A 72,089-nucleotide genomic window follows, 5' to 3' on the forward strand; every position below is an offset into this window, starting at 1 on the left:
GAAAGATGTTGTGAAACTTGAAAGGGTTCAGAAAAGATTTACAAGGGTGTTGCCAGGGTTGGAGGATTTGAGCTATAGGGAGAGGCTGAACAGGCTGGGGTTGTTTTCCCTGGAGTGTTGGAGGCTGAGGGGTGACCTTATAGATGTTTACAAAATTATGAGGGGCATGGATAGGATAAATAGACAAAGTCTTTTCCCTGGGGTCGGGGAGTCCAGAGCTAGAGGGCATAGGTTTCGGGTGAGAGGGGAAAGATATAAAAGAGACCTAAGGGGCAACTTTTTCACACAGAGGGTGGTACGTGTATGGAATGAGCTGCCAGAGGATGTGGTGGAGGCTGGTACATTTGCAATATTTAAGAGGTACTTGGATGAGTATATGAATAGGAAGGGTTTGGAGGGATATGAGCTGGGTGCTGGCAGCTGGGACTAGATTGGGTTGGGATATCTGGTCGGCTTGGACGGGTTGGACCGAAAAGTCTGTTTCCATGCTGTACATCTCTATGACTCTATGACTCCACTGGTGCTGCCAGTGATGTTGATAAATCATGAGAACAAAGAAAAAGAAGCATATTTCTCAGTCTTGAGACTCCATCCAGATCCCCGTCCCTACTGTTTGGGAGCCCAGGTCTTGTTCCCAATGTTCCTACAACCTGGCAATGTGAGTGACTGGCAGAATGTCACCCATGACCAAATTCCCAATAATTAGATTAGGCAAATACAAAGTGCATTAACATTCACACATTATAATACAAGGCGCTACACACATTAGTTTGCAAAGGCGACATCATTCACAAGTCTCTACCAACCATTGAAATAAGCCTTGTTGATCTTTTGATTAACAAGCTCTGTTTACTCCTTCCCTGCAATGAAGCAATTCTGACATTGTGACAGATGTTTGTGAACACAAAGCTTTATTGATCCAGGTGATATTTTGATTTGATACCAACAGTTGTGTTCAGCCACGTGGGAATCTCTGTGAGAAACTCTACACTAATAAAAATGCAATGATGTAAGTTCAATTTGACAGTCTTCTGGCAATTTTAATGCCTGTGAGTTACTACTTCACTGGCTGAAGAAGATTGGTCCTGCTTAGGGCCATAGGTCTGGGCAAGCTACGGCCATTAGATTAGATTCCCTACAGTAGGGAAACAGGCCCTTCGTCCCAACAAGTCCACACTGACCCTCTGAAGAGCAACCTACCCAGAACAATTCTCCTACATTTACCTCTAATTAATGCACCTAACATTATGGGCAATTTAGCATGACCAAATCACCTAATCTGCACATCCTTAGATTGTGGGAGGAAACTGGAGCAAACCCACGCAGACACGGGGAGAATGTGCAAACTCCACACAGACAGTCACTTGAGGCTGGAATCCAACCTGGGTCCCTGGTGCTGTGAGGCAACAGTGCTAACCACTAAGCCACTGTGCTGCCTCTTCTTCTGTGGATATGACTGATCCCTCACCGTTGAATGTTTCTCTGAGCCCAGTCTCCAGAAGGGGTTGTCGGTGGGTTGAAAGGCCTGCGGGGGGAGTAGGGGGGGTCAAGATAAGGATCAGAGAATTGCAGAAGGAGGCCATTTGTCTGTCTGCCCAGGTCAGCCCTCAGCAGGAGCAAATCAGTGAGTCTCTAATTAGCCCTGCAAATGTTTCACCTCAGACACCTACCTGCATACTCTCAGGCAGTGTGTTCGAGTTACTAACCTGTCACTGGAGACAAATGTGACCCTATCCTTTTGTTAGTTCTTTGCAAAATTGCAAGAAGGCCATCAAAAATCTTGAGCGCATCGATTTGCAGCAGTCAGCAATGAGGTGGGCAGCGGTCAGTGGCAAACGAGGGTGGCAGTGACGGTTTGCTGGAAAGGCTGGCAGCAGCAGCAGTCAGCAGTGGTCAGGGCCAAAGCCTTGCGAGTGGCAGTGATGGAGATGGCCCGATGGAGATCAGAGGTGAAGGCAGTTGGTGAACACAGGAGGGTCTCAGCCCAGCACAGAGCAGAGTGAGCTCTCTTAGGGAAAGCCCAGCTTGGCCCACCTGCAGGCCTATGGCTTAAGAAAGGATTGTAATGTTTGACGTTTTAACTTTGATACTAAAACGACTGCAGTGCAGTACACATGACAATAAAACCTACATTTTCTTGCCTCACCTTACCTTAAGGTATAAACCTGAGGCTGGTAGGAGCTTCTCTAGCAATGGATCTAGGACAGATTCTGTTTTATTCGGTCCATGGTCCATTTCCTGCAGGGTAACCCATAGTTAATGGGACACCCAGCTGATGTCCCATTTCTAGTCGAAAAATGTAGATATCAGTGATGGTAATTGCCTTGGATTCCTGATGGCTAGAGAGAACATAATGCATCCGAGGAAATGGAAATCAAAGCTGACATCTACTTCAGACCCACAGCACTATGGTTGACTCTTAAATGCCCTCTTAAGTGACCATCCAGAAAGGTCCAAGGGCAATTTGGGCAGGGTAATAAATGTTAGCCCTGCCAGTAATGCCTACATCCCATAAATAATGATGTTAAAAATCACACAACACCAGCCAATAGTCCAATAGGCTTATTTGGAAGCACTCGCTTTCGGAGCGCTGCTCATTTATCAGGTGGTTGTGGAGTATAAGACCATAAGACACAGAATTTTTATACAGTGTGATGTAACTGGAATTATAAATTGAAAAAGATCTGGATTGTTTGTTAAGTCTGTTGTCTTTCAGAACGACCTTCAATGCATTATCTGGGCTGACATGACACCAATTGTTAAAGTTCAATTGAGAATGTAACTTTTACAAAAGTTTTGCAATTTACATATGAAAAACCTGAAACCAACATGGTCTTTCAAGTTCATTAGCTGCTGTTTTAGTGTGTTGGTGGGTTTGTGGGCTACCATGATGAAAGAACCAATACAGACAACAAGCAAAACTAATGTCGTTTACAAAATACCTTGTAGGAACTGTAACAAACACTACGTTGGACAAACGGGCAGAAAACTAACCACCAGGATACATGAACATCAACTAGCCATAAAAAGTCGTGACCCACTCTCACTAGTATCCTTACATACAGATGATGAAGGGCACCAGTTTGACTGGGACAACACATCCATCCGAGGACAAGCCAAACAGAGACACGCACAAGAATTCCGAGAAGCATGGCATTCTAACTGGAACTCTATCATCAAACACATCGACTTGGATTCCATTTACCACCCCCTGAGAAAAAGAACGGTAAATGACATTACCATAGGAAATGACGTCACCACAGAAAATGACATCATCAACCCAAGGAAACCCAAACACATACACAGAAAGTGGGCCACACCTCCAGTGCTTCATCCAGAGGCTCACTGAAGATGTTACCACATATGGTGATGAAACATTTAAAAACAAACCTTCCAGCTCAGTGAGCAAACCTACATCCAGAACCTCAACCTGAGCCACAAATCTTCTCAAAACTCACTAATTGTTAGTATTTCTGCTTCTAAGGTAAATAGGTTCAGGTTCAAGTCACTCTCCTGGGGTTAAGTACAAAAATCAAGTTTGATATTCTTACTCTAGAATTTGACACCTGAAACAATGCCACCAAAACAGGTCAACGTCAAACAATCAATTAAAAATGTTTATCAAAAAGAAAACTTTAATGCAGGGCCACACAGGGGAAAATAAACTCAAATTGAGTTAGGTTGCTCAAGACTGATGGTCGGGAGCATGAAGGTTAGGCAAAAACTGAAACTCTGCCCTCCCCTCTAAAGAATTGTTGAAGATGGGGAGGTGGGGTACTGTCAACTGTCTATTTCAAAACTGAGGTTGCGAGATTTTTGTACAGTACAAGTATGAAGAGTTAGAGGTTAGCCCTAATCTCAATGAATGATGGAACAATTCCAAGGGGCAGAATGGCCTCATGTTCATGTGTTTAATACTGAACTAAGTGAACCAACTATTTTCAGCTGTCCTGAGGATTTGTAATCTAAACAAATGCATTTCAAATGGTTATAATTCCACGCTTTGAGCTTCGATGTGTTTTAAATTACCATGATTATAAAGCAGCCAAATGAATGCTGTCACTTCAAAAAATTATCTTCATTTATACCAATGTGTAGGCATTACTGGGCTTCTGTTTGCCTTTTATGAAATGAAACTGGAATGAATAGTTGGCATTTATCCACTTGTATAACCTTGGGTTTTAGAGGTTGAAATTGGAGTTGTTATTAAGAAGCACATGAATATTCCTTTTGAAATTCCTTTAGTCAGTAACGTGTACCTCACAAGAAACCTGGATTCCTTTTTGTATTTCAGAGTCAACACAGACACACAGACAGACAGACAGACAGACAGACAGACAGACAGACAGACACACACACACACACACACACACACCCCTCAATAACAGAAAAAATGTCTTAAATAAACAAGCTGTTAAAAAGTGTGATGCTGGAAAAGCACAGCTGGTCAGATAGCATCCGAGGAGCAGGAGAGTCAAAGTTTTGAGCATAAGCCCTTCATCAGGAATGTGGAGGGGTGGGGCCCAAGGGGGATGAGAGATAAATGGGACAGGATTGGGACTGGGAGGAAGGTAGCTGGGAATGCGATGGGTAGATGAAGGTGGGGGGTGATGGTGATAGGTCGGAGCACAGGATGGAGCAAATAGGCGGGAAGGAAGATGGACATGTAGGACAGTGCTGAGATGGAAGGTTGGCTCTGGGATGAGGTGAGGGGAAGGGGAGATGAGGAAGCTGGTGAAATTGACATTGATCCTATGTGGTTGGAGGGTCCCAAGGCGGAAGGTGAGGTGTTCTTCCTCCAGGCGTCGGGTGGCTAGGATTTGGCGGTGGAAGAAGCCCAGAACTTGAATGTCCTTGGTGAAGTGGGAGGGTGAATTGAAGCGTTCGGCTACCGTGTGGTTGAGTTGTTGAGTGCTTTTCCAGCACCACACCTTTTGACTCTAATCTCCAGTATCTGCAGTCCTCCCAGTGAAATAAACGAGCAAATGCCCTACCTCCTGATACTCCGAAGAATGCAAATAGTCAACTGAAGACCTAGTTTTGTCTGAAATCAAGAAATCTGAAATGGAACTTTTACTAAATGCAAATATGGTCATTTTTAAAGTTCTTTTCTGGGGTGTTGCTAGCTGGGCCAGCATTTATTGCCCATCCCTAGCTGGACTTCAGAAGGTTAGGGTGAGCTGTCTTCCTGAACCGCTGCAGACAATGTGTTGTAGGCTCATAATGTTCTGAGTGAAGGAAGAGGAACTCCCCACAACAAAGCCAGACGTTTCTGTTGGAGGTTGAAGCTGTTCAGACGGTGTACTGTTGCAATCATCGTGAAAAGTGAAACCTTAAAGCATTCAGTGCATTCACACTTTTGCTGTTAAGATCCAATGTAAAACAAACCTTGAAAAAAGTACGATTTGTTGAATGAGGTCTAATTGCGATTCTAAATGTTAATAATTATTTCTAAACACCCTCATGGGCCTTGAGAAGCTAATTATAAACTCATGGAATGTCAAATTTCTTCACTATGATAGAAAGAAATTCCACATATTTCATTAATAATACCTTAAAAAGCTTATTGAGAACATTTAAATTTTAATCCAAACGTAATAATTTATTTTTTGTAACCTGAAATTTTACATTATAAGTAAAAGAATTCAATGCTTTAATTTCCTGGTTTTGCTTTCAGGCTGTACAATCTAGACCTGAACCACTTGTTGCGTGAAAGATTTTTTTCTCATATCGTTTTTGCTTCTTTTACAAACCACTTTAAACTTGTTCTCGATCCCTTTATTAGCGGGAACAGTTTCTTCCGATCCACTCTACCCAGCATCCTCACGATTTTGAAACCTTCTATCAGATCTCCTCTGAATCTTGTTCTCTCCAAGAAAAATAGTCCCAATTAGGGGGAGGTGTTGGCCTGAATGATATTATTGTTGAACTGTGAGTTCAGAGAGGAGAGAGTGAGGACAGCAGATGCTGGGAGAGACATGGAACAGTCCATCTTCTGTAGTTACACCGACACCATCTCCCACCTTTTTCTCTGCTACATTGATGACTGTATCTTTGCCCCCTCATGCTCTCATAAGGAGGTTAAACAGTTCCTCAGCTTCACTAACACCTTCCGCCCTGACCTTAAGTTCAGATGGACCATCTCGGACTCCTCCCTCCCCTTCCCAGACCTCTCGGCGACTGACTCAACATGGACATCTATTTCAAAGCAACCAACTCTCACAGCTACCTTGACTACACCTCTTCCCACCACCTGTCCTGTATAAACATGATCCCTTACTCCCAATTCCTCCGCTTCCCATTGTATCTGCTCCCAGGAGGAGCTAATTCCACTCCAGGACATCCCAGATGGCCTCCTATTTCAACAGCTGCAATTTCCTCTCCCACATAGTCAACAATGCCCTCCAGTGCATTTCTCCACTTCCTGCACCTCTGCCCTTGAACCCCGCACTTCTAACCACAACAAGGATAGAATCCTCCCAGTCCTCACCTTCCAACCCACTAATCTCTGGACAGAGCGCATTATCCTCCGCCATTTCCGTCACCTACAATCAGAGCCCACCATCAGAAATATATTTCCCTACTCACCCCTATCTGCATTCCACAGAGACCATTCCCTCTGCAAATCCCTCATTAGGTCCATGTCCCCCACCAACCCATCCTCCATACCTGGCACCTTTCCTTGCCACCACAAAAGGTGTAAAACCTGCACCCACACCTCCTTACCTTCATCCAAGGCCCCAAAGGATCTTTTCACAATCCACAGAGATTTTCTTGCACCTCCACATACCTAAGGAAACTGCCACCCTTACCTGGTTAGGCCTACATGTCACTCCAAGACCACAGCAATGTGGTTGACTCTTAACAATTAGTGAAGGACAATAAATGCTGGCCTAGCCAGTGATGCCCTCATCCCGTGAATGAACAAAAAAACAATTCTTCCATCCTTTCTTTCCTTGAATCAACAGGACCAGAATAAAGACAGGAATTATGTAAAACCTGAGTTCACACTTCAGGTCAGGTAAAATTTACTGATGAAGGGTACATATTGAAGAATGTCTGTTGTGAGAAATAAATGAAATTGATTTCCACTTACAAAGCTAGGGACAAGAAATTCCTCTTGTATCAAAAAAGAGTAGATGAAAAGAGAGAACCATACATCACAGAAAGCCTTTTGTTCCATTGTATCGGTGCCCACCCTTGCAAAAATACTGTCTGACTCATACAACTCCCACCTCTTGCCCCATAACCCTATGATATTTTTCACCTTCAATATATTTATCCAATTGTTTTCACCCTCAATATATTTATCTGAAAGTTCTGGAAACTGCCTCTTCTTTCCTTTTGCGTAGTGCATAATACATTTCATGAAATACAAATTTCCTCAGCCCCCTCTCTCCACCCCATTACTTTTTTACCCAATGTAACATTGGTCTTTGCCCTCTACTCTCTTGCCCTTCAGCCACTGGAAACAATTTCCACCTAACAACACTATCACATCGCTTCACAATGAGGAACACTTCCATTTAAGTTTGCTCGCTGAGCTGCAAGGTTCATTTTCAGACATTTCATCACCACACTAGGTAACATCTTCAGTGGGCCTCCAAATGAAACACTGATGGTGTTTCCTGCTTTCTATTTATATGTTTGGGTGTCCTTGAGTTGGTGATGTCATTTCCTGTGGTGATGTCATTTCCCACGGTGATATAATTTCCGATCCTTTTTCTCAGGGGGTGGTAAATGGGATCCAAGTCAATGGGTTTGTTGTTGGAGTTCCGGTTGGAATGCCATGCTTCTAGGAATTCTCGTGCATGTCTCTGGTTGGCTTGTCCTAGGATGGATGTGTTTCCCTCCCTTATCTGTGTGTAAGGTTATTAGGGAGAGGGGGTCATGTTGTTTTGTGGCTAGTTGATGTTCATGTATCCTGGTGTATGCTTGCTCATGTATCTGTGCAAACCTACATCCAGAACTTAAACCTGAGCTACAAATCTTCTCAAAATTTGCTAACTTCCATTTAACTTTCTCTGCAGATCGGAGAACAACCTCAAATGCTCCAGGAATAGCAACTCCAAGAAGATATTTTCTTCCATGTTCAAATCATTAAATCATAGAGGTCTACAGCATCTAACAAGGTCCTTGTTGAGTCTGCATCAGTCAGAAACAAACACTTGGATCAGAGGGCTTGTCTTATGAAGGGAGGTTGAGTGAGCTCGGGTTTTTCACATTGGAGAGAAGTGACTTGATAGAGGTGTATAAGGGAATGATTAGATTAGATTCCCTACAGTGTGGAAACAGGCCATTTGGCCCAACAAGTCCACAGCAACCCTTCGAGGAGACACCCACCCAGACCCATTTCCCTCTGACTAATGCACCTAACACCATGGGCAATTTAGAATGGCCAATTCACCTGACCTGCACATCTTTGGACTGTGGGAGGAAACCGGAGCACCCGAAGGAAACCCCACGCAGACAGGGGGAGAATGTGCAAACTCCACAGAGACATTCGCCCAAGGCTGGAATTGAACATGGGTTCCTGGCACTGTGCGACAGCAGTGCTATACACTGAGCTACCGTGCTGCCCGTAATGAGAAGCATAGATAGAGAAGATAGCCAGAGACTTGTCCCCAGGGCAGTATTGGCTGTCACGAGGGGTCATAATTTTAAGGAGATTGGAGGAAGGTATAAGGGAGATGTCAGAGGTAGGTTCTTTATGCAGACAGTGGTGGGTGTGTGGAATGCACTGCCAGAGTCAGAGACATTAGGGACATTTAAGCGACTGCTGGGCAAGCACATGGACAGCAGTAAATTGGGGGGTGTGTAGGTTAGGTTGATCTTAGATTAAGCTAAATGCTCAGCACAACATCGTGGGCCGAAGGGCCTGTACTGTGCTGGAATGTTCTATGTACCATTCTAATCTCATTTTCCAGCAGTTGGCTCATCGTCTTGTATGCTTTGGCATCATATGTGTTCATCTAAATATTTTTTGAATGAGTGTTTCTGCCTCTACCACCATTATTTTTCATCTGATTTGTTATTGTTATTAGAAAAGTTTTGTTTTGTGTGCAGTGCAAACAGATCATACCATACAAAGTGCGTTAGGGTAATAGAACAGAGAGAGGAATATAATGTTACGGATGCAGAGAAGGTGCACAGAGAGCGCAATCAACATTGAATTTAAAATTTGATAAGGTCCATTCAGAAGTCTAATAACAGCGGGCAAGAAGCTGTTCTTAAATCTGTTGGTCCGTGTGTGTAAGGTTTTGTATCTTCTGCATGATGGAAGAGGTTGGAAGAGACTATAACTGGGGTAGGAGGGGTCTTTAATGATGTTGGCTGCCTTCCCGAGACAGTGGGGAGTATAGATGGAGTCAGTGGATGAAAGGTTGGTTTGTCTGATGAACTGGGCTATGATCCCAATTCTCTGAAATTTCTTACAGTCCTGGGTAGAGCAGTTGCCGTAACAAGCCATGATGCTTTCCATGGTGCATCTGTAAAACTTGGTAAGAGTCTGTTTGCACGTGCTGAATTCCTTTGGCCAGCATGTTCCAGATTCCCACACCCTTTGGGTGAAATAAAAATTCTCACACTCCCCTTGAAATTTCTGCCCCTCACCTTAAATCTACACCCACTGGTCATTGAGCCTTCCATCAAGGAGAAAGGTTTCTGCCTTTCTCCTCTATGTGTGCCCCTCATAACTTTACACATCTCAATCACGGTCCCCCTCAGTCTGCCCTGCCCATAGGAAAAACAATTCCAGTCTACCCAATCTCTCTTCATAACTAACACTCTCCAGGCCAGGCAACATCTCAGTGATGAAAGTCTGGATAAGTATGCCTTTTAAACGTGCAATGATTAACAACATGGTTATTGTATCTGGAGTCAAAAATAAAAGCATCCTCCAGTCATTCATTAAAATACAATTCTCTGCTGGTCATTAATGGCATCAGTTTACAGCTGTCTTCTAACAACATAAAACTCTTTCGTGTACAGAAGTAGTTGGATTTATTCAATCCTTTAACAAGAGAGTAGCACTGTAAAGTGGGAATTTAATGCCACTTCTAAAAAAAGTCAACTTATAATTTTAACTATGACTTCATAAGAGAAACAGGCTATAATTGTTCAAGCACTAGGCAAAGGTAATGTATATGAATGCTCATGTACAAACTGAAGGGCTTATACCTGAAATGTAAACGCTCCTGCTCCTCGGCTGCTGCTTGAGCTGCTGTGCTTTTCCAGTGCCGCACCTTTCGACTCTGACTCTCCAGCATCTGCAGTCCTCACTTGCTCGACAAGTAGGTGCAGGCCATTCATCCCCTCAAGCCTGCTACACCATTCATTATGATCATGGCCGTTCTGAATGTGATTTGAGTTCCACTTTCCTGCCTATCTTTAATAGCCATTGACTCCCTTCTTTGTTAAGAATCTTTTTAAAATTCCTCTGGGCATCATCGTCTAAGCCAGCATTTATTGCCCATCCCTAGTTGCCCTTGAGAAGGTGGTGGTGAGCTGCCTTCTTGAACCGCTACCGTCCACCTGCTCTTGGTTGATCAACAATGCCCTAAGGGTGAGGATTCCAAGGTTTTGACCCAGTGACAGTGAAGGAACAGCAATATATTTCCAAGGCAGGATGGTGTGTGGCCTGGAGGGGAACTTGAAGATGGTGGTATTCCCACGTACCTGCTGCCCTTGTCCTTCTAGATGGAAGTGGTCATGAGGTTGGAAGGTGCTGTCTGAGGATCTTTGGTGAATTTCTGCAGTAGATTTTGTAGATAGTACACATTGCTGCTACTGAGTCTCGGAGGTCGAGGGAGTAGATGCTCGTGGATGTGATGCCAATCAAGCAGGCTGCTTTGTCCTGATGGTGTCAAGCTTCTTCAGTGTTGTTGGAGCTGCACTCATCCAGGCAAGTGGAGAGTATTCCATCAGACTCCTGATTTGGGGAGTCAGGGGGTGAGTTACTTGCTGCAGTATTCCTGACCTCCGACCTACTCTTGTAGCCACTATATTTATGTGGTGAGTCCATATGAGTTCCTGATCAACAGTAATCCCTAAGATGTTGATAGTGAGAGATTCAGTGATCGTAACACCATTGAATATTAAGGAGCGGTGGCTAGATTGTCTCCTATTGGTGATGGTCATAGCCTGGCATTTGTCTTGTGTGAATGTTACTTGCCCCTTCTCAGCCCAAACTTGGATATTGTCCAGATCTTTACCTCTAGCATGAAAATCTTTGTCAGCGTCTCTAGTGAAAACAGTTCCAAAGATTCAGGACACCCTAAGACAAAAACATTCTTGTCATCTACATCTTAAATGGAATGCTGCATTTTTAAAGTGTCCTAGTCCTAGTCCTAGTCTCCCTCACAAAGGGGGATCTTTCTTTTAGCATCCAATCTGTCAAGACCTCTCAAGGCTCAGCAAGATTATCACTGCTTCTTCTAAACACTGATGGACACAGGCAAGCCTCTCCAAATTTTCCTCATAAGATAGCCTCCTCATCCCAGGAATGAGTCGAGTGAACCTTTTTGAATTGTCGTCAATTAATTACATTGCTTCTTAAATGAGGAGACAAAACTACACACAGTATTTCAGATGTGGTCTCACCAATATCTGTACAACTGCCACAAAATATCTCAACTGTAATGTTCTATTCCCCTTGCAGTAAACAATACCTTTTCAATCGCCTTCCTAATCATTTGCTGCAACTTCAAACTAAGTTCATGTGATTCATGTACCAGAACACTCAGATCCCTCTGTACTTCATAATTCTGCAATGATTTGGAGGTGCCAGTACTGGACTGAGGTGGACAAAGTCAGAAGTCACACGATACCAGGTTATAGTCCAACAGGTTTATTTGAAGTCACAAGCTTTTGGAGTGCTGCTCCATTATCAAGTGAAATTAACAAAAGATACAATTTCTACGATCTTTTGATCTCTCTGATAATACATTCTGGGCTTGTATGTCTTCTCTTCAGATCATCTGATGAAGGGGCAGCGCTCTGAAAGCTTGTGATTTCAAATAAACCTGTTGGACTATAATCTGGTGTCGCATGACTTCTGACTTCATACTCCAGCAAGCTTTCTCCATTTAAATAATCTACTGCTTTTCTATTCTTCCTGCCAAAGTGGCCAAGTTAACATTTTCCCACATTATCCACAATTTGCCAAGTTTTTGTCCATTCCCTTAACCTAGCTACATCCCTTTGTGGATTCCCAATGAACTCTTTGCAACTTACTTACCTGTGTGTTATCAGCAAAATTTGCCACCTCACATTCAGCCCAGTCATCCGAACCGTGAATTTAAATTGTCAAAATTTGAGGCCCAGTATTAATTCCTGGTAGTACTGCACTTGTCACATCTTGCAACTCCAACTGTGACCCATTTATACTGACTTTCTGTTTCCAGTTAGCAAACTAATCCTCTATCCACCATTTTACACTATTCCCTACAATGAGCTCTTATTTTGCACAGTTGAATTGATGTGAAACGTCGTCATACTTCAAGATCAAACTGCATATAAACCTTGCGGCCACTGAATTTCTTTAACTTGATTTGACAGCCAGGGAACAATGTTGCACAATTTAGAGTACTGCATGTTGCAAATTGTATCACACTCCTGTTTGGTGTTTGAATGGAGGTGTTTACCCGCTTGTTGTCGGCTATTACTGTGTTGTTGTCAAGGACTGCGGGAAGGGCTCTCAAGCCAAGGATGTCATTGACACTTATTTCCAAGGAAACTGATACTTTTCATAAATAAAAAGGAAAATTTTGAATTTTGTTGAAATTACAGAGGGATTTTGCCAGTCAGGTAGTTATTACACTGACTACTCAGACATTGCGGTAGATATCGGTATTTGAGGAGAAATTGACTCGAAATTGAATCATTTGTTGATGTTTCATGTGGCCATTCGATTGAACAACAAGTATACTTACATTGAGGTAAATAAATTTTAAAAAACTAAAATAATTGAACAGTAATTGAACACGAGACTCCAATTTTTCTGTGGCTTTGTGAAAATTTGTTCTGCAGAAAGGTGCAACTTTTAAAGTTCACTGCCAAATAAGATCGTTCATTCGGAAATTATCTTCAAGAGAAATATTCCTAAACATTATTTTTTAAAAGAAAGGTCAGAGGATGTTAGATTTGGAAAAGGAGCTAGAAAATGGGCAGAAACACAACTTAAGAGGCAGTCAAATACATCACTGCTTTGGTCGTTTATGTTGTATCTGTACAAAATGGCTTGCTTGCACCTCCTGTAGGATGTGAACGAAATAGCTTCCCCCCAAAAATTGCTTACTATTTCAGATTTCTTGATGTGGAAGTGCCGGTGTTGGACAGGGATGGGCAAAGTCAGAAGTCACACGACATTAGATTATAGTCCAACAGGATTATTTAAAATCACAAGCTTTCATAGCACTGCCCCTTCATCAAGTAAAGTCTTGCAATTATGAACAATTTTTGTCTACTGACAGAATGTCATGCCTTAAGTTATATAGTCAGTTCTTCAGTAACGTGATGATTACGTTCTTGGGCAACCCTGTGTGAAAGAAAAACTGTGCTTTAGAAACAGCGCTTAAAGTGTTGGTGATGTAATCGCATTACAGCCAACACTTTTTTTTTCCAAAAATATACTTTATTCATAAAATAATTTGATGGTCTGTACAGTTGGTCATGCCATACATACGTAAACATTTGCATACAGAGATCAGAATTTATCATTTGTATATACAGGTCTGTACATTTACCATCCATATATTTAGCTGAGGCATCAGCAGAGCCCAAAAGACTGAGTGGGCCCCCTGTTCTTCTTAGGCAGGCAGATGTTACACGGTGGTCTTCCCCCGCCGCATCTTGGCGGCAGCTGCCCCAAGCTTCAGCGCGTCCCTCAACACGTAGTCCTGGACCTTGGAATGTGCCAGTCTGCAACACTCAGTCGGGGTCAGCTCCTTCAGCTGGAAGATCAACAGGTTTCGGACCGCCCAGAGAGCGTCCTTCACTGAGTTGATGATCCTCCAGGCACAGTTGATGATCGTCTTGGTGTGCATCCCTGGGAAAAGGCCGTAGAGCATGGAGTCCCGCGTCACGGCACTGCTCGGGGCGAACCTCGACAAACACCACTGCATTCCTCTCCATTCTTCTTCTGTATAAATACATTCCAGAAGGAGGTGTTTGACAGTTTTTTCCCCCCACAGCTGCTTCGAGGGCAGCGTGCGGTGTGGCAGAGAGTCCGGGTGTGCATAAAGGATCTCACAGGCAGAGCCCTTCTCACCACCAGCCAAGCCATGTCTTGGTACTTGTTGGAAAGTTCTGGCGATGAGGCATTCTGCCAAATGGCTTTGACAGTCTGCTCAGGGAACCGCTCGACAGGATCCGCCCTCTCCTTTTCCCGAAGGGTCTCAAGGACACTACGTGCTGACCACTTCCTGATGGACTTGTGGTCAAAGGTGTTTTTCTTCATAAATTTCTCCATGAAGGACAGGTAATATAGAACGGTCCAACTACTCGGAGCGTTCCGCGGCAGCGAGGCCAGGCCCATTCTTCACAGCCAACACATGTTTTAAAAGTTTGTGCTGTTGAGGCAGTGTCCCTAATTCGTCAATTGCATTGCAGCAAATTTTCGGTGATGTAACATGTGTTGTACCAGAATGACCTGTCGGGTCATAGAGCTGTCCACATTTAAACAGACCCTTCGGACTAACTCGTCCATGCTGACCAGATATCATAAACAAATCTAACCCCATTTTTTTAGATTAGATTAGATTAGATTACTTAGATTAGATTAGATTACTTACAGTGTGGAAACAGGCCCTTCGGCCCAACAAGTCCACACCGCCTCGCCGAAGCGCAACCCACCCATACCCCTACATCTACCCCTTACTTAGCACTACGGGCAATTTAGCATGGCCAATTCACCTGACCTGCACATCTTTGGAATGTGGGAGGAAACCGGAGCACCCGGAGGAAACCCACGCAGACACGGGGAGAATGTGCAAACTCCACACAGAGAGTCGCCTGAGGCAGGAATTGAACCCGTGTGCCACCGTGCCGCCCACAACCACTGTGCCACCGTGCCGCCCATTTTCCAGCATTTAGCACATATTCCTCTAAACCCTTTCTATTCATATACCCATTCAAATGCCTTTTAAATGTTGTAATTGTACCAACCTCCACCACTTCCTCTGGCAGCTCATTCCATAGACTCACCACCCTCTGCATGAAAAAGTTGCCACTTAGTTCCCTTTTAAATCTTTTCCCTATCATCTTAAATCTATGCCCCTCTAGTTCTGGACTCTCCTACCCTGGGGAAAAGATGAATGCATGAATTAATGCTTGATTTTTAAAAATGCAGAAATGGAGCAACTTGGAGATAGGACTGCAGATGCTGAAATCAGTGCCGATAATATGTGGGGCTGGAAAAAGCAAGCAGGTCAACAGCATCAGAAGAGCAAGTCCAGATGGTGGACTAATGTGAGGGTGACCAAACTTCAAGTGAGGGGACAGGATGAGAAGGAGAATCCTTCATGGTCACCTCAGCTGGTGTAGGAACTAAACCCACAGTGTTTGCATTAGTCACCCCCATACCCATGGGGGAAATGTTCCAAGACCTACTGCGGAAGTCCGAAACCACGGATAGGAGTGAACCCATTTATTTAAATGGGAAATTTACCTTCCTGGCAGCCCCTTCTTCCCTGGCTTTGGAAGGTTCCCTATAATATGTTCCGGCTGTGGTAAACTGCGGGTAACTGAAACCACAGAAAACGATTCCCCGGATACAGGGGTCACCCTGCATTACAAACCAGCCAACTGAGATCATGGACCCCAGCCAAGGAAGAGGAGAGCATAACTGCAAACAAAAGTAATAAAATAAGAGAATAAAAATGTATCTATTTAAATGGAGAGAGTTTGGGGAGGTCTGTGGTTCAGAGGCATGTGGCTGTCCTGTTGCATAAATTTGAGCGGCATGGTGGCTCAGTGGTTAGCACTGCTGCCTCAAAACATCAGGGGCCTAGGTTCAATTCCACCCTTGGGTGACTGTCTGTGTAGAGTTTGTACATTTTCTCCGTGTCTGTGTGGGTTACATCCAGGTGTTTTGGCTTCCTCCCACTGTCGAAAGATGCATAGGTTAGGTGGATTGGCTATAGGAAATGAAGAGATATAGGGATAGTGTGGTAGTCGACTTGATGGGCCGAATAGCCTGCTTCCACAGGGATTCCATGAAATCGCATAAAGTAAACGATTACGAAGTCAAATATATTGTAATGTTACTTAGTGGGAGAGAAGTGAAATACAAGGGTAGGGGAATTTTACTGCAGCTTCACAAGCCCATTATGAGACCATTCCTGGAGTACTGTGCCCAATTTTTTTCTCTTTTTTTGGAAAAGGACATAACTGTGAAAGATAAAAGCAAAGTACAGTGGGTGCCGGAAATCCAAGCAAAACAAAAGTGCAGGAGAAACTCAGTCGGCCTGGCAGCATCAGTGGAGAGGGAAAGCAGAGTTAATGTTTGGAGATGTGACTCATCTTTAGAAATGTGTAAGTGGCAGTTTATAGAAGGTTGCTGAAATAAAGCACTTACCTTATGAAGAAAGGTTGAGCTGTGGGGATTGTTAGGCATTAGAGTTTACAACAATGGAGAAGTGATTATTTTGAAACGTGGGGTCCTGATAATAAGAGGAGAAAGTGAGGACTGCAGATGCTGGAGATCAGAGTCAAGAGTGTAATGCTGGAAAAGCACAGCAGGTCAGGCAGCATGCCAGTAGCAGGAGAATTGACGTTTCGGGCATAGGCCCTTCATCAGGAATGAGGAAAGTGTGCCAAGCAGGCTAAGATAAAAGGTAGGGAGGAGGGACTTGGGGAAGGTGCGTTGGAAATGTGATAGGTGGAAGGAGGTTAAGGTGAGGGTAATAGGCCGGAGTGGGGTTGGGGGCAGAGAGGTCAGGAAGAAGATTGCAGGTTAGGAAGGTGGTGCTGCGTTCAAGGGTTTGGACTGAGACAAGGTGGAGGGATGGGAAATGAGGAAACTGGAGAAATCTGAGTTCATCCCTTGTGGTTGGAGGGTTCCTAGGCGGAAGATGAGGTGCTCTTCCTCCAGCCGTCGTGTTGCTATGGTCTGGCGATGGAGGAGTCCAAGGACCTGCATGTCCTTGGTGGAGTGGGAGGGGGAGTTGAAGTGTTCAGCCACGGGGCAGTTGGGTTGGTCGGTCCGGGTGTCCCAGAGGTGTTCTCTGAAACGTTCCGCAAGTAGGCGGCCTGTCTCCCCAATATAGAGGAGGCCACATCGGGTGCAACGGATGCAGTAAATGATGTATGTGGAGGTGCAGGTGAATTTGTGGCGGATATGGAAGGATCCCTTGGGGCCTTGGAGGGAAATAAGGGGGGAGGTGTGGGCGCAAGTTTTGCATTTCTTGCGGTTGCAGGGGAAGGTGCCGGGAGTGGAGGTTGGATTGGTGGGGGGTGTGGACCAGACGAGGGAGTCACGGAGGGAATGGTCTTTTCAGAACGCTGATAGGGGTGGGGAGGGAACTATATCCCTGGTGGTGGGGTCCGTTTGGAGGTGGCGGAAATGATGACGGATGATACGATGTATATGGAGGTTGGTGGGGTGGTAGGTGAGGACCAGTGGGGTTCTGTCCTGGTGGCAATCGGAGGGATGGGACTCAAGGGCAGAGGAGTGGGAAGTAGAGGAGATACGGTGGAGAGCATCGTCGATCACGTCTAGGGAGACATTGCAGTCTTTGAAGAAGGAGGCCATCTGGGTTGTACGGTTTTGGAACTGGTCCTCCCGGGAGCAGGTACAGCGGAGACGAAGGAATTGGGAATATGGGATGGCGTTTTTACAGGGGGCAGGGTGGGAGGAGGTGTAGTCTAGGTAGCTGTGGGAGTCGGTCGGTTTATAGTAAATGTCCGTGTTGATTCGGTCGCCCGAGATAGAAATGGAGAGGTCTAGGAAGGGGAGGGAGGAGTCTGAGACGGTCCAGGTAAATTTGAGGTCGGTGTGGAAGGTGTTAGTAAAGTGGATGAACTGTTCAACCTCCTCGTGGGAGCACGAGTTAGTGCCGATACAGTCATCGATGTAGCGGAGGAAAAGGTGGGGTGTGGTGCCAGTGTAGCTGCGGAAGATGGACTGTTCCACATATCCGACGAAGAGGCAGGCATAGCTGGGGCCCATGCGGGTGCCCATGGCTACTCCTTTGGTTTGGAGGAAGTGGGAGGATTGGAAAGAGAAGTTGTTCAGAGTGAGGACCAGTTCAGTCAGTTGAAGGAGGGTGTCAGTGGAAGGGTACTGGCTGGTACGGCAGGAAAGGAAGAAGTGGAGGGCTTTGAGTCCTTCGTGATGGGGGATGGAGGTGTACAGAGACTGGATGTCCATGGTGAAGATAAGGCATTGGGGACCGGGGAAGCAAAAATCATGGAGGAGGTGGAGGGCGTGGGTGGTGTGCCGAACGAAGGTAGGGAGTTCTTGGACTAAGGGGGACAGGACCGTGTCGAGGTATGCAGAGATGAGTTCGGTGGGGCAGGAGCAGGCTGAGACAATGGGTCGGCCGGGGCAGTCAGGTTTGTGGATTTTGGGCAGGAGGTAGAAACGGGAAGTGCAGGGTTGTGGGACTATGAGGTTGGAGGCGGTGGATGGGAGATCCCCTGAGGTGATGAGGTTATGGATGTTCTGCGAGATGATGGTTTTGTGGTGGGAGGTGGGGTCATGGTCAAGGGGGCAGTAGGAGGAGATGTCTGCGAGCTGGCGTTTAGCCTCAGCTGTGTAAAGGTCGGTGTGCCAAACTACTACGCGCCTCCCTTGTCTGCCGGTTTGATAGTAAGGTTGGGGTTGGAATGGAGGGAGTGCAGGGCTGCACGTTCCAAGGGTGAGAGCTTGGAGTGGGTGAGGGGGGTGGACAGGTTGAGGCGGTTAATGTCACGGCAGCAGTTGGCTATGAAGAGATCGAGGGCAGGTAAGAGGCTAGCATGGGGTGTCCAGGTGGATGGGGTGTGTTGGAGGCAGGAGAAGGGGTCATCAGAGGGTGGGTGAGAATCCTGGTTGAAGAGGTAGGCGCGGAGGCGAAGGCAGTGGAAGAATTGTTCGCTGTATCGCCACAAAGGACTCAAAGCCCTTCGCTTCTTCCTTCCCCGCCGTACCAACCAGTACCCTTCCACTGACACCGTCCTTCGACTGACTGAACTGGTCCTCACTCTGAACAACTTCTCTTTCCAATCCTCCCACTTCCTCCAAACCAAAGGAGTAGCCATGGGCACCCGCATGGGCCCCAGCTATGCCTGCCTCTTCGTCGGATATGTGGAACAGTCCATCTTCCGCAGCTACACTGGCACCACACCCCACCTTTTCCTCCGCTACATCGATGACTGTATCGGCGCTAACTTGTGCTCCCATGAGGAGGTTGAACAGTTCATCCACTTTACCAACACCTTCCATCCCGACCTCAAATTTACCTGGACCGTCTCAGACTCCTCCCTCCCCTTCCTAGACCTCTCCATTTCTATCTCGGGCGACCGAATCAACACGGACATTTACTATAAACCGACCGACTCCCACAGCTACCTAGACTACACCTCCTCCCACCCTGCCCCCTGTAAAAACGCCATCCCATATTCCCAATTCCTTCGTCTCTGCTTCATGTGCTCTCAGGGGGACCAGTTCCAATACCGTACAACCCAGATGGCCTCCTTCTTCAAAGACTGCAATGTCCCCCCAGACGTGATCGACGATGCTCTCTATCGCATCTCCTCTACTTCCCGCTCCTCCGCCCATGAGCCCCGCCCCTCCAATCACCACCAGGACAGAACCCCATTGGTCCTCTCCTACAACCCCACCAACCTCCATATACATCGTATCATCCGTCGTCATTTCCGCCACCTCCAAACGGACCCCACCACCAGGGGTTTTCCCTCCCCTCCCCTTTCAGCGTTCCGAAAAGACCACTCCCTCCGTGAATCCCTCGTCAGGTCCACACCCCCCACCAACCCAACCTCCACTCCCGGCACCTTCCCCTGCAAACACTTGCGCCCACATCTCCCCCCTTACTTCTCTCCAAGGCCCGAAGGGATCCTTCCATATCCGCCACAAATTCACCTGCACTTCCACACACATCATTTACTGCATCCGCTGCACCCGATGTGGCCTCCCCTATATTGGGGAGACAGGCCGCCTACTTGCTGAACGTTTCAGAGAACACCTCTGGGACACCCGGATCAACCAACCCAACTGCCCCGTGGCTGAACACTTCAACTCCCCCTTGCATTCCTGATTATAAGACCATAAAACCATAAGACTGGTAGCAAGGCCATTCAGCCCATTGAGTTTACTCTGCTGTTTAATCATGGCTGATGGGCATTTCAATTCCACTTACCTGCAATCTCCTTGCAGCCCTTAATTCTTTGCGAAATCAAGATTTTATCAATCTCTGCCTTGAGGACACCCAACTTCCCAGCCTCCACTGTGCTCCGTGGCAATGAATTCCACAGGCTCACCACACTCTGGCTGAAGAAATGTCTCTTCAGTTCTGTTCTAAATTGACCCCCTCTAATTTTAAGACTGTGCCCATGGTCCTAGTCTCCCTGCCTAACGGAAACAACTTCCCAGCGTCCACCCTTTCTAAGCCATGCATTATCTTGTAAGTTTCTATTAGATCTTCCCTCAAACTTCTAAACTCTAAAAAATACAATGCTAGGATCCACATCCAATCATCATATGTTAGGCCTACCATTTCAGGGATCATCCGTGTGAATCTCCGGATAATGGAATGTAGTTTCCTTTTGGGAGGTAACACTAGAACTAGGGAACACCGAACATAAAAACATAAGAAGCCTGAGTAGCAGTAGGCCATTCAGCCCCTCGGACCTGCTCCACAATTAAAAATAATGATGGCTGAACTCATCTCAGCCCCAACTCCACTTTCCTGCCCGCTGCCCATAACGCTTCAACTCATTAAAAAAAATCTGATTATCTTATTCTTAAGTCTCTTCATTGTCCCAGCATCTCCTGCACTCCGGGGGTAGTGAATTCCATAGATTCATGATCTTTCAAAAGATGTAATTGCTCCTCACCTCTGTTTTAAGTCTGCCCACCTCCATCCTAAAACTATGACTTCTTGCTTTAGATTTTCCTAATCGACCTATTCTGAAAGGTTACCACACATTTGTGTAGAGGTGAGAAAATAGGTACAGTGCAGCAAAAGTAAAGTTTCTGTAGTCTTACAGACCGGAGGGCTGCTGTATCATCAGGTGCAGAGAGACACAACTGATGGTGGTTTAATATGAGGGTCACCACAGTCAGGTGATGGGGTTAGGCAGAACCTTCATGGTGGCCTCAGCCTGTGTGGGAATTGAATCCATTATGGTGTTGTCACTCTACATCAGAGACCAGCCAATGGAGCTGAAATAACTGCGCAGAGGCTGGTATACCATCATCAAGTTACCTTTATTTAAATGTGCACAATACACTGGCTGTGGTCAGCCAGCTCAGACTCAGTCCCTGAAGTGAGTAGACTCTGAGTCTCCTGTGTCTAGATTAGAGTGGGGCTGGAAAAGCACAGCAGATCAGGCAGCATCCAAGGAGCAGGAAAATCGATGTTTCGGGCAAAAGCCCTTCATCAGGAATAGAGGCAGGGTGCCTGCAGAGTGGACAGATAAATGAGAGGGGGTGGGGGTGGAGAGAAAGTAGCATAGAGTACAATAGGTGAATGGGGGTGGGGATGAAGGCGATAGATCAGAAAGGAGGGTGGAGTGGATAGGTGGAAAGGAAGATAGGCAGGTAGGACAATTCATGAGGGCGGTGCTGAGATGGAAGGTTGGAGCTGGGATGAGGTGGGGGAAGGGGAAATGAGGAAACTGGTGAAATCCACATTGATGCCATGGCATCCTCTCTACAAGAATCTGAGTCTCCTGTGTATATCTGTCAGCCGGGGCTCTCTGATTGACCCAGACTAACAACCCCAAACAAGGATTTCATAGTCAATGAGATCCACTCGGTTCCCATCACCAAAGGAGCTACCTAATCCCTTCAGGTTAGGTATTCATGGTGACCTCAACAGGAGTGGGAATTGGACCCATGCTTTATATCATAAACCAGCCACCGAGTCAGCTTAATGAAGCATTTTGCTTTTATTAACTGATAGTGAGTTCGCTCTTCACTGTATGTGTGGAGAGAGAAAAAAAAGAGTTGTGCTGCAATTAGCATATGCTGAGCATAACGTAGACAGTGTTTGGAACAGTGGAGCTGAGTGAATGAGCCAAATTACCTAATTCTGTTCCTATATTTTACGGAGGAGCCCTTGAAATGCCATAACATTCAAGGCTATGGGGCCAAGTGCTGGAAAACGGGACTGGTGTAGATTTAGCATCGACTTGATGGGCTGAAGTGCTTTACTGTAAGGTTCCATGATTTTTCACCTGACAAAGGAGCAGTGCTCCAAAAGCCTGTAATGCTAAATGAATCACTGGACTGTAACACTCAACTGAGGCCCTGTCTGCCCTCTCAAATGAGAGTGAAAGATACCATAGCAATTTTTCAAAGATCACAGTGTTTAAAAGACAATTCGGTAAGTAAGACCATGAGACATAGGAGTGAAAGTAAGGCCATTCGGTGCATCAAATCCACCCTGCCATTCAATCATGGCTGATGGACATTTCAACACCACTTACCTGCACTCTCCCCGTATCCCTTAATTCCTCGTGAGATTAAGAATTTATCAATATTTGGCTTGAAGACATTTAACATCCCGGCTTTACTGCACTCCATGGCAATGAATTCCACAGAATTGTCACCTCATTTCTATTTTAAATTGACCCCCCCTTATTTAAGCCTATGCTCACAGGTCCTAGTACCCCCGTCTGATGGAAACAAATTCCCAGCGTCCACCCTATCTAAGCCATGCATTATCTTGTAAGTTTCTAGTAGATCTCTCCTCAACCTTCTAAGGCTCCCCTCAACCTTCTAAAGTACATGAATAGGAAGGTTTGAAGGGATATGGGCCAGCAGCAGTCAGGTGGGACTGGTTTAGTTTGGGATTATGTTCGGCATGGACTGGTTGGACCAAATCATCTGTTTCTGTGCTGTATGACTCTGTGACTATAAGACACGAGGGGCTAATGTTTTGCACAAAGGGTGGTCCACGTATAGACTGAACTTCCTGAGCAAGTTACAAAATGTAAAAGACATTTGAATAATAGGGAGAGGCTGAACAGGCTGGGGCTGTTTTCCCTGGAGCGTCGAAAGTTGAGGGTTGACCTTATAGAGGTTTACAAAATCATGAGGGGCATGGATAGGATAAATAGAGAAAGTCTTTTCCCTGGGGTCGGGGAGTCCAGAACTAGAGGGCATAGGTTTAGGGTGAGAGGGGAAAGATATAAAAGAGACCTTAGGGGCAACTTTTTCACACATGAGGGTGGTACGTTTATGGAATGAGCTGCCAGAGGAAGTGGTAGAGGCTGGTACAATTGCAACATTTAAGAGGCATTTGGATGGGTATATGAATAGGAAGGGTTTGGAGGGATATGGGCTGGGTGCTGGCAGGTGGGACTAGACTGGGTTGGGATATCTTGTCGGCATGGACGGGTTTCCATGCTGTACATCTCTATGACTCTAAATCCATGAATAGGTCATGTTTAGAGGGATATGGGGCACGAGCAGACAGGCGGGACTGCTTTACTTTGGGATTATGTTCGGCATGGAATGATTGAACCAAAGCATCTGTTTCTGTGCTGTATGAGTCTATGACTATAAGACATGAGGTAGACAAGCAAGAGGTGGAAGACCACAGCAAGCCAGGCAGCATCAGGAGATGGAGAGGTTGACATTTCGGGTATAACCCTTCTCCACCTCCCCTGATGCTGCCTGGCTTACTGTGTTCTCCCAGCCTCCTGCCTGACTACCTTGGAATCTAGCATCTGCAGTTGTTTTTGTCTCAATAAGGCATGAGGCGCAAACCTTTTTGCATGGGGGGGGGGGGTTTGTGTGTAGAATGTACTTTCTGACGAAGTGGTGGATGAGGGCACAGTTACAACATTTAAAAGACATTTTAAATGAAAGGTCCGTTTCTGTGCTGTGTGACTGTATCACTTGGACTTAAGGTACTTTTCAATGTATAATTTCAGTTATATCTCACTGTAAATCTTTGCTGTAAATTCTGTGTCTTACAATTGTGTACTCCACAGCAGCCCTCCGAAAGCTAGTGCTTCCAAATAAACCTGTTAGACTATAACCTGGTGTTGTGTGAGATGTATAAGATTATTAAAGGATTGGACACTCTGGAGGCAGGAAGCATGTTTTCGCTGATGGGTGAGTCCCAAACCAAAGGACACAGTTTAAAAATAAGGGGTAGGCCACTTAGAACAGAGTTGGGGAGAAACTTCTTCACCAAGAGAGTGGTGGGTGTATGGAATGCTCTGCCCCAGAAGGCAGTGGAGGCCAAGTCTCTGGATACTTTCAAGAAAGAGTTGGATAGAGCTCTTAAGGGTAGTGGAATCAAGGGTTATGCGGATCAGGCAGGAACAGGATACTGATTGAGGATGATCAGCCATGATCATAATGAATGGTGGTGCTGGCTCGAAGGGCAGAATGACCTACGCACCTGTTGTCTAATGACTTTTAACTCTGTTCACCCAGTGCGATGCGACTTTAGATTCCAGGCAGTGCAGGCCAGGAGCAAAGATGGCGGCGCCCAGCTGGGGCGCTTCAGGAGGAGCGCATGCTCGGTTCTGGTCGCGGTGGGGCGGGCTGTGCGTGTGCGCGATGACGTCAGAGCGCAGACGGTTTACGTGCCCCGGGGCGGCGCGCACGCGTTCTTTCTGCTGGTCTCCCGGTTCCGAGCGACGGCTCTAACCTTCCCTTACCCTCCCAGACACACACACTCACTGTCGGTCTCAGTATGTTCCGAGCTGCGCTCCGGTACAGCGGCAACGGCCTGGTCGCCTGGAGACGGACGGCGGTGGCCCCCGGCCGAGGGCACCCAGCGGGTAAGGTCAAAGCGAGCGGCCGGATTCCCCCTCGCCCTCTCGGTGTCTGTCACCCTCCCCACCCCCTGGGGGTGGGGGGGGTGGGGGCAGGTTTGTGTACCCCTCTTCCCCCCACCCTCCGCCCATTTGCCGTGCCGCCGGCTCCCTCCACCGCCCGCTGCAGCCCCGTGTCCTTGTAATGACCCGCGCCGCTACTCGAGGCTGGCTCCGGGGCCTAGTGACATTGCCCGGGGAGGGGGGAGGGGAGAGTGGGGGTTCTCATGTGTTTGTGGGGGTAGGGGAGGGAAGGCAGACTGGGATGATAGGGTACTGCGGGGGGGGGGGGGAGAGAAAGGGGGGCAAATGATCTCGTGATTTTTTTCTCTTTCAGAGGGCAAGCTGAGGATAAATGGGATTTGTATTCAAGTGGAAGGGGGGAGTGGGGTTGTGGGGGGGGGAGGGAGTGGGGTTGTGGGGGGGGGTGAGGGAGTGGGGTTGTGGGGGGGGGGAGGGAGTGGGGTTGTGGGGGGGGGGGAGGGAGTGGGGTTGTGGGGGGGGGGGGAGGGAGTGGGGTTGTGGGGGGGGGGAGGGAGTGGGATTGTGGGGGGGGGAGGGAGTGGGGTTGTGGGGGGGGTGTGGGTGTGTAAGGGCGCATGGAGACAGGGAGTAAATTAATCTTGGTAGAGGGAGGGGGAATAGAGGTTAGGATTGGGGTGTGTGTTGGGGGCAAAAGATGGGGGAGTGAGGAGACTGGGAGCAAATTAGTGCTGATAGCAAGGGGGGGGGATAGAGGTTAGGATTGGGGTGTTTGAGGGGGGCAGGTGATGGGGGAGTGTGGAGATGGAGCAAATTAGTGCTGGTGGAGAAAAGGGGGAATAGAAGTTAGGATTGGTGAGTGTGTGGAGGGAGTGCAAGCGATGGGTGAGTGTGGAGACTGGGAGCAAATTAGTGCTCATGGTGAGAGGGGGGAATAGAGGTTAGGATTGGGGTGAGTGTGTTGGGGGGGGCAAGTGATGGTGTGTGGAGATGGAGTAAATTAATGCTGGTCAAGGTGGGCGGGGTGGGAATAGAGATTCAGTTTGGGATGTGCCTGTGGGGACCAGGGGTAAGAGATTAGGTTGGGGGAGGATAAGAAATGAGGGTGTGTGGAGACACAAAGCAAACTGTTGACTTCCCCCACAGTATGGAAGCAGGCAATGTAGCCCATCATGTCCACACCGAACCTATGAAGAATATTCTACCCAGAAAATCCCTGCCCATCCCCAAATCCTGTAACCCTGCATTTCCTAAGGTTAATCCACATGACCTGCACATTGCTGCACACTATTGGCAAACCACATAAGCTCTACAACTGTGGAGGAAACTGGAGCACCTGGAGGAAACCCGTGCAAACTCCACACGGTGGAATCGATTCCGACCCTTTGCTGTGTAAGGCAGCCATGCTAACAACTGAGTCACCATGCCACCCTTAGTATTAATAGAGGGGAGATAGAGATTAGGATTGTATGTGTGGAAGGGCAAGGGGTAGGTCAGGAGTGGTACATAAAAGGGATGGAGTAATTGGAGTAGACTGGGAGGTGATGGGAACCTACACAGAACCTTGTGTACTCTCCCTTCTGAGCTCATTGCATTCACTTCCTCCTTTAGTCTCAGTAGTTTTAAAGATAGATTTTATCTGTGTCTGTGGTTGAACTGTTCAAAGGTTGCAACATTTATGCTGAATTTAAAGCAAACTCCATTTTGTTAATGTTAATTACATTGCATTAAGAAAGAAGGTAGGATTCAAAACTGCTTGGGGTTTTCAGACTCTTCACTGAAGTATTGCAATCCCCCATGTAATGTTACTTATATTTCATTATTTTAGATTTAGCTGCACTCTCTTAATTACTATGTGCAACAAACACAAGTTCTTGCAATGTTCAGTATTCACTTCAGGAATGGGTATTTGGTGCACATTTAAAGTACTTAAATTATGAGGTATGTAGGAAAGGATAGCTCAAGGTAACTTGGCGATGTCTGTTTGCAGACATTGCAATTGGGGATTTAAAACAACATTTGGTCTGGATGTAAGTGGACTTGCTGAGCTGGAAGGTTTGTTTCGGACGTTTCGTCACCATACTAGGTAATGTCATCAGTGAGCCTCTGGTGAAGCTTCACTGGAGACTCACTGATGTTACCTAGTATGATGACGAAATATCATAGTCATAGAGATGTACAGCATGGAAACAGACCAGATATCCCAACCCAATCTAGTCTCACCTGCCAGCACCTGGCCCATATCCCTCCAAACCCTTCCTATTCATATACTCATCCAAATGCCTCTTAAAGTTGCAATTGTACCAGCCTCCTCCACTTCCTCTAGCAGCTCATTCCATACGCATACCACCCTCTGTGTGAAAAAGTTGCCCCTTAGGTCTCTTTTATATCTTTCCCCTCTCTCCCGAAACCTATGCCTTCTAGTTCTGGACTCCCTGACCCCAGGGAAAAGACTTTGTCTATTTACCCTATCCATGCCCCTCATAGTTTTGTAAACCTCTATAAGGTCACCTCTCAGCCTCTGACTCTTCAGGGAAAACAGCCCTCAGCCACTCCCTATAGCTCAAATCCTCCAACCCTGACAACATCCATGTAAATTTTTTCTGAACCCTTTCAAGTTTCACACCATTTTTTCGATAGGAAGGCAACCAGAATTGCACACAATATTCCAACAGTGGCCTAACCAATGTCCTGCACAGTCTGAAAACAAACCTTCCAGCTGAGTGAGCCAAGTTACATCCAGGACCTCAACTTGAGCTACAAATCATCTCAAAACTTGCTAATGTTCAGTTGACTTCATTGTACTTGAAAAGGATAGCTGCCACTGCAAAGTTTAGAAGTGTTAGGTGAAAATGGTCAGTCCAATCTTGATTTGAGAATTGAGGGATGTTCCTCCATCCCCCTGTCCACTTCTCTCACTATCGCTCTCGCTCTTTTTACTATGTCTCCCCCAGTCACTCTTCCCAGATCCATTTCCTCCTGCCCATACCCTATTTCTTGCCCCTCTCCTCCCTGTTGACCCTAATTTATCCCTCCATCTCCATCCAGCAGTGAGTGAAGGCTTCAGTTAGATTTGAGGGGCATGTTCACCCTTAGCCACTTCACTGTGCTTTTGATTACCACTTGCCTATTTCCTTGACCCTTTTGGAATGGGAGGAAGCTACAAAAGTTGTTGTTCAGATGCAGTTAATCCCGAGGTCACTTGATAAGGTAAATCTGAGAGGATTCTTCCTCTTATGGCGGAAGCTAGAAAGAGGGCGCTCAGTTTAAAAATAATTCTTCCATTTAGGACAGTTGAGTAATTTCTTCTGAGTGTCTTTTTATCTGTGGAATTCTTTACTCTGAGAGCAATGGAGGCTGTAATGTTGAATATTTCTCTGGCTGTATTGGATGAAGGTTATCGGAAGTAAACAGGAAAGTAGAGTTGATTTCGCAATCATGGTTCAGTCAAAGGATGGGCATGGAGGTAGAGCTGAATGCTGAATCATTTGTATTTTCTTGAAGAAAATGGTTGAGTCAACTATGGCTAATTGTCTCAGACTGTTTGAGTGCCATGTATGTGGAGCATTGAGTTATTGCATTTTGTATGTATATAAATGTTTTTTGAATGTGTGTTGATCTGTCTGCTTTCATCTTTAGGGTATGGATTTGAATTTACTCAAATTAATGGCTGTAAAATTTGAGGTTGTAAACATTGAGATTATTTTGAAAAGTTAATCCAGTTCCTGATGGCCTAAGCTTGAAGTGCGCCAGTTGCTTAAAAGCCTGTCATTAGATCTAAAGTTCTCAGAAATGTATGGTGTTTTAAGATGGTTTAGACATATTGATCAACATGTCAGCTGCAGTTGACTTGCTGTCACTAAGAGCCCATAAGTGTGAGAAGTTAATTGTAGAGCTGCAGTTGTTGAGTTTGTTGTCAAATTGTAATACTGCATGCAAATAGAATTGTGGCTCCACGAATTGAAAGTTAACAAAGTGCTGTCTGTGTCTGGCATTCGATTTAATTCAAATAAATGTTGGTAGCTATTTCTAGGCCTGTAACTCTCAGATTCTAACCTGGGAACCCTGGAACCTGTCAAAGGTTGCTTATTAAATGCATTGTTAACAGGTTGAAGCGATGCGCAGAAATTGGAACTGAAAGGAAAATGTTCCATTTGTCTGTCCTTGGTGACCAAAGAAAAATGGATAATGTATACAGGTTGGGCAACATTTTGCAATTTTAGTTTCCTGCATATGATGATCCATTGGTATCTCAACTTGCTGCAAAATTCTTTGAAGAGCATTCTTGCATGGTGTTTTTGAATTGGCCAGAGAGCATCCAAGCTTTGAAGCAACTGGATGTGAATGGGTAAAATCTTTTCATACTTTTGTGACCAGTTGCGTTTTATTGGAACTGTGTTGCTGTTGAGTTCTGGGAAACTGCTTGTAGGCTTGGCTCTGTCAATGATTAATCACCAAATGTAGACAGCCTGTGGTGAAAGTAAACCAACACTAAGTTTAGTGCCACTCCGTTTCCTGCAACGTAGCAGTCAAGATGAAACTAAATCCATGCTGTTCACAATAAAATGAGTCCAATAGGTACATTGCCAAACAGTGTTCATTATTTAATGTGAAGGCAGTGTTTGGAAAGTCCTTTGCTTCACGTGTCCACATGGTTCTTGACAACTCTTCAGTTCCTGTTTTTTTCAAAATGTACATTTGTCAGTTTGTTTTGCTTTCAGTCCTGCTTAACATTACTGGTTTTTTAATCAGGTGAAGGTTGCTTTGTTCCTTTGCACAACATTGTTGTAGTAGTAGCGTTTAGGATACAGCGAATTAACTACAGAAGTAGCTTCCTGTTTTCGGTTTAGCTGTCTCCGGATTGAGCAGCAATCTTCCTTCTCTCTCACCCTGTCTCCCCCGCCACATTTATTTCTGACCACATTGTTTTTTTCCATTCAGATGAGAATTGTTCTTGGTTTACTGTTGCTTGTCGGTGTTTCACAATTTCTTGTGTCTAGTACACGTTTATAGTGGAATACTATTAGAACATAGAACAGTGCAGCACAAATATGCCCTTCAGTCCATCATGTTAGCACTGACCCTGATGTCATTCTAATCTTATCCATTCTGGCTGCACATGGTCTGTATCCCTCTATTCCTTCCCTGTATCCGTCTGTGAAAATTTGAGTCGACCTGTTCAGGGATGCTGCAACATACCTTTGGAGCAAGTGGGACTTGAAGCCAAGGTTCCTGGTCCAAAGGTAGGAGGGCTAACACTGTGCCACAAGAGCCCTCGTTAATTTTGTTCTTGTTTTCCTGTTAGGAGAGAGATTCGTGTCCTTATAAATAATACCATCGAACAGCTGGCAAATATTAGTGCACTTTGATTATTTTCCCCCTTCCATTTAATGTAAAATTGAATCCTCCCAGTATCTTGTGTGACCCGTAGCATCTTATTTGACCTTCAGCTGAGTTGCCAACCCTCAAACCTTCCCTATCAAGGTTGTCTAATTCCATGCCTTTAATGTACATTCTAAAATTGTTTATAAGTATCCATGGTTTCTTCCAGTTTAGTGACCCTCCAGAGAGAGATCTCCACTCTAATCCTGAGTACTTGTACATTCTAGTTTAACAGTGGCCCTTTTCTCCTCCAATGAGTTTCCTTCAAACCAACTCGTTAGCACTATTCAAATATTTGTGATTGGGTGTCAAATTTTGTATCATATTCCTGTGACAGGCTATGTGAGGTTTAAGGTACTGTGAATATGCAGTTTGTTTCTTCATATTCTGGTCTTACTAATGTTATGACCTGGATGCCAAGTCATGCAGAGGTAACACTTAAATGCACTTCGACATTTACTATAGGTCATGGATTTCCAAATCCTGGATTATTGGTGCTGGAAGAGCACAGCAGTTCAGGCAGCATCCGACGAGCAGCGAAATCGACGTTTCGGGCAAAAGCCCTTCATCAGGAATAAAGGCAGTGAGCCTGAAGCGTGGAGAGATAAGCTAGAGGAGGGTGGGGGTGGGGAGAAAGTAGCATAGAGTCAGTGGGAGAGGGACTCCCTGAGATTCTTGTAGAGAGAGGACGAAAACTTTATCAAGGCAGGCATCCTTGCAAGAGGATTCGCAGTAGGGTTAAAATCAACAAGGTAAAAACAATGACTGCAGATGCTGAAAACCAAATACTTTTTTATCATGGATTTCCAAAGTTAGGATTGGACCCCAGGTTGGGTCACTTGTTCTGTGTAGATGGGAGAGTGCAGAAAACGAAGGTTTGCAGCCATGGTACGTGCAAAGCAGTGCCTGGGGGTCTGTAGTGTGGACTTTCAATGCATTTTTTTGTGGGGCGTGTTCTGGCAGTCAAGTTGCTTTTCAAGCTTTTCAAACAGGATTAGATAAGTTAGCCAAGATTTCCAACAGTGAAATCATATATTGCTATTTTGTTTTTACTGTCCTGAATTCTTTGAACTACTTCTGATCACCACCTGAATGAGATTTGACCCAACATGACTACATTATTTACCTTGTTAAAAATTTCTCAACACCAGGTTATAGTCCAACGGGTTTATTTGGAAGCACTAGCTTTCGGAGCACTGCACCTTCAACCACCTAATGAAGGAGCAGGGCTCCGAAAGCCAGTGCTTCCAATTAAACCTGTTGGACTATAGCCTGGTGTTGAGATTTTTAACTTTGTACACCCTAGTCCAACACCAGCATCTCCAAATCATTATTTACCTTGTCTTTATCTGAAAATATTACAGTTTTGCCCTTCATTTTTTTAAATCAAACTGTTAGAATTTGTAGAGGGGAGTCAGGAATTGGGAATCAGTTTCTAATGCTGATGTTCCTGAGCTTTCTAGAAAGTTTATTTCTCCTGCACCTTGGTGCTGAATTAGCATTGACACATTACACCTTAAACTTTAAATCTTCACTTAAAAAAGAAGAGAAATGCTTTCTAGTGCATCAAGTTCATCACTTGGGTTAGGGGAGGAGTCAGAGCACCAGCTGATGTTAGTTACTTCTACGGCAGAAAGTGGGAAAGGAGGCGATGATACACTTAACAGGTTAATTAAATGTTAAAACTACTATGGGAATGCTTTGTCATAATTCATTACGTGGAGGTGCCGGTGTTGGACTGGAATGATAAGGTCAGAAGTCACACGGTACCAGATTATAGCCCAACAGGTTTGTTTGACATCACAAGTTTTCGGAGCACTGCCCACAAGGGAATTTCAAATAAACTATTGAATTATAACCTAGTGTTGTCTGACCTTGTCATAGTTCAGGTGACTGGTTGGGTTTTAATCATTCATTTGTATCCTTGCATCTCCATATGATTATTGCTTGATCATTTTGAAAAGTTTGTTTTGGAAAGCTTGTAGCTAATATTTAATATAAATCGCAATATTTCAGACTTTGTGAAATGGAGCACTTGGAAGGAACTGTTAACTGTGTAGAATTGGGGTTTATTTTTGGAAGCTGGGCGGTAGTTGGGCCGATATAAACTGTTAAGGCACTGATGTTGTGTCTCTTTGACAGCTGCCCTTGCTTTGCGCTGGTACTCACATGGGAAACAGGAAACCGATGAGGAGTTTGATGCTCGTTGGGTGACGTACTTCAACAAGCCTGACATTGACGCCTGGGAACTCAGAAAAGGTAAAAAGTAAATCATTCAATGAATGCATAATTAAATTCATAACCTTAAAGCAAGAATGTTTTGATTTCATAGGTCAGGTCTATCAAATTTTAATGAGCTCCTATCTCTGCAAGACTGATGGCTAAGTAATTGGAGGTATGCAGAACTTTCAGCATATCTCTTACCTACCACGCTGTTTAGATTAGGATTACTTACAGTATGGAAACAGGCCCTTCGGCCCAGCAAGCCCACACCGCCCCGCCGAAGCACAACCCACCCATACCCCTACATTTACCCCTTACCTAACACTGTGGGCAATTTAGCACGGCCAATTCCCCTAACCTGCACATCTTTGGACTGTGGGAGGAAACCAACGCAGACACGGGGAGAACGTGCAAACTCCACACAGTTAGTCGCCTGAGGCGGAAAGTGAACCTGGATCTCTGGCGCTGTGAGGCAACAGTGCTAACCACTGTGCCACCGTGCCGCTCAGCTGAGCTGTTGTTTAACACAAACGTGGCTAATGCGCACACAGTGCAACAGAGTGAGAGAGATGTCTTGAATCCTCATGCTCATCTGCTATGCAAGTTTGTGATCGAGACGGTCTTTCTGATGTTCAGTATTAACAATGCAGAGTTGTCACATCTTTGTGTTCCCTAACTGTAGTAATGCTTAACTTGTAAGTTTGAAATTCAATAAAAGCTCCATTTATAATTTTTCCAGCCACGTTTGGGCCAATATGCCATTTGGCAAACATTAGGCAAAAATTGTTACTTGTCATTTTAGCGCAACTTAATTGTTAAAGACCAGATTTGAATTGTTACTTGGAAACAAAAATGAGGAAGGCACGGATTGAGTGATCACAGAATCCCTATGATGTGGAAGCCGGCTGTTCAGCCCATTGAGTCAATACTGATTCTCTGAACAGCATCCACGGAGCAGCGAAATCGACGTTTTGGGCAAAAGCCCTTCATCAGGAATAAAGGCAGTGAGCCTGAAGCATGGAGAGATAAGCTAGAGGAGGGTGGGGGTGGGGACAAAGTAGCATAGAGTACATTGGGTGAGTGGGGGAGGGGATGAAGGTGATAGGTCAGGGGGGACAGGGTGGAGTGGATAGGTGGAAAAGGAGATAGGCAGGTAGGACAAGTCCGGACAAGTCATGGGGACGGTGATGAGCTGGAAGTTTGGAACTAGGGTGAGGTGGGGGAAGGGGAAATGAGGAAACTGTTGAAATCCACATTGATGCCCTGGGGTTGAAGTGTTCCGAGGCGGAAGATGAGGCATTCTTCCTCCAGGCGTCTGGTGGTGAGGGAGCGGCGGTGCAGGAGGCCCAGGACCTCCATGTCCTTAGCAGAGTGGAAGGGGTAGTTGAAATGTTGGGCCACGGGGCGGTGTGGTTGATTGGTGCGGGTGTCCCGGAGATGTTCCCTAAAGCGCTCTGCTAGGAGGTGCCCAGTCTCCCCAATGTAGCAGAGACCGCATCGGGAGCAACGGATACAATAAATGATATTAGTGGATGTGCAAGTAAAACTTTGGATGTGGAAGGCTCCTTTAGGGCCTTGGATAGAGGTGAGGGAGGAGGTGTGGGCGCAGGTTTTGCAGTTCCTTCGGTGGCAGGGGAAAGTGCCAGAATGGGAGGGTGGGTCGTAGGGGGGTGTGGACCTGACCAGGTAGTCACGGAGGGAACGGTCTTTGTGGAAGGTGGAAAGGGGTGTGGAGGGAAATATATCCCTGGTGGTGAGGTCTGTTTGGAGGTGGCGGAAATGTCGGCGGATGATTTGGTTTATGCGAAGGTTGGTAGGGTGGAAGGTGAGCACCAGGGGCGTTCTATCCTTGTTACGGTTGGAGGGGTGGGGTCTGAGGGCGGAGGTGCGGGATGTGGACGAGATGCGTTGGAGGGCATCTTTAACCACGTGGGAAGGGAAATTGCGGAAAACTGTAAAACCTGCAGCCACACCTCCTCCCTCACCTCTATCCAAGGCCCAAAAGGAGCCTTCCACATCCATCAAAGTTTTACTTGCACATCCACTAATATCATTTATTGTATCCGTTGCTCCCGATGTGGTCTCCTCTACATTGGGGAGACTGGGTGCCTCCTAGCAGAGCGCTTTAGGGAACATCTCTGGGACACCCGCACCAATAAACCACACCGCCCCGTGGCCCAACATTTCAAATCCCCCTCCCACTCTGCTGAGGACATGGAGGTCCTGGGCCTCCTTCACCACCGCTCCCTCACCACCAGACGCCTGGAGGAAGAACGTCTCATCTTCCGCCTCGGAACACTTCAACCCCAGGCCATCAATGTGGATTTCAACAGTTTCCTCATTTCCCCTTCCCCCACCTCACCCGAGTTCTAAACTTCCAGCTCAGTAACTGTCCCCATGACTTGTCCGGACTTGTCCTACCTGCCTATCTCCTTTTCCACCTATCCACTCGACCCTCTCCTCCCTGACCTATCACCTTCATCCCCTCCCCCACTCACCCATTGTACTCTGTTACTTTGTCCCCACCCCCACCCTCCTCTAGCTTATCTCTCCATGCTTCAGGCTCACTGCCTTTATTCCTGATGAAGGGCTTTTGCCCAAAACGTCGATTTCGCTGCTCGTCGGATGCTGCCTGAACTGCTGTGCTCTTCCAGCACCACTAATCCAGAATCTGGTTTCCAGCATCTGCAGTCATTGTTTTTACCTAGCATCCGTCCAGACCCACTCGCCTGACCGTGTATCTCTGCAACCTGCATTTCCCATAGCTAATCCACCCAGTCTGCACATCTTTGGATTGTGGGAGAAAACCAGAGCAGCCAAAGGGAACCCACACAGATATGGGAAGAATGTTCAAACTCCACATAGACAGTTGCCTGAGGCTGGAATCAAACCTGGGTCTCGGGTGCTGTGAGGCAGCAGTGCTAATCACTAAACTAGTGCAAAAGTAGTAAATGTAATAAAAGAAGAAACTTCTTAACTTAGTGAGTCGTTAGAATCTGGAATGCACTGTTGTGGGGACAGTTTCAATCAAGCCCCCTTCTTGATGAAGGGCTTTTGCCCGAAACATCGTTTCTGCTGTTCCTTGGATACTGCCTGACCTGTGCTTTTCCAGCACCACACTCTCTCGGCAGATTCAAACAAGGCAATAATGTGCAGCGTTATGGAGAAAAGGTTGGCGAATGATATGAAGTTATGATATTCATTCTGAGCTGAATGGCCTTCTACACTATGGTGTTTCCTTTCCCTTAGTTGCTACTGTGCTGCTTTAAAACTCCAGCTTGTTTCTCATGGTTAAAAATATTTGCACAGATTCTATGCTTGAAGTTCGACATTGTTTTGAAAATCTACTGTTTTGTATAGCCTGTTCTAATAAATGTCTGTTAATTGACAGGAATGAACACCCTCATTGGATATGATCTTGTACCAGAACCTAAAATTCTCGATGCTGCTCTGAGAGCCTGCCGTAGGTTAAATGATCTAGCTAGTGCAATCCGCATCCTAGAAGCAGTGAAGGTCAGTGGAATTGAAACTCCTTTCTCCAAACATTCTTGTCTGTTTTGTAAACTTGAAGACTGAAGGTAAAAGATGATGCAGTTTCAATTACTGGGTGAAAGCAGGCATGCGCTTGCCTTCTGGAATTGAAGCTTTCTGACTATTAGCCATTTTGAAAGTGCAGCAATTGTTTTTCCGGTTCAGGTATGTATTATTAACAATTTATTAACATCTAGTTTTTACTACTTATGGCATGAACGTGTTGTTGGCAAGATCAGCACTTTTTACCCATTTCTAATTGTCTTTGAATTGAGTAGCTTACTAAACCATTGCAGAGGGCTGTGTTAAGCATCAATCACATTGCTGTGGGTCTGGAGGTTAATATAGGTCAGACCTGGTGAAGATTGCAAAGTTCCTTCACTACAGGATGTAGTGAAGCAGATGAACTATTAGAAAACTTGCTCAGAGTTTTACTGACACTGGCTTTCAATTCCAGATTTTATTATCTGAATTCAAATTCACCACCTGTGGTCGTAGGATTTGAATCCATTTTCTGAAAGCATGAGCTTAGGCCTTAAGATTCTTCTTCTGATGACCCTACCACAACATACCAAGTTTACATTGTCCAGCAAATTCCTAAACACATACAAGTGCTATATAAATGCAAGTTGTTACATTCCTGTGACCTCTTTTATTCTAAGTGCCCATTTATTTGCATGTACCATGCACATGCTGTTGAGTGCACCCCACTCCAAGGTGGACTGTCCTATTCTTCCCACTTGAGGATTTCTCAGGTTTTCACCTCTTGGCTCCTTAACATCAGCTGTCATCATGAAACTATGATGGATGTTCTTCTCTCTCTTTTCCCTGTTTCCTCCCTGAGCACACACCCCTCCAAAAAAACTGATACATAAGCCATGCTAGAGAAATAATTAGAGATTCTGTAAATTGTATGAATGTTTATTGAAGACCTGCTTGCTTCAATATAAAGCAAAGTTAGAACCCTAAGCCATTATGTAGGATTCCTTATGAGGTGCCTAGTTCACAACACTATTGCCTAACGTCAAATAGCATGTAACATCATATCTTTTATATCTTTGCATTAAAGTCTCTCTCTTAAGGCTGAGTGTGTGAGATTTTCTTTCTTTTCTGATGTTTTGCATAGTAATTATAACTTGTAACCTGAATCTACAGTCTGTAGTACTGAAGGAAGTGGCTCTAGAAATAGTGGAAGCATTGGTGTTCATCTTCCAAATTCTAGAGCAGTTCCTACAGTTTGAAGGATGAACCAATGTAAGCTGTATACTTAAAAGGGAGGTATAGAGAAAACTGGGAATTTTGACCAGTCAGCCTGATGTCAAAAGTCAGGAAAATCCTAGAATCCACTATAAAAGATTTGATGGTAGAGAACTTGGAAAACAGTGTCAGGATTATACAGAGTCAACGTGGATTTGTAATTGAAAAATCGCACTTGACACATCTGTTGGAATTCTTTAAGGAGTTGAAGGGGGAGCACTGGACATGGTTTGTTTGGACTTTCAGAAGGCCTTTGGCAAAGTCCCACAAGAGATTAGTGTGGAAAGTTAAAGTGCATGGGATTGGAATAGTGTATTGAGATGAAAAGGAAATCGAATGGAGATAAATGTTTTTTTTAATGGCAGGCAGTGACGAGTAGGGTACCACATGGATCAGTGCTCGGACCCTAATTGTTCAAAATATACTCTCCTGTTGGCCTTCATAGCAAGAGGATTTGAGTGCAGCAGCAGGGATATCTTGTTGCAGTTGTACAGGACCACAGTGACATTGTAAGACCATAAGACATAGGAGCAGAAATTAGGCCATTCAGCCCATCGAGCATAATTTAGGATATCTGGTTGGTATGGATAAGTTGGACCGAAGTGTCCATGAATCTGAGTCTGCTCCGCCATTCAATCATGGCTTATAGGTTTCTCAACCCCATTTACCTGCTTTTTCCCCATAACCTTTGATCCCCTTGATACTCCAGAACCCATCTATCTATGTCTTAAATATGCTCAATGACCTGGTCTCCACAACCTCTGTGGCAATGAATTCTGTAGATTCACCATGCTCTGGTTGAAGAAGTTTCTCCTTATCTCTATTCTAAAAGGTCTTCCCTTTACCCGAAGGCTGTGCACTTTGGTCCTACTCTCTCCTAGCAGTGGAAACATCTTACCAACATCTACTGTCCAGGCCATTCAGTATTCTGTATGTTTCAATTAGATCCCCCTTGTCCTCCTGAACTCCATTGAATAGAGATTCAGAGTCCTCAAACGTTCCTCAATGTTAAGCTTTTCATTCCTGCGACCATTCTCGTGAACCTCCTCTGAACACTCTCCAAGGCCAGAACATCCTTCCTGAGGTATGGGGCCCAAAACTATGCATAATACTTCAAATGTAGTCTGACCAGAGCGTTGGACAGCCTCAGAATTACATCTTTGCTTTTATATTCAAGCCCTCTCAAGATAAATGCCATCATTGCATTTGTCTTTCTAACTGTTAACTCAACCTGCAAGTTTACCTTGAGAATCCTGGACTGGAACTCCAAGTGTGTCTCACTTCAGAATTTTCTCCCCATTTAGAAAATAGTCCATTGCTCTATTCTTCCTACTATGGTGCATGACCTCACACTTTCCCATATTGTATTCCATCTGCCACTTATTTGCCCATTCTCCTAACCTGTCCAAAACCTTCTGCAGCCTCCCTGCTGCCTCAGTGCCACTTGTCCCTCTACCTATCTTTGTATCGTTGGCAACATTAGTCAGAATGCCCTCAGTGCCGTCATCTAGATTGTTAATATTTAAAGTGAAAAGTTGTCCTAACACTGAGCCTTGCGGAACACCACTTGTCACCAGCTGCCATTCTGAGAAGGACCCTCCTATCCCTACTGTGCTTTCTGTCAAACAGCCAACCTTCTATCCATGCTAAAACCTTGCCTCTAACACCATGGGCCCTTATCTTACTCTGTATTCTCCTGTGTGGCACCTTTACAAAGGCCTCCTTGATGTCCAAGTAGATGACATCCGTTGGCTATCCTTGGTCTAACCTGCTCTTTACTTCCTCAAAGAATTCTAGCAGATTTGTCATGCATGACCTCCCCTTGATGAAACCATGCTGACTTAACCCTATTTTATGATGCATTTCTAAGTAATCAGAAATCGCATCCGTCACAATGGATTCTTGTGACAGAGGTTGGGATAATCGGTCTGTAATTTTCTGTCTTACGCCTTGCTCCCTCTTTAAAAGGGTGTCATCTTAGCGTTTTTCCAGTCTTGAGACTCTTGTGATTCTAGCGATTCCTGAAAGATTACCACTAATGCCTACACTATCTCTTCAGTTATCTCACTTAGATGTTGGGTGTAGTCCATCTCGTCCAGGTTATTTATCCACCTTCAGGCCATTCTGTGTTTCTAGCACCTTTTCTTTGATGACCACTGTACTCCTTTGTGCCCCTTCACTCTTTTGCATCATTGGGATATTGCACTGTGATTATTCAGGTCCTCAGCCATTTCATTGTATCTCTCCAGCATCATTTTCCAGTGGCCATTTTTGCCTCCATGTGCTGTTTGGCTTCCTTTATCCGAGGAACGCTGTTCTTGCTGTAGAAGGACTGCAGCAAAAGTTTGCTAGACTGATTCCTGGGATGATGGGACTGATGGATGAGGAAAGGTTGAATTGGTTAGAATTACATCTGTGAGCTCAAAAGAATGAGGGGGGATTACATGGAAACCTATAAAGTTTGATGAGATGTAAGGGGTTGAATCCAGAATCAATATTCCCAATAGTTGGGGGTGTGCAAAATCATGGATCACAACCAAAGGATGCAGGGTAAACCAGTGAGGACAGAGATGAGAAGCTTCTGGACTGCAGAGTGGTGAACCTGTGGATCTCACTACCACAAAGCAGTCAGGGCCAAAACATTGTATGATTTCAAGAAGGTATTGGAAGACACTTGAGGCTGAAGAGATCAAAGGGTATATGGGAAACTTGGGGATGGACTATTGAATTGGATGACTGGCATGATCATCATGTCAGAGCAGGCTTGCAGGGCTAAGCAACTTACTTCTGCTCATTTTCTGTTATGTCATGCTCCCAGCTTCGTCCATTCTCGCCTGTTTTCCCAACAGTGACCCTCTCCGCCTCACTGCAATTGCCCACGTGTTTTCTCTGATTCATTATTACACTCTCGCTGGGTTTCTTCTGTTTTTCCACACAACAACCTGCCACCCTCCCCAGCACATTTACCCCCATCACCTTCATCTATCCAGCGCTACCCCACGCTGCCACTTTGCTGTGACATCCCAGAACAAAAGTTCTGGCCCAGTTTAACCATGACCTAATTGAAGGGCCGAGCAGACTTGAGGGGCTAAATCTGTTTCTATGATTCTGTGTAACTAACTTCAGTCAAGTTGTAGCACACAATGATCCCAATCTATCCTAAAACACTTCAATGCTGAAATGTTTCCTGTTACTTGAACTTCGACATGGAAAAGAACCTGATCATTAACATGAGTCAATGCTGTATATTATTGTTTCCAAGTATGCACTATGGAGCTCCACTAAGATCCCACTAAAATGTTAACAATACTGTGTGCAACTAATGCAGTTTGAGTTGAATCACTGTAGCTCAGTGTGAGATGAAATGTAATTTAGTTCCTTTTCAGAGTTTCAATTTTAAACTAATGGGTGTTGTCCTTTCTCTGTGAAGAGATTTCATAATTAAGTATTTTCAGAGACACTTTTGAACCAGTATGTGTGTCAGTGCAGATGACTCGCCTTGGCATATTAATGGAGGCTCGTTAGTATTGTGGTGTTTTATGACAGAGGGGAAAAAAAATTAATTTAGCAAAAGATAGGATGGACAGATTTTTAAAAATGAGTTAAAAGCTTCTGAATTCACTTCAAAGGAGACATGAATGAAGTCTGATATAAGAACTTTCCCGAAAGAAAGGAGTTTGTTCACTTGAGTGAATATGTTAACTCTGTTTAATGATTTATTTTGAAAACCTCCAGGCAATTGTGATTAATTAGAAATTTACATTGGATTCAAAGTTGAGAAAGTCTAACATCTCAGTTGACAGTCAAAAGAAAGTCTTCGCAGCTGGACTGAAACTTGAAAGAAGCTTTGTTGTCTTATAGATTTAAAATGGAAGGGAAATTTCTCTGGATTTTGATTAACCTAGAAAGTGGCTGGCAAGAAGTGGTTGGGATTGTTTTGCCAGGTGTTTGAAATCTTCGAAACTGTCAGAGAGGGAGTTTGCTATTTTCTCCAGCACTTTGTTTTTCGTTCACATCTCGGCACCTGCAGTTCTTTGTTTTCTATCAGATGTAAATAGCTTATTTTACTTTATTATGCTTTACCCTGGCATAATAAGCTGTTTTATTATTATAACCAAGCCTGAAGTCTGGCTTATATTTCAATAAAAGGCAGTCATTTTTAAAAGTTAAGGTATGATCTATCAAACCAGATTTCATTCTCGGATCAGATTTTCAACTGAGAATCAGCTGTGGTCAGAACCCTGTTATGTTGTATGTTACATCGATACGAAGAATATTACTACCTGAAGAAATGGGGAGAGAGAGAGACTAATTCACTGAGTCACATCCAAAAATAGTCTTTATTTCAAAAGGCTATTGCTCCTGTCATGTCACTCCCAGTTAACCATCAACCGAGATGGAGGTTGAGAAATTGCCATCCTTGCCTGACCTACCTGTGTGACTCCAGTCCTGTGCAGTGTGGTATATCTTTGTCACCAGACCAATGAGAGATGAATCATAAATACAGTGGTGCCACAACAGCCACATGTCAAGAACAAATTAGTAAGTAATGAACGTCTACATTTATTTTAACAAGGAGCATCCAAAAAATCTGAGACCAACGTTCTCTGTGCACTGCCACTGAAAATCAACTTGGTCACGTATTCGTTCATTGTGTTCACGTAATAGCAGCAATTTTAAAGTATGCAGCAAGATGCGTATAAATGCTGTAATTTCAGTGCTGCTTCCATAACTTGTAGAATACTATTGCTTGAACAGCTTATGTTTTTAATAATGGTTATGTACAATTCCATTGCCTATCAATTTCATTCCTGAAAGGGTATTCAATAAGACATCAGGAGAGTTGGTGACATGCTGGGCCAAATGGCTTCTTTCTGTGTTGTAATAATACCAGATAATCTGACATTAATGCAGTAGAGAAAGGATAATATTTCAACTGCAGACCTGTTTTAAATATTTTCCTTCCTCTAAGACCATAACTACAGCATCTCATGGGTCCTACAAGATATTGCTCATTGTATATCCTATATTTAGCTAGAAATGGATGGTTCAAAATGCTCTGTGTTAATGCCATCTTATTAGAAACAAAAATTAGGTTTTGTATGTTAAATAAGGTCATTACAAATCTTTTGAATTTATCTTGCTGTTTTTGGGAGGGTAGCTTTTAGTCAGGATAATTTTAGAGCAAGTTCTCCTATCTGCATTTAAACCATTTGAATTGTTGGTGTGATTAAGTGGATGCACTGGTCTGTTGCCATGTCACCAAGAGCTCATTTTAACAGTTTTTCTAACAAAATGCATCATGCGGCTGGCTGTAAATGTGACTCCTTGCACTTTTCAGGACAAAGCTGGCCCTCACAAAGATATCTATCCTTACGTTATTCAAGAACTCAGGCCCACATTGACTGAGCTGGGTATTCCAACCCCAGAGGAGATTGGTTTAAACAAGTTATAACGTTCTACCTGGTGAGTTTACAACAGAATCTTTAAGACCGATTTTAGAGTTAGTTCACAAATTATGATATGATTTGTAAAGTACACGTATTTGTAGCAACCATGCAAACAGAATCTGGTTGTCTTGTGTAAGATTTAGAGAAAGTGAAATATAAATGTCAATGCACATTAGGTGTGGAATTGTCACTTCATTCATTTTGAAGCAAAAGGCTTATTCAAACTTTTTTAATTCAAAGTTTTTTCCAATGCTGTTGAACAGCTCTTTCTCAGTTCTGTTAACATTGGCATTTTGGATGTTGTACTTGCCCAGTTATGGTTCAGTTGGACCAGCTCTGTCAACGAGTTTGAAATTTCACTGTCAAGATTAGAGTAGTGCTGGAAAAGCACAGCAGGTCAGACAGCATCCGAGGAGCAGGAAAATCAACATTTCGGGCAAAAGCCCTTCCCCAGGATTGATTCCTGATGAAGGGCTTTTGCCCAAAATGTTGATTTTCCTGCTCCTTGGATGCTGCCTGACCTACTGTGTTTTTCCAGCACTACTCTAATCTTCAGCATCTGCAGTACCCACTTTCGCCTAATTGAAATTTCACTGTACATCTTAATGAAGTGCTTGTCTTTCCAATACTCTGTAGAAAAAGGCTAACATGAACTAATTTTTTTCCAGTTTTACATTGAAATTCCTGTCATTCTAAGCGAGAAAGAAAGGAGTCCATTAGTTTCTTACATTTTTTTTGGAAAAGACTGCACATTGTTGCTTTGACTTGTTGTTCTGACCCTGTAACGCACAGCCTTCGTGATGGTGTCTTACCAAACTACTACTCACCCTAATACTTCTACGGAGTTGTGTCAATTGAAAACATTCTATATTGAGGTGTGCAACATCTCAAAAGAAAATATTGTTCCTGCTTTTCAGTTAGATCCACAAAAGAAATTAATTGTAGGTTTCTCTATCAAATTCCAAAAGCAAATACGAAACTGAATTTCGTAACACTTCTCTTGCACCAGTGGAGAATATCACTTGCAAATGAAACAAAGTACATTGCCTGTACCTGCACTTCTTCCTTCACAAATGTTACAAAAGTATAAAAGTGTCAATCGTTCTTAAAATTCAGATAGTTGCGATGCAAGCATCTTTCTATTAAATAACTTTCCATGGTTTCAGATATAGCAGCCTGCTCTTATTTATGGATGGCATTTCAAGAATTTAGCACCCGTTTTGAGATAATGTACCTATTTCTTCATGTTGCTGATACATCTCCGAGAAAGGCAACCTTTTGTGTCTAAGCTACTTGGAAAGCATTTGCCCAGCAGTCAATCCTTGGCCAAAGTGTGAACAAATGAATATACTTGAATTTAAGATCGTGCTTTTGCATTCCATTTGACTTTAAGATTTCAAAAGATTCTGCAAGATCTCCAACTTTACGTTATGTCAGGTTTACTTTGAGTGGATCCTTTGTCAGTGTTTCTGATTATTTGAATCTGTTCAGTTTTATCTTTAGAAGAAAAAGAGCTTGAGTGAATTCAATCTCAGTTGGAGATAGCAAGAATGTTCAATTTAAAGGCCTTACTTTCACCACGTTCACCAGGAAAAGTGATTTATATGTTCTGATAAAGCCACAAGATAAGCTCTAGGGTTTTTCTCTCTGATAACTAATGCATTTAATATTGAGTATCTGTTCAGGGAGATGTTATGTATAGGTACAGAGGGTGAGCTACACAAACTCAAAGTCCCCCTGTTTTCGTCTGACCCCTGCTGCTACATTCTGCAATGCTAGTACTCGAATTAATGTTGAAGCTTAACCAGTCAGGAAAGTTGTGGACGAGTTCTCCATTTTGTATCTTCAGCTGGAATAAAGCTCAATTGCTAAAATACCTGCTAAATCTCTTGAGTCACTGCTCAAAAACTGCCCCAGTCAAGCTTGGTCAACAATGCTTGAGTCACTTAAGTTGGTGTCAAACTGTCTCATACCATGCTAATGAAGTATCTTGGGATATTTTACCATATACTAGAGCACTATTTAAAAATGTCAATTGTAAATGGGAATAGTACAAACTCTGACTTGACTTCTCATCTGCCTGTTAAGATGACAGTGATTTGCATTTTGAGTTGACCTGCATTCAGTTTTAATAGCTGACAGAATTTCTGGAATGAATCTAATCTTGTGTAATGTTTTTCTTCCAGATGGTTTTCAGACCTTCGTCCATTGTGATTGTACATGATGCAAGATGCAACCTAAAATATTACTTTATTGAGCGTTTAAAGTTTGTTCTGTCACATGCATTATGCCTACCTGTGAACTTAATTCAATAAAGAATGGGATTAAACACTTAGTGCTCACCAGTTATTAAGCAGGTGTGTTAAATGTAATTGTTCCAAGTTCACCTTTGGACTACCGGCAGTGCCAGGTAATTCCAGTCTCAAGTACCAACCTTTTGAAGTTTACAGTGTTCATGCCAATACAGATGCTGATTGCAGTGATGTTCATGTCAGGTGTGGCTTTACTGAAATTAGACATTGTTGCTGAGAGGCCATTCGTTCAGTAAATATTGGACTCGATTCTACAGAAAACTGGATTTTTTTTCTAGCTGTTCATGTGTGGCTAAATTCCTATTTCACATGTATTTGTGCCCAAGGTTTAGACTGAGACTGTGTTGGCCTAAATAACTGCTGCTTCCTTTCCCAAAGCCTTAGTTGCAACTGGTGATTTGCTTTGAATCCTGACCAAGCTTCATGAAATTTGATATTACTTGACAGCACTGCTTGCTCTTGACTTTGACTGGAATTGTTAAGTGAGGGAATTAAAGTGATCAGCTTGTAACCCATGATATGGTCACTCAGCCACTTTTAAAGTTGCATTTTCTATTAAATCAGATTAATGCTTTCTCCAATTTATTGCATTGGCTATACAACTTAGAATTTGAACCGCATGCGTTGGTAATTCCTTAAATTATTTTTCAATAAAAAATTAAATACTGCTTAAATAATTGTCTCTGTCAAGCATATTGACCAGCTGAATAGGAGATCAGGTATTGTGGGTGAAACCATTCTGACATTGCTGACTTATAGGGCAAAATGAACATTGTCGTTGAACATTGAGAAAATAATCAGTCAACCTGCCTTAATCTATTTTTTAATTCTTGGGCTACCTTATGAAAATATCTATCTTCTTTAACTATTGAGTTTGCCATCCAAAAGGAAACTTTTTTTAAAGCTTGGTTTTTGAGAGGGAGAGAAAATAAGGTGGTCTTGATGTCGATATGATATTTGGCCCACCATATCTCTTTGAAGAACTATTCAGAGTCTTGCTGCCATACATTCCTGGGTTGAGAGTGCAGTGCTGGAAAAGGTCAGGCAGCATCCGAGGAGCAGGAGAATTAACATTTCTGACATATTCCTTTCTTCAGGAATACCTTGCATCCCTCCATAGCCTAGCAAAGTTTTCCACTTCCAAGTATTTATCCAGCTCTCTAGAATATTGCTATTGCACCAGCTTCCATCACCCTTTTGGCAATTCATTCCAAACTTCAACTCGCTACATTAAAAATAATTCCTTCGGTTATCTGATTCTTCAGTCCATTACCTTAAATCTGTCTTCTCCAGTTGCAAACCTTTCTGTTTGCTGAGAACAATTTTCTCCTTGTTTATACCAAACAGCACAGATTTTGAACACTTTTATCTAAACCCTTTAACTTTTTCTGGACTTACTGCAATTCCATTATACTTGAAATCCCTTTCTCTGTTGCTATCCTAGAAAATCTCTTCTGTACATTCTGAGATACTTAACATGGCTAAAAATTGCTAAAGTCTCCCTTAGTTCAAACTCATTCAAATTAATTTTGAAACTGTGATGTAAATCAAATACAAAATGTGTTCTTTTATTCCAAACACACTTAATTGCAAGTTAAGTCTCATGCTGAGTTTGCTGGTAATCTCCATTAATATTTGCTTAATTCTAGTTGTGTCTCATTTTTGAGATGGTGGTTGAATGATATAAAGGAATGTTTTTAAAATAATTTTAAAGATTACCACAGACTTCCTGTGACTTTGAAATGCCATGGATGAATCCTGTAATGGTGGTGTCTAGTACACTAGGAGAAAGTGAGGACTGCAGATGCTGGAGATCAGAGCTTAAAAATGTGTTGCTGGAAAAGCGCAGCAGGTCAGGCAGCATCAAAGGAACAGGAGAATCGACGTTTCGGGCATAAGCCCTTCTTCAGGAATGTCTAGTACACTACCTTTATTGAATTGTGAGCTTGTGTCCAGAAACAGTAAAGTCATAATTATGCAATCCAAGTTGAATTGAATTTTTCCCCCAATTTCCATTTGTTAGTATTTCTTTTTCTAACCTCTATTCACAACACTGATCACTTTGTGTTTGGAGAGAGTTTTTCCTGGTATTGATACAGAAATATTTTTGAAGTAACAGCTACAGTGGAGATTAGTATTCATGAGTTTTCGTCCAACTCACCATACCAACCAGATATCCTAAATTAATCCAGTCCCCTTTGTCCCCATTTTGGCCCATCTCCCTCTTGAACCATTCCTATTCATATACCCATCCTGGTGCCTTTTAAATGTTGTAATTGTAGCAGTCTCCACCACTTCCTTAGCAGCTCATTCCATCTACGCACCACCCTCTGTGAAAAAGTTGCCCCTTAGGTCCCTTTTAAATCTTTCCCCCTCAACTTTAAACCTATACTGTCTAGTTTTGGCCTCTCCCCACCCTGGGACAAATACCTTGTCTATTTGCCCTATCCATGCCCCTCATGATTTTTGAAACCTTGATAAGGTCACCCCGCAGCCTCTGACACTCCAGGGAAAATAGCACCAGTCTATTTAGCCTCTGACTATAGCTCGAATCCTCCAACCCTGGCAACATCCTTGTAAATGTTTTCTGATACCGTTCAAGTTTCACAACATCCGATAGCAGGGAAACCAGAATTGCATTCCAAAGTGGCCTAGCCAATGTCCTGTACAGCTGCAACATGACCTTCCAACTCCTGTACTCGATGCACTGACCAATAAAGGCGAGCGTACCCAACACTGCCTTCACGATCCTATTTACCTGCGACTCCATTTTTCAAGGTGTTCAGGTTGAACAAAACCTCTTATGATTGGTTCTTCTTATTTTGACTGAGAGAGTGAGAATGCAAAATATTCCCAGCGCTGATCTGATTTTGCATAGAATGGTGCAGGAGGAGGTTAATTATGCCTTTCCCATTTGATCATTTCCATTTCAATCTGCTTTGTCAGGACTATGGAGAAATAAAAGCTTCCTCTTCACATATTTAACATGTTGGCATGCTTAAAAGTGCCTGAGGAAAATGCTGTCAAGAATGCGGGCAGTAGGCACAAGCAAATGCCCACATGCCTGTATGTTCCCCTCCAATCACACTAGCCTGACTCTTTTAAACAAAATAATGCTGTTCCTTCATTGTCATTAGGTTGAAATTTTGAGCTGTACCAACAGCACGGTGGCTGTGCACTAAAAGGCATCAAAGGATATGGGAGAATGTGGAAGTGTAGTATGCAATGATTTATCAGCCCTGATCTTATTGACTGGCCCACATTGCTCCTGTTTTGTTTCTCTGCACTTGTACCACTTGGACTTCACTTCACCAGATCAAGATGACAGTCACTCACCTTGAAGATTGGTCATGACTGTTGATCTTGTCAGTGTCATCACATGTCAAATAATTCTTTTTAAAGTCTTTCAAATGAGACTGAATGAACTAAATTTATGATTGTGCATCCTGTGTGGTTTCCCTCGAACTGTTGAGTCTGCATCAGTCTGCAATATTTCCTCCAGTAGTGATCTCATTTAGCTGCTGTGCAGACATGTTAGCATAAGTATAAAACTCTATTAAATGCACTGATGGGTATAATTGTTGTAAATTTGAGTATTACAGGTGACCAGTGTGTGCTTGGTCCCCTAGGATTACCTTGCATCCATTTGCAGCATTACTACTGAAAGCATTGTGCACTTTTGAAAGCAAGGCATGGTTTACATAAATTTGTGGGTCTTGTACTTTTCAACAAATTCAGCACCTTTATCAATTTCAGTGACTATTACTCAGCAAACTTGGCATTCAAAAAACTCTTATCATCCATATCCTGGCCTGTGATTCCTTTGTGTTAATTTATTTTCAAATCACTTCGTTTCCTCCATATCCTTCCCCCTTTATCCCTAACAGCCCATTAAAGAGCATTAAAACATTTCTGAACTTGGAGTGTTCTCCAGCACACCGTTCCAGCATTCGAAGCTGTGTTTTCAAAATTTTGGATTTCCCTCCCAACATCTCTCCGTGCCCCTCATTTCAGTCAAGAAACTGTTTGAAACCCCAACTCTAACCAAGTTCTTGGTTGTCTTATCTAAAATCACTTTGTGGTTTTGGTGACGTTTTGTTCCATTTCCCTGTGTCACTGAGAGACATTACTCAACAGATCAATTAACTAAAAAATGATTTAAAGGAAGGGTATTCATTTTAGATACCAGTAGAACTCCATGTTCAGGGGGCAGTAGTGCCAAGAGACCTTTCCTATTCATTGGAATAGGCAGGTAGGAATTTGAGTGACCCTTCCAGTGGATAATCTGTCAGTGCAGAACTCCCTCATTGTACTGAGAACCAGCTTAAATCTCCTGGTGGGTTAGTGGTTAGCACTGCTGCCTCACAGCGCTAGGGACCCAGGTTTGATATCAGCCTTGGGTGACTGTATGGAGTTTGCAAATTCTCCCTGTGTCTGTGTGGGTTTCCTCAGCGTGCTCTGGTTTCCTCCAGGTCAGGTGAATTGGCCATTCTAAATTGCCCATAGTGTTAGGTACATTAGTCAGAGGGAAAAATGGGTGTGGGTGGGTTGCTGTGGACTTGTTGGACCGAAGAGCCTGTTTCCACACTGCAGGGAATCTAATCTTAATAAAGATCTAATTTGAACCTTCCCTATGTGCAACAATGATCCAACTCAGTCTGAAGTGAGTGCGCTACCAATGAATGTTGTCCAGATTTGTACCCAGGAAAAGAAAAAAACACATGGGAAGTTACCTGTTTTGGAGAGTAGATTGGAGATTTCAGGTAAATTAGTGTGCAATTAGAGTAAATTGTGTTTTGCTTGCAAATATTGAGAGGGAATTAAGTAACCTTTGTTTAAGAACAGATATTTCTGGCTTTTTTTAAAAAAAGTATCCCTTTAAAGTATGAATAATGCATTAAGTATTGTATATGTAGGTCTGTAAAAGAATATAGAATATTTCTCCAAGTGACCTTAGTTGATACCAGAAATGTAGAGTTCATGCTGCGGAGGTTTAATTACTTTGAAATGTGCCTAACTGGATTGAATTGTCTATTTAATGTTGCTAGTACGTAATATTGCTTTGCTCTCTTGTCTGTCCTTGAGACAGTTTTATGGTATTTTTATTATCTATTCTGTAATGCATGCTGTCCGAAGAAAAGGATTGACAAATGACCTAATTCTGGCACTTTAAGTGAGTACCGCAGTTGTGGAGTGACAAGCATGGAAACAGACCCTTCAGTCCATGCCGACCATGTTCCCAAACTAAACTACTCCCACTTGCCTGAGCTCGATCCATACCCCTCCAAAACTTTCCTATTCATGAACTTATTCAAATGTCTTTTAAATGTTGTAACTTCCTGCATTCTCAACTTTCTCTGGCAGTTCATTATGAAGTCCATGAAAAGGTGCTCGGTTAAGTTTGCTCATTAAATTTGAAACTTCTAATACTAATCTAGTATGTTAGAGATGCTAACGATGCTGACCATCACAGGGAAGAAGTGGAATTATATACACTGTCTGCCCTGTGCAAACGTGTCAAACCCAGTATGGTTTGCTGGTCATGTTATGTTGAAACCATGGCGACTGAGCTGTTCTGTTTTAAACCACCCTTGGTGCACGATTACAGAAGGAAACAAAACTGATCAAATGATTTTGATTCACCTTGAGCTGAATTCAAGTGTATTGGACCCAAGTACTCAAGCTTAGTAGTTATGCATATGTTTCTGTAACCTTACAGTTTCGTGACCTCCTTGCCTGGTCTGTGTTGCTAGACTGTTCAGTGTGTGGTAATGCTAGTTCCCCAATTCTCCTGCTATTAATTGAACAGGAATTTGAGAAATATGAAGTTTTTTCCCCTCCATTTTATTAACTGTCTGAGTACTCCTGAGATTAATTTGTCTAGTCAGTGACAGATTCGATCCATTGTTTCAAGACTAATCTGATAATTTGTGTTCTGTTACTGATTTGAATCACAGTAAGTCCATTGCCAAAGTGTTGACAGCTCTGAGCAGGTCAGGGAATATCTATGGATTAACCAATCGAGAGAGACCAATGAACTAACATGGTGTTAGTGGAGTGGAAGTATTATGGTTCATGTTTAAAATTTCCAGAATCTATGGTTTATTATTCTGTTCTTTGAATATGGATCTGTGTGGAATACAGTGTAAACACTAGTTCTTAAAACGAATACTATCACAGTAGCCACAAGATTTCCAAACAGGTGCGGGTTGTTTGTAGAGACCAGTTATCTTACAGTATTATCCAGCGATAAAACTCAAACCTTACTCCCTTTTTGGTCATTTAGGCTTGAGGTTATGGTGCAGCTAGCAAGGCAGAAATGTATTACCCATCCAATATGAGATACAGTCTAGTGCTTTGCTAGGCCATTTCAGTGGGCAATGAAGAGTTAATCAAATTGCTATAAGGTTTACTGAGTCATTTAGAAACTATGTACTATAGTTGAAAGACAGCAGATTTCTGAATGTTTGAGAACCCGCTGGATTATTTTTTTTACAACAAGCAGTAGTTTCATGGTCATCTAGCGCACAGCATCTGAAAGACACCTTGATGATACAAAGGCTGTGCTGCATTAATGCAGACACTATCTTTTTTTAATGAGATGCTAAATTGAGACACTTATGCTCACTTGAAACAGAAAGATAAATGTCCAAGTTCATTGTTTGGAAGAACACAAAGCTCAGGCGAACAAACCTATAGCCTGTCCTAATCAATATGATCAAAATATGTTGTGGTTCTGTTCGCCGAGCTGGGAATTTGTCTTGCAAACGTTTCGTCCCCTGTCTAGGTGACATCCTCAGTGCTTGGGCGCCTCCTGTGAAGCCAAATGATCAAAATATATCTGGTTCATTGATCCAAGCGAATTTGCTGTTTATAATTTATTACAATGTTAGCCCATTTGTGATCATTACTGAAATGAAAGTTTTTTTTTAAAATTGGAATTAAACCAAACAAAAATACTAAATTACCAGAATGGCAGAACTTTAGTTCCAGGACAACTGTGAACTACAGCAAGGATAAATGGTTATGGCTGTTTCCTGTTCTGACTTGATTGAGCACACCTCAAGTATGTCTTTTTTTACATAAAAACGTTCAGGCAATTTATGGGGAAGAGTGCTAAGCAATTAATTGCACAACTGACATGATGAAATTGTAATGAATCAGCACATTGGTCACACTAACAGGCTCTCAAGTTACAATAAGCTAATTTTAAATAATACTTGTTGCCATTTCTAAGATGCAATTGGACTATTACAGTTTGAGAATCCTCGTGCAGCCAACTGGCGTGTTTAGAGTCAGAGAATCCAATATTTTGTGCTGCAACACCCATACGGGACTGTCATGGCAACGGGTCTGATCTATCTGCAGTCTAAGAACCTGTTTAAACGTCCCTTGTTCGGTTAGCTCAGGTGGCTGGTCTGCAACGCAGAGTCTTGTGGACCGATCCCACAACTCTGACACTGGCAGAAGTTACCATGAAGGACTGTCCTCCTGTTGGGACTTGGACAGGCTAGCAGAGTGGGCAAAGAAGCAGATGGAATACAATTGAAAGGGTGAGGGAATGCAGACTATTTTCAAAATGGAGAAAGGCTTTGGAAATCTGAAGCACAAAGGGACTTTGGAGACCTAGTTTAGGATTCTGTTGAAAATAATATGTATGTTCAGTTGACACATTAGGAAGGTAAATGCATTGTCAGCATTTATTTCCAATACAAAAACAGGAATGTACTGCTGACACTATATAAGCTCTGGTTAGACCACATTTGGAATATTGAGCAGTTCTGGGCCTGTATCTGAGGGAGGCTGTGTTGGCATTAGAGGGGTTCCAGAGGAGGTTTATAACGAGATCCTGGGGATGAAGGGCTTGTCATATGAGGAACAGTTGAGGACTCTGGGTCTGTACTCAGTGTGGAAGGGCGAGGGGGGAATGGATAGAATGGACATTGAGAAGATGTTTCCACTAGTTGGAGAGACCAGGAGCCGAGGGCACAGCCTCAGTAAAGGGAAGACCCTTTAGATTTAAAATGAGAAGGAATTTCTTCAGCCAGAAGATGGTGAATGTGTGCAACTTGTTGCTGCTGAAGGCACGTCACTGAGTGTATTTAAGAGAGGGAGATAGATTCTTGATTAGTATGGAGATCAAGGGTTATGGGGAGAAGACAGGGGAATGGAGTAGAGAAACGTATCAGCCATGATTGAATGGTGAAGCCTGATGGGCTGAATAGCCTAATTTTGCTCCTATATCTTTTGGTCTCACCCCTTACCTCACCTGAGGTATGACAACCCTCACCTTATAAAATCTCAAATGACAGTGGGATTGTGGTGACTTTGCCTTTCGCTGTGTGAAAAATGGAGTGTTGGTCAATTAGCCTTGTTACTTCTCAAGGACAGTTGTTTCTTTGATAATGCGATTTTAAAATGAGCATTCTGCTCCCTGTTCTTCACAGGTCAACAAATGTATCTGAATTACACTGTAACTCACCAATACCAAATGCGTGTGATTAATTTGATATCCTGCAGTGGACATAATATCATCAAACCAATAGTTCAGATTCTAGAAGGACATTGTGTCAAATCCCACGACAATATCAGGCAGAATTTCGATTCAATCAACCTGGAATTTAAAGCTCTTCTCAGTAATGTTTTTTAAAATTCATTCACAGGGTGAGGGTCTTGCTGACTGACTCAGTATTCATTGCTCATCCCTAATTGCCCAATTAAGAATTAGCCATATTGCTGTGTGTCTGGAGTCACATGTTAAAGATAGCAGTTTCCTTCCCTGAAGGGCATGAGTGAACCAGATTTTTTTTTCCAAAAATTGCTAACGGTTTCATGATCATCATTAGACTTCTAATTTCAGATATGTATTGAATTCAGATTCCACTATCTGCCGTAGTTGGATTCAAATCCGTGTCCCCACAAAATTACCTGGGTCTCTGGATTAACAGTCTGGTGATAATGTCACTAGGCCTTTACACCCCCATTGGTGACCATGAAGCTGTTATATTGTCATAAAAACACATCTGATTCATTAATGCCCTTTAAGGATGGAAATCTGCTGATCTGGTCTACATGTGACCCAGACCCTAGCACTCTGATTACTACCCTCTGAAATGTAAGGCACTCGAGTCAAGGGTACGTAGGGCTGGGCAATGGATATAGACTTTGCCAGCAATGCTGACATGACATAACTAGAATGAATAAAAGCAAAAAATATATTTCTGGAAATAAATTTGTAATTTTATGAATTTCAGAATAATGTTCAAATGTAAAGTATGTGTGAGAGCCAGCAATAAATGTCTCCATGATATTAAATGTTGATTAACCATTACAATGCACAAATGAAATTGTTTTATTCATTCCACATGCTGCATCTTCAATATTCCCAAAGTAGTACACTGTGCTAAAACGATGCCAAGGGATCAGTCACCCAGAGTTAGCATTGTCACTAAAGTCAGGATTTGTTTGAATAATTGCTTACTAACCGTAAAATGAAGTTGAAATTTCTTTATTCAGAAAGATTGGCACTGGCAATTAGTGCGATACATTTTGAATTATAATTTCCAATCCTATGTAAATAGGCTTTTTCTCTATTACTGTTACTCTTTTCTTCAGTCAAACCAAGAATATGACAATAATTCTAATGGTCATCATATTCATTATTTAGTGACAGTGCTGTGAGGTCTTTAGCAAAATGAAAATCCAGTCAAACAGTTTTTCGGAAATTGGGATTTCCAAATTGTAGTGGTGTCAGTCCATTGGGTTTCAGTAGTTGTGCTGGACTAACTAATTCAGGAGGACACCTGGTTTTTAACGCTATCCGAAGCATATTTTCTTTCTTAGCTCCTAGACCAAACTGCAGAGCTGGCCCACTCTTCCATTTGCCCCAAGAGCTGGTCAAGAGGAACATGCAATCATATTGTTCGTCACATAGGAAGGCATCACAGAGTTCACCATAATTACCTTAAATCGTTGACCTCAGATCCTCTTACCATGGAGAATCAACTCTGTCCAGCCATCCTCTCCCATCTCATAATTTTGAAAATCTCCTCCTTGAGGCATTCCTTGCCAAGAACAGCCCTAATCTATCCACAGTAGGTCAGACAGCATCTGAGGAGTAGGAAAGTTAAAGTTTTGGTCTGTAAATTGACCTTCCTGTTCCTTGGATGCTGTCTGGCTTGCTGTGCTTTTCCAGCTTCACATCTATTGACTCTGGCTTCCAGCATGTGCAGTCCTTCCTGTCCCCTGATCTATCCACATTCCACATTCCCCATTTTTTGGTATTTATAACAAACATAGATGGGCTGCAGCAGGAGTGTAGATTGGCTTGTAAGGGAGATGGGCGTAGATGGACTTGGCAGAGGAAGGTATGGGATCAGAGTTTCACTGAGGATTCAAATAGAACACTGAGGTGGCGAATGGAAGTGCTGGGGGTACCAAGGTTCGATGTTGAGCTGATGAGGGGTGCATGCAACTTGTTTTAATACAAAGCCTCACCATTTTAAGAACCATGCTAGTATCTAAACAGCCAGTGGCAGACATTACCTGAGACCAAGGACACTACAAGCAGAGCGAAAGGCTGGCTTGTCTGGGTTGAGAAAGCATGCTCCCTGTACTGCATCAGAGAGGTTTAGGATTCCAGGACCAACAGGAGAGGAAGGGCAGTGCAGGGGTCAACTAGCTATTATAGAATCATGCAGCATGGAAATAGACACTTCGATCTAACTAGTCCATGTCAACCAGATTTACCAAACCAAACTAGTCCCATTGTCTGGCCCATATCCCTCTCTAACTTGCCTATTCGTGTACCTGTCCAAACATATTTTATGGCCCACCTCTACCACTTCCTCTGGATATCCATTCCATGTACCCACCACCCTCTTCACTGAAAAAGCTGCACCTCAAGTCCCTTTTAGATCTTTCTCCTCTCACCTTAAAATTATGCCCTCTAAGTTTTGAACAAGTGGCATTACAATGCAGTTCTGAAAGGGGCATTAACTGTGTTGCCCACAAACCTTCCTGCCCTGTATTTATATTTCCCAGAGGTGGTAAAGTGCTGGGGTGCCCACGTGCCAACCACCCACCCCAAATAAATGCCCTCTCTGTCACTAAGCTTAGCAGGAGGGATGGTGTTGCATTTTGCCAAAGTGTCGGTAGATTGTTGGACAAGGGAAGGAATAAGGAGAGGATGTGAGGGGAATGTGCAGTTTATGTAGAAGTTCAGCCCCATTCTCATTGAATTGTGAACCAGGCTCCAAGGGTCAAAAAGGTCTACTGCTCAAAAAAGGCCCTTCAGCCCATCAAGTCTGCACAGGTTAGAAAAAGCAATTGATTATTCTAATCCCAGGATTAGAATATGGAACAATATTGCTTACTCCAATTCCTATTTTATGCTGTTAAGAGTTTAACTAGAGGCTTTGCAGTTTTCCCTGGTTTTTGGTCAAATATTTATCCCCAAAACAACAACACTGATATAGATTACCTGTTAATTTTCACAGTGCTGTGCCTAATTAGGTGCTATCCAAAGTAATTGGCTACAAATACACTAATGTGTCCTGAAGATTTGCAGGACCCTGGAGAAATTTAAATCTTATTTTTTTCTTAATTGTAACCAGTGAGTAAACTGACCAGCTCGTCGACATACATGCCAGGGTTGTATTACGGTTTTGTCAGTTCTACAGTCCTTTTGGAAGTAGGTTCTTTTTTTGCTCTGGAGGTGATAATTTATCTTATACACATGGTTGACAGAGAGCTGGGGCCAGCAGTCAACAAGACCTCAGCTACCGACCCTTTCTCCCTCCTCCGAGTGAGGCATCAGAGTGAGATCGGTTCAGTTCCCAAGACAGGGAGAAGCAGTGAGCAGCATAGACTGACAGACACACACACACACATCACCACTTCACCAATATCAAATACCTCCCATTACTGTGCATTTGTCTTGGAGTGGGACTCAAACCTGGAGCACCTGGCTCTGAGACAGGGCCACTACTCCCTGTACCACAAGATCTCCATAGTGGGAGTACAGATCGTGGGATATAGAGACAGATCCTCGAAGTGATGGAGGACATCCAGGATGTTCAACTGACTGAGATTAAAACCACTCCTAACAGATGGGAACTCTGGGAGGGACTTCCAGGATTTCCATTGTCAGTACTTTAACAGAGCCCAGCATGGCTGGAGAGTGAGCTAGGTATGGGGGGGAGAGAGAGCTCCGTGCAGGAGGAGAGGCTGAGTACAGTGTGGGGAGGGAGAGAGAGCCCAGTGCAAGGTGAGAGACTGAGCCCAGTGCAGGGGGAGAGTCAGCCCAATGTGGGGGCCCGGACCCCAGTGCAGGGGGAGAGAGTGAGGCCAGTTCAGGGAGAGTGGGGGAGGGGGAAGAGTAAGCCCAGTGTCCGGGGAGTCAGATTAGGATGGGAAAGGAAACTGCAGGGGATGGGCACAATTGAAATGTGGAGCATGCTCAAGGAACAACTATTGCGTGTCCTTGATAAGTATGTACCTGTCTGGCAGGGAGGAAGTCGTCGAGCGAGGGAACTGTGATTTACTAAGGAAGTTGAATCTCTTGTCAAGAGGAAGACAGAGACTTACGTAAAAATGAGATGTGAAGGCTCAGTTAGGGCAGTTGAGAATTAGAAGTTAGCCAGGAGAGACCTAAAGAGAGAGCTAAGAAGAGCCAGGCGGGGACATGAGAAGTCTTTGTCAGGTAGGATCAAGGAAAGCCCTAAAGCTTTCTATAGGTATGTCAGGAATAAAAGAATGACTACAGTAAGATTAGGGCCTGTCAAGGACAGTAGTGGAAAGTTGTGCGTGGAGTCCAAGGAAATAGGAGAGGCACTAAATGAATATTTTTTCAGTTTTCATACAGGAAAGAGACAATGTTGTCGAGGAGAATACTGAGATACAGGCTATTAGACTATACAGGGTTGTTGTTCACAAGGAGGTGGTGTTAGCAGTTCTGAAAAGTGTGAAAATAGATAAGTCCCCTGGGCCGGATGGGATTTATCCTAGGATTCTCTGGGAAGCTAGGGAGGAAATTGCAAAGCATTTGGCTTTGATTGTTATATCGTCATTGTCTACAAGAATAGTACCAGAAGACTGGAGGGCAGCAAGTATTGTCTCCTTGTTCGAGAAGTAGAGACAACCTTAATAATTATAGACTAGTGAGCCTTACTTCGGGTGTGGGTAAAGTGTTGGAAAGGATTCTAAGAGTTAGGATTTATAACCATCTAGAAAGGAATAATTTGATTAGGGATAGTCAACACGGTTTTGTGAAGGGTAGGTCGTGCCTCACAAACCTTTTTGGGTTCTTTGAGAAGGTGACCAACAGGTGGATGAGGGTAAAGCGGTTGATGTGGTGTATATGGATTTCAGTAAAGTGTTTGATAAGGTTCTCCATGGTAGGCTATTGCAGAAAACACGGAAGCATGAGATTGAGGGTAATTTAGTGGTTTCAATCAGAAATTAGCTAGCTGAAAGAAGACAGAAGGTGGTGGTTGATGGGAAATGTTCATCCTGGACTTCAGTTACTAGTGGTGTAGTGCAGAGATCTGTTTTGGGGCCACTACTATTTGTCATTTTTATAAATCACCTGGATGATGGCTTAGAAGGATGAATTAGTAAATTTAAGGATGATACTAAAGTCAGTGGAGTTGTACATAATTTGGAAGGATGTTGCAGGTTACAGAGGGACATAGATAACCTGCAGAGCTGTGCTGGGTTGTGGCAAATGGAGTTTAATACGGAAAAGTGTGAGGTGATTCACTTTGGAAGGAGTAACAGCAATACAGAATTCTGGGCTCATGGTAAGATTCTTGGCAGTGTAGATGAGCAAAGAGATCTAGGTATCCATGTGCATAGATCCCTGAAAGTTTTCACCCAGGTTGATAGGGTTGTTAAGAAGGTGTACAATGTGCTAGCTTTTATTGGTAAAGGGATTGAGTTTCGGAGCCATGAGGTCATGCTGCAGCTGTACAAAACTTTGGTGCAGCTGCACTTGGAGTACTGTGTACAGTTCTGGTCACTGCATTATAGGAAGGACGTGGAAGTTTTGGAAAGGGTGCAGAGGAGACTTACATGTTGCCTGGTATGGAGGGAAGGTTTTATGAGGAAAGGGTGAGGGACTTGAGGCTGTTTTCTTTGGAGAGAAGAAGGCTAAGAGGTGACTTAATGGAGACATACAAGATGATCAGGGAATTAGATAGAGTGGACAGTGAGAGCCTTTTTCCTCAGATGATGATGGCTCGCATGAGGAGACATATCTTTAAACTGAAGGGTGATAGATATAGGACAGATGTCAGAGATGGATCCTTTACTCAGAGAGTAGTAAGGGCATGGAATGCCCTGCCTGCAACAGGAAGACTTGCCAACTTTAAGGGTATTTAAATGGTCATTAGATAAATATATGGATAATAATGGATTAGTGTAGGTTAGATGGGCTTCAGATTGGTTTCATAACATTGGCACAACATTGAGGGTCAAAGAACCTGTACTGCGCTGTAATGTTCTATGTTCTATGAGTGAGCCCAATGCAGTGGGAAGAGAGTGAGCCCTGAGGTGATGTCAGCAAAGTAGGCCCAGCAGTGAAAGATGGTGCCTGAGGATTGAGCGACTTTGTTGTTGGTTGGGTCTGGCACTGTGAGCAGCAGAGTGATGGCAGGAGGGGCACCATGGCAACACTGACCATGGCGATGGTCTCTGATGTTGGTATGAGTGCCTGAGGATCCGCAATTTTGACGTTAGTTGGGCCTGGCGAAGTGGTGGTAGTTCTGAACCATTTCAAAACTTAGTTCAGAGATGGACTTCCTTTTTCATTTTCACTTATTAAACTATCAAAATAGTGCTGGGTTATGGTAACGAATGAAAGCTTTCCATTGTATTTTATTGTATGTCACTGTAAAATACATGTGACAATAAATCATTCATTCATTCATTACTCTCTGGGAGGATTGACACCTGAGGAGGAAATTAATTCTGCTTGCCTTGTGGTAGAGGGGTAAAGAACCCCCTTCTGTTATACGTCTTCAACATGTTTCTCAGCTTTAATGAAGATACCACAAAAGAAACTTTTAACGATTAACTGTAAAACATAGTGAGACAGAGGCAACAGAAGAGTTGGTCACAATTGGAAAAGATTGCTGTTTGCCCAGGAAATATGATCGATGCCAGTTCTATTGATGCAGAACTCCTAACCGTTGGAGAGCCATGAAATTTTAATGTTAACCTTTCAACTGTTTGGAGTATGGTCTTCCGATTTCCTGAGGGCTGCACCTCAATAATAATTTACATGGATTTCCAAAGAAGGCAAAGAAAAGCACCCTTTACTGAAGTGACTGAAAGCATCCCTGCAGGCTGACTGAATAAATATAATTGAAGGAGGCTATTGTCCTACTGTGCTGTTAATAATTAAAGGCTCTGTAAGGGTGCACATTTCCTGCAGGGCAAGATAGAACATCGAGCACAAAGAGACTATCTAATACGCCTTGACTGCTCACCTTAATACACCTAAACAAATGTACACTCCAAACTGCAAGCAGCTGTCAGTGTAAAACTATGTGTCACTGGGACTGCACACATTGAGCTATTGCTACCACTAACAGGGTGGTCATGATTTGGGGATGCCATTGTTGGACTGGGGTGTACAAAGTTAAGAATCACATAACAGCAGGGTATAGTCCAACAAGTTTATTTGGAAGCACTAGCTTTCGGAGCCCTGCTCCTTCAACCACCTGATGAAGGAGCAGCGCTCCAAAAGCTAGTGCTCCCAAATAAACCTGTTGGACTAAAACCTGGTGTTGTGTGATTTTTAACTATGGATGGAACCATGTTACTCCTTATCAGGGGATGTAGAACAATTAGAAATTAAGGTTTCCCATATAAGATTGAAATTAGGAGTGTTTTTTATTTCACTCCAAGGAAGTTGTTTATAGAATTGCAGAGATCAGTCGATGTGGTCATTATTATCGAGGGAGATAAGTTTTTTAATTTGTACAGTAGTCAAGTGGAGACTCCCTCCTCCTCCCAATCTAGGGCAAATCGCACTGTGTGTGGAGACCCTGTCTCTGGCATCATATACACAAGCATCCACCCCCTCCACCACTGATGCCCAGTCATAGATGCACTGCAGAAATTCGCCAATGCTCTATTTTTTCATCATACATTTTTATTGCAAAATAGATTTTTAATATTACAACAAATACAAAACAATACAATTCAAACAATACAAAGAAAGAACACCAAAAAAATGTAAACAACCCAAACTGCCCTCATGTACAAATGTATAAATATGTTTAGAAAAATGTTTAAAAATCCAACTAACTACTTAACTAAATAAATAATAACTCAGCTCAGCCAAACAAAACAATCGAGAGCATTAGTTTTCACATAAACATACGTTCACAGTTCCCCCTCTCTGGATATTGGACTTGTAAAGCACAATCGTTATGATTATATAAAAGCCCTTGGTAGTGTGGCAGACAAATCTGTGTCCAGGTATTCCAAAAAGGGCCGCCATGTCTTACCGAAATTTTCAGTCTTGTGGTGTACCATACTTGTGAAAAAGCCCAAAGGGTTATGCTCCATAACAATCTTCCGCCAACCTGACAGGCCCGGGGGATTTCGGATACCCAACCTAACAAGATCTTCTTTCTTGCGCAGAAAATGAGGATGTTGAAAAGTTTTTTCTTATGCACACCTACAGGGAACATACTGGGCAGGCCAAGAAAGAGAGACATTGGGTCCTTCTCCATCCTTACACTCAAAAGTCCTTTCCATTGTACCCGCCACAGCACTCCAGTATGTTTGAAGCCTACCACAGGGCCAGAGACAATGGGTAAGAGTGCCTGTACCAAGTTGGGACATGTTGAAGATACCCCTGGTTTAAATTATGACAAACCATCTGGAGCCAAGTGAACCCTGTGGAGAATCATCAACTATAATGCATGGGTCCTATTGCAAATTGATATCTTTGTTGTGTTTTCCCAAATATCTTTCCATGCTGAGGACACTTCAATGCCTAGCTCTCTCTCCCACACCCTGCAGAGTCAATCAAATTCATCTGAGGGGCTGCCCACCCCCCCCAAATTGATGATTTAAAGTGCTCACAGAAAGTGTACCCTTAGCACTGAGCAGCCTTCTCTTTATGTTGGATTTGGAGGGATCAGTGAGAAGTGTAGTGTTTTTTTAAATAAAATCCCTAACTTGAAAAAAAAATGAAAGAGGTCCCTGTTAGATAACTTGTATTTCTGTGCTAACTGATCAAAGGACTTCATTATTTCTCCCTCAACCTATCATCCTATGAAAACCCAGCATACCCACAATAGGTATAAGAGAAGATGTTTTGCCAATATTGCCTTCCCTCTGTCGAATTGCCCTCTATGCTTTAATAGTATTGATAACTATTGAGTAATGCCAATATTCCCTAACTGTCCTCATTTTGTCAAAAAACAGTAAGCCAGTAAGGGGGCACCCTGTCTGAGAGGTTTCGATATCTAACCATATTGAAAGAGGGTCCCCACAAGCCCAGTCATTCATGTAAGATAAAAGTGAGCTTAGTTGATAGTTTTGAATGCCCAGCAGATCCACTCCCCCCAAGTCTGTGAGGCAATTGCAGTTTCGCTAATTTAATAAGGGGCTGCTTGCGATGCCAAATAAAAGAGCTGAACCAGCCATTCCGTCTCCTGAACGTTTGCTTATCGGAAATCAGGGGGATCATCTGTACAGGGTACAACAAACGGGGGAGAATATTCATCTTCACAAACGCTATCTGATCTTACAATGAGACCGGAAGCAGCTCCCTCTTTGATGGTCTTGTTTGATTTTGTCGACCAATTGAACAACATTAACTTTGAACAACCGATCGAGAACTGGAGTGATGAATATGCCCAAATACACAAAACCTAATCCCCAACTCCGTGACCACTTAAATGGGAATCAATATTTGCCCTCAAGACCTAGCACCTTCGTAAAACTACCCATAGGCATAGACTCTGATTTTGCAAAATTAATCTTGTACCCCAACAAGGTGCCAAAGGAGCTGATGCATTGTATCAGGTGAGGCACTGAAACTGCTGGAGTTGACAAAAAAAAAGAGGACATCATCCACGTACAACAAAACCTTATGTAATTTTGACCCCACCTCTGGAGCCGATATATTAGGATCCCTATGTATGGCCTTTGCCAATGGTTCAATCACTTAACGTAAAAAGCAGTGGCTGCCCCTAAAAATGTTAAAATTACTTGAATGTACCCCATTGTTGATGGCCGCAGTGAGAGGGTCACTGTAGAGAACCTTTATCCATCTTATAAAGGCTCCGCCCAAGCCAAAATGCTCCAGAGGAAGAAAAAAGGTATGGCCGCTAAACCCAGTCAAATGCCTTCTCTGCATCTAGAGAAATCACGGATCCCTGTACTAACTGTTGTTGACAGGCTTGAATTACATTAAGCAGCCTCCTAACATTGTTGGAGGATCTGCGGCCCCTTTATGAAGCCTGTCTGGTCCTCTTTAACAATAGGAGGTAACACAGTCTCCAGCCTTAACGCGATAGTCTTAGAGAGGATTTTAAAAATCCACATTTAAGAGTGAAATGGGCCTGTACGAAGCACAGTCCTCCGGAACCATCCCTTTTTTAAGAATATGCGAAATATTGGCCTCTCTCAGAGATGGTGGGAGACGATCATGTCTGTATGAGTCATTGAACATGCTGAGCATCGGGCCTGACAATATGTTTATAAATTCTTTATAGAATTCACTGGGAAGTCCATCAGAACCGGGCGCCTTTCCACTCTGAAGCTGCTTCAAGCCTCCTATAAGACCATAAGACATAGGAGTGGAAGTAAGGCCATTCGGCCCATCGAGTCCACTCCGCCATTCAATCATGGCTGATGAGCATTTCAGCTCCACTTACCAGCATTCTCCCCATAGCCCTTAATTCGTCTAGACAACAAGAACCTATCAATCTCGGCCTTGAAGACATTTAGCATCCCGGCTTCCACTGCACTCCGTGGCAATGAATTCCACAGGCCCACCACTCTCTGGCTGAAGAAATGTCTCCGCATTTCTGTTCTGAAATGACCCCCTCTAATTCTAAGGCTGTGTCCACGGGTCCTAGTCTCCTCGCCTAACAGAAACAATTTCCTAGCATCCACCTTTTCCAAGCCATGTATTATTTTGTACGTCTCTATTAGATCTCCCCTTAATCTTCTAAACTCCAACGAATACAATCCCAGTATCCTCAGCCGTTCCTCATATGCTAGACCTGTCATTCCAGGGATCATCCGTGTGAATCTCCGTTGGACACGTTCCAGTGCCAGTATGTCCTTCCTGAGGTGTGGGGACCAAAACTGGACACAATACTCCAAATGGGGTCTAACCAGAGCTTTATAAAGTCTTAGTAGTACATCTCTGCTTTTATATTCCAACCCTCTTGAGATAAGAGACAACATTGCATTCGCTTTCTTAATCACAGACTCAACCTGCATGTTTACCTTTAGAGAATCCTCGACTAGCACTCCCAGATCCCTTTGTGCTTTGGCTTTATTAATTTTCTCACCATTTAGAAAGTAGTCCATGCTTTTATTCTTTTTGCCAAAGTGCAAGACCTCGCACTTGCTCACGTTAAATTCCATCAGCCATTTCCTGGACCACTCTCCCAACCTGTCTAGATCCTTCTGTAGCCTCCCCACTTCCTCAGTACTACCTGCCTGTCTACCTAACTTCGTATCATCGGCAAACTTCGCTAGAATGCCCCCGGTTCCCTCATCCAAATCATTAATATATAATGCGAACAGCTGTGGCCCCAGCACCGAACCCTGCGGGACACCGCTCGTCACCGGCTGCCATTCTGAAAAAGAACCTTTTATCCCAACTCTCTGCCTTCTGTTAGACAGCCAATCCTCAATCCATCCCAGCAGCTCACCTCGAACACCATGGGCCCTCACCTTGCTCAGCAGCCTCCCGTGTGGCACCTTATCAAAGGCCTTTTGAAAGTCTAGATAGACCACATCCACTGGGTTTCCCTGGCCTAACCTACTTGTTACCTCTTCAAAAAATTCCAACAGGTTTGTCAGGCATGACCTCCCTTTACTAAATCCATGTTGACTTGTTCTAATCCGACCCTGCTCTTCCAAGAATTTAGAAACCTCATCCTTAATGATGGATTCTAGAATTTTACCAACAACCGAGGTTAAGCTGATTGGCCTATAATTTTCCATCTTTTGCCTTGATCCTTTCTTGAACAAGGGGGTTACAACAGCCATCTTCCAATCATCCGGGACCTTTCCTGACTCCAGTGACTCTTGAAAGATCTCAACCAATGCCTCTGCTATTTCCTCAGCCACCTCTCTCAGAACTCTAGGGTGTATCCCATCGGGGCCAGGAGATTTATCAATTTTAAGACTTTTTAACTTTTCTAGCACTATCTCTTTCGTAATGGCAACCATACTCAACTCAGCCCCGTGACACCCTTTAATTTTTGGACCTGCACCTCTTGCTCTGGTAAGGGGGCATTGAGAAAAGACTCTTGTTTGGAGGTCACGCCTTGAAAAAGGACTCCACCCCTCCTCACAACCGTCACATTGGTATAACTTAGAGTAAAATTTCTGGAATGCTACATTAATCTTTTGGAATCACATGTTAGGTTCCCAGACCCTTCCCTAATCGACATCACAGCTTGAGGGACGTTATGTGAGATATGCTAGGTACTTGCCTGGCTTGTCACCATGCTCACATCACCTTTGCTTTGTGAAAGTAAGCTCCTTCCTTGCTGTCTGCGTGAGCACGGAATTCAATGCAGACTGCAGCACCTTAGTCCTCTGTAGCTTGATCAATGAGGGCCTGTCAAAGTAAGTGTGGGAGATTCATTATAACCAAAGCAGCCATATTGCCACATATTAAAAGCCTGGAATCCATTTTAAATCTCATATTAGTGTGTGCTTGTTAAGTTTGTACGTTCCCAGGCTGCGTCAGGTGGTTGACCTTGCAGCTGTACTAGGACCTGATAGTGAACTCTTTCCCAGCATGGGAATGTTCTTCTTTTAAAAGAATCTATTGTATACTAACACTTGCTTATCAGCTACTAACCAGCACTATCCAGATACTATGTGACTGAAGCTAGTGACTGACTAAAGTGCCCATTTACTCATTATACTGCAATTTACAGTTTGCTAATTGTTAAATGATTGTAACCTATATCATCACGCAACTCTCTGTATCTCATTGGAGTGACTTGTGACCATTAGGTTGACTTGTCTCTCCCCAAATAAACAGGCAATAACTTAAGGTTTGTGTGGCGCGATTCATTTTCCTTTAGATTAGACCACTACGAGTGAGTTATCCACTGCATAATTCTTTCCTATTCTCAACAGTAAGCCTTCTCGGCTGCTTTCAACCTTGCTTCGAGGAGACGTTGCTGCTCGCCCTTCTGCCACTCCCTACTGGCAGAGTAGGAAATAACTAACCCCCTGACATAGGCTTTGGCAGTTTCCCAAAGGATGGACAGGCTACTAAACAAGCCTGAGTTAATGTCCAGGAACGCCCGAAATTCCCTAGAGAAATACTCCACAAACCTATTATCCTTAAGGATAAAGGGATCCATTCGCCAGTGCCTTGGACCCTCTGTAACGTCCCTAATCTTAGCCAACAGGTACACTGGAACATGATCAGAGATGGTAATATTACCAATCGTACAAGATGCCACCAAGTTCAGGGTTGCCACGGGAGTCAGAAAAAAAAAATCAATCCTAGTGTGACATCTGTGCGGATTGGAAAAAAAATGTAAAATCCCTGCCTGTGGGATGGAGATGCCTCCAAACGTCCACCAACCCTAACTCCACACACAGATCTACTAATTGTTTAGTTTATACAGAGAGTGTTGGGGGGGGGGGGGGGGGTCCTTCGGGCAACCTGTCTACTATGGGTTCCATGAGACAATTAAAATCTTCTCCTGTAATGATATGCTGGGACTCAAGACTTATCAATTTAGACACCACATCTACTAGAAAATTGAGGGGATGGACCAGACATCAATAAACATTTAAAACACCATATTCTTCCCCATTTTTCAGAGCTTTGAGAATTACAAACCTACCATGTGTGCCTTTAACACACTCTAGTAACTTAAATGGGAGATTCCTCCTCACCAATATAGCTACTCCCCTACTTCTGGTATTAAAAAATGAAAAGCAAACTCCATCGAAGCCATTCTGCTGTGGTTTCAAATGCTCCCCATCATCCAAGTGTGTCTCCTGTAACAAAGCAATGTTCACCTTTTCCTTTCTAAGACTCCGAAAGCACCTTCTTCCTCTTAATTGGTGAGTGACTCCCCTTGATGTTCCAGGTACATCCATTCACAAGTTTGCCAATGATGCCAACATTGTAGGTTAGATCTCAAACAATCAGAATACAGAAATGAGATAGAGTGCTTAGTGGCATGGTGTAAAGATAACCATCTCTCCATCAACATCAGCAAAATGGAAGGAGCTGGCTATTGGCTTCAGGACGCGGATTGGAGGGCACGCCCCGTCTGTATCAATGATCACCAACAATCTCTCCTGGTCCACTCATGTCGGTGTGACGGTCAAGAAAGCACAACAACATCTCTACTCCCTTAGAAGGCTAAGGAAATTCAGCATGTCCACAACGACTCTCAGCAATTTTTATAGATGCATCATAGAAAGCATCCTATCTGTAAGCATCACAGCGTGGTTTGGCAACTGCTCTTCCCAAGACCACAAGAAGCTACAGAGAGTTGTGAACATCATACAAACCAGCCTTCTATTCATTGATTCCATCTGTACTTCCTCCTAACTTGGGAAAAAGCAGCCAACATAATGAAAGACCTCTCTCTCCATCGTCTTCTGTTGTGCAGAAGGTATAAATGTTTGAATACACATATGAACAGATTCAAGAACAACTTCTTCCCTGCTGTTATCAAACTGTGAATAGACCTTTCCAATATTAATGTTGGTCTGTCTCTCTGCAGCTTATCTGCAGCTCTAACACAGTACAGAGGAACCTCGATTATCCGAAGGACATGGGCGGGGACTATTTTGTTCAGTTAATCGAATTCTGGATAATTGAATGCTGGATAACATAGCTTAGCAAAGCAACAGGACCTTGTGATCTTGCTGGATAATCCGAAATTCGGATAATCAAATGCTGGATAATTGAGGTTCCTTTGTATTCTGCATTCTGAACTGCTACCCTGATGCACTTTGTATGATACAATCTACCTGTAGAGAACCCAAAACAACACTTTTCACTGTATTTCAGTACATATGACAACAATAAAGCAAATCAAATAATGCTCAGACTATGCCTGTAGTTCTAGAATCGCCAACCAATGGAAATTGTTTATCTACCCTGTCTTTTTCTGTTAATATGAGCTTAATGATTAGCTGTGAGCTTGGATATGGAGAGCAAGTTTAAACTTAGTTGGGAATGCTGTCCCTTTTAAATTCATCGTTCTATTTGTTGAATATCCCTACTTGCTTAAAATGAGTGGCTTGCTGGACCACTTTAGAAGCAGGTAAGAGTCACATTTAGGTCAGATCAGGTTACAGCAATAGATTTTCTTCCCTTAAGGACGTAAGTAAAACATATAGAATTTCAAGGCAATTGACAATATTTTTATGGTTAGTGTTGCTGAGACAAGCTTTAGATTCTGGATTTATTTGTTGAATTTAAATTCACCTGTTATAGTTTGATTTAGTTTGATTTATTATTGTCACATGAACCAAGTTACAGTGAAAAGTATTGTTTTCCGTGCTAACCAGACAAACCATATCTTATATAAGTACATCAGGGTAATAGAACAGAATATAGAATACAGTGTGACAGCTACAGAGAAGGTGAAAAGAATGATTAACTTTAATATATGACAGATCTGTTCATAAGTCTGATAACAGTGGGGAAGAAGCTGTTCTTGAATGTGTTGGTACATGTTTTCAAACCTTCAAAATCCTACTGGGATTTGAACTCATGTCCCTAAAGCATTAGTCTGTTGATCTGGATGACTAGGGGATGTGACAGCTAAGTGGTATTGTCGGTGGAACGTTAATCCAGAGACCCAAGAAATGTTCTGGGAACCTGGGTTCAAATCCTGCCCTGGCCGATGGTGGAATTTGAATTCAATAGACATCTGATGACCATGAATCCATTGTCAGGAGAAACTCATCTGGGACATTAGGGAAGGAAATTGCCATCCTCACTTGGTCTGGTCTACGTGTAACTGTGGACCCAACAACAATGTGGCTGGCTCTTGAGGATGGGCAATAAATGTGGGCCTGACCAGCCATACTCACATCCAATACATGAATTTTTAAAAAAACTAGTCTAGCAGAATTACCATAATTACCCTTCTGAAGGGTATAGGAAAGACCTTTTCAGAAGTCAGATTCTGATTTATCTATTGAATTGAGAATCTCCATGCGGTACCATTGTTGAGCGTGCATCATTTTATCTGATTGTTGTTTCCAAGGGAATACCAATTTGCTGGTGACCCCACCAATCCCCAGTCAGTGACCCTCCCCTTCATTTGAATGAACACCAAAGGAAGGATCACATCCACCGTCAGCTAGAAAAAAGTCAAGGACATCAATGCTTCAGGGCATCAATGCTTCAGGGCTCCATTGAGGGATTCTGTAAGAACTATCATCACAAGTTTTAAACTGCAGTAGGAACTAAACAGGAGCAAAGGCTGTCATAGGATCACTACAGTGTGGAAGCAGGCCATTCAGCCCATCAAGTCTACAGCAACTCTCCGAAGAGCATTCCTCCCAGACCGACCCACATCCCTTTAACCTTGCATTTCCCATTGATGATCTACTCTAGACTGCACATCCCACAAGACTGGGCAATTCAGCATGGCCAATCCAGCTAACCTGCACATCTTTGGACTGTGGGAGGAAACCGGAGCATTCTGAGGAAACCCACGCAGACACGGGGAGAATGTACAAACTCCACACAGACAGTCACACAAGGATGGAATCAAACACGGGTCCCTAGTGCTGTGAGGCAGCAATGCTAACCACTGAGCCACTGTGCCGCCCTATCACATGGGGTCGGATCAGTCAGGATGTAATGGGCATGTCAATCAAATTCTGCTTTCAACCCTCCAATTAAGGATGCAGTAGTTTCAGGGAAGTTTATTTCTAATATCCCATTGTATTTTAAAAATCAATCACAGTGGATTAGTCAGGGGTAAATATAGGGGGGTGGGTTGGTGTAACTTGTTAGGCCGAAGGGCCTGTTTCCACACTGTAGGTAATCTAATCTAATCAAATCTAAACTTTTTTTAATATCCAGCACCTATGGGACCAGGAATGTACCAGTGGATCAAATATTCTGGATAATCAAGAGGTCTGCATAATCAATGTAAAACACATACTAAGTAATAGAAACACAATGCATGGCATATACACATCACTGTTATACTTTATTTACAGCTTAATCACTTAAATAAGTCTTTCATACCATTTGGCTGTCACATCCCTAATAATCCAGATCAACAGAGTAATGCTTTAGGGACGTGGGTTTGAATCCCAGTAGGATTTTGAAGATTACAAAACATACCAACACATTTAAGAACAGCTTCTTCCCCACTGTTATCAGACATATGGTAACTTTGCCTGAAATTAAACTTACCGGCAGAGAGTCTTCTCACTCACAACCTCAACTAACAACTCGGTCATCGCAATAGATTACGGTATTTGATGAGAAATTGACTCAAAATTAACTCAACTGTTGATATTTCGTGTGACCATGCAGTTGAACAACAAGTGCATTTACACTGAGGTAAATAAATTAAAAATTATAATAATTGCATAGGATAATACAGTAAACATCACAGTATTTGAGGTACATGAGTTTTGCTATTTTTTTACTTATTCATGGGATGAGGGCATCGCTGGCTAGGCCAGCATTTATTGCCCATCCCTAACTGCACAGAGGTGTGGCTCTGGGGTCACGTGTAGGCCAGATTGGGTAAGGATGGCTGTTACCTTCCCTAAAGGAAGTTAATGAACCAGATGGGTTTTTCCTGACAATCGACTATAATTGATTCATGGTCATCATTAGATTCTTAATTCCAGGATGTTTTTTAATCAAAGAGTGCCAGTTCATAAGGTGCCAGTTAAAACAAAGTTTGCTGCAATTAAATAAAACAGGATTATTGGAATTAATGCAATTGAATCACTGAAGCCTGATTGTTTACCCACTCCATAATAGTGTTATACCCAACAGGGCACTCAAATTCCTGTAGTCACTCTTAATGTTGCAGACGTGCTACGGTGGCACATTGGTTTCCATTGCACATCAGTACAAGGTTCGCCACATAATCAGAAGACATCTTCAGAATCCATCACTCGATTGTACAAACGTGAATATTATTGAAGAGAGAGACCTATTTTTGAAGACTTTGGTTTCACATTCATCCGGACATTTGCAATCTAGCATGTGTGTGTTTATCTTTCCGTGTGCAAGACAGAAAAGCTCAACATCCTGTCTGTTTTCAGCAAGGTTCATGTCCTTAGTACGATTGAAGGGTTCATTAGGCTAGGCATGGAGAAAATGTCTCCATTTGTGGGCAGTCCAAAACAAGGAGTCATAAACAGAAGATAATCATTTTATCTTTATTTGTTCATGGAATGTGGGCAATGCTGGCTCTAATTGTACTGAAAAATGTGGTGGTGATCCATCTAGAACTACAGCAGTCCTTGGGGGTATAGGGACAGTCATAGGGATGGATTTCCAGGATTTTGACCCAGTGACAGTGAAGGAATGGTGATATATTTCCAAGTCAGGATGGTGAGTGCCTTGTAGGTGGTGGTGTTCCTATGTATCTGTTACCCTTGTGCTTCCAGATGGAGGTAGTCATGAAAGTGTCCTCAGAGGGACATGGTGCATTATTACAGTGCATCTTGTAAATGACACACTGCTGCTATTCAGCATTGATGATGC

General features: G+C 43.5%; 1 protein-coding gene across 1 annotated transcript; it reads left to right on the forward strand.

Annotated features, from left to right (window-relative positions):
- Positions 1-24,757: 24,757 nt before the first annotated feature.
- Positions 24,758-45,159, forward strand: LOC140458448 (cytochrome c oxidase subunit 5A, mitochondrial-like). Its single transcript, XM_072553031.1, has 5 exons — positions 24,758-24,966; positions 32,506-32,622; positions 35,978-36,099; positions 42,716-42,840; positions 45,011-45,159. The coding sequence occupies exons 1-4, from the start codon at positions 24,879-24,881 to the stop codon at positions 42,827-42,829; spliced, it is 441 nt and encodes a 146-aa protein (XP_072409132.1). The 5' UTR covers positions 24,758-24,878; the 3' UTR covers positions 42,830-42,840; positions 45,011-45,159.
- Positions 45,160-72,089: the final 26,930 nt, after the last annotated feature.

The sequence above is a fragment of the Chiloscyllium punctatum genome, chromosome 33 (assembly GCF_047496795.1).
Source record: "Chiloscyllium punctatum isolate Juve2018m chromosome 33, sChiPun1.3, whole genome shotgun sequence".
NCBI classification, from domain to species: domain Eukaryota; kingdom Metazoa; phylum Chordata; class Chondrichthyes; order Orectolobiformes; family Hemiscylliidae; genus Chiloscyllium; species Chiloscyllium punctatum.

Bases quoted from the DNA above. Each gene is read 5' to 3' on its own strand.
- LOC140458448 (XM_072553031.1), top strand. From the start codon at position 24,879: ATGTTCCGAGCTGCGCTCCGGTACAGCGGCAACGGCCTGGTCGCCTGG. The intron at 24,967-32,505 runs GTAAGGTCAAAG...TCTCTTTGACAG, and splicing joins CGGCCGAGGGCACCCAGCGG to CTGCCCTTGCTTTGCGCTGG. The intron at 36,100-42,715 runs GTCAGTGGAATT...TGCACTTTTCAG, and splicing joins GCATCCTAGAAGCAGTGAAG to GACAAAGCTGGCCCTCACAA.